At 36.6% G+C, this 72,089-nt stretch overlaps 2 protein-coding genes and 1 pseudogene across 5 annotated transcripts in view; 1 reads left to right on the top strand and 2 right to left on the bottom strand.

The window, feature by feature from the left end:
- LOC113500307 (protein kinase C and casein kinase substrate in neurons protein 2-like) overlaps positions 1-19,004 on the bottom strand; it is a 56,361-nt gene extending 37,357 nt beyond the window's left edge. Inside the window, exon 1 of the transcript XR_003401182.1 lies at positions 18,682-19,004. The gene's annotated coding sequence lies outside the window, so the exon portion shown is untranslated. The remainder of the gene's footprint in view (positions 1-18,681) is intronic.
- Positions 19,005-20,126: 1,122 nt separating this feature from the next.
- Positions 20,127-61,356, bottom strand: LOC113499881 (UHRF1-binding protein 1-like). 4 transcript variants are annotated; one of them, XM_026880462.1, is made up of 29 exons: positions 61,200-61,356; positions 58,299-58,500; positions 47,483-47,593; positions 46,951-47,028; positions 46,668-46,772; positions 46,183-46,309; positions 45,407-45,567; positions 44,508-44,658; positions 44,023-44,149; positions 43,581-43,686; positions 43,072-43,183; positions 42,466-42,557; positions 41,875-42,010; positions 41,278-41,456; positions 40,595-40,709; positions 39,969-40,103; positions 37,981-38,147; positions 36,836-37,011; positions 36,228-36,364; positions 35,514-35,564; positions 33,990-34,124; positions 33,312-33,483; positions 32,689-32,803; positions 32,047-32,181; positions 27,411-27,545; positions 26,932-27,063; positions 26,221-26,531; positions 25,493-25,604; positions 20,127-25,063 (listed from the first exon to the last, which is right to left on the bottom strand). In XM_026880462.1, exons 1-29 carry the CDS (start codon positions 61,241-61,243, stop codon positions 25,031-25,033), a joined length of 3,792 nt encoding a protein of 1,263 aa, XP_026736263.1. In that variant the 5' UTR covers positions 61,244-61,356; the 3' UTR covers positions 20,127-25,030. The 4 variants fall into 4 exon arrangements, with proteins under 4 accessions (XP_026736263.1, XP_026736264.1, XP_026736265.1 ...); XM_026880463.1 differs by having other exon boundaries at positions 33,990-34,121; XM_026880464.1 differs by lacking the exon at positions 35,514-35,564.
- Positions 61,357-61,800: 444 nt separating this feature from the next.
- On the top strand, positions 61,801-64,710 carry LOC113500103 (annotated as a pseudogene).
- The last annotated feature ends 7,379 nt before the right edge of the window (positions 64,711-72,089 follow it).

Raw genomic sequence — 72,089 nt, 5'->3', positions numbered from 1 at the left:
ACATTACACAAACACTCAATATTAATGTATGATAATAGAATAGGTCGTAAATAGATCTAAAAGATATGCAATAATCTTTCCCAAATGGCCAAAGGATCGGTATATCTCATCAAAGTATCCATTAAACAAGGATTAATGGCATTACATATTTAAATCAGTCCTCATACCAAGAACTTTCACACCAAAGCGAGACACCGCTACGCATAATGTAGAGTGCTATTTCGCTTTTACAATGACTGTCCTATTTCTAAAATACCTAGTATCTGGTAGGTCTCGATACGCCGGACAATTAAGTATTAACCTCGTAAATTAGAACAGCCCATTACACTGAGCCTGGACAATTTAAAGGCTTTTAAGAAACTGTAATGACTGTCAACTATGTTTCAGTTAATTACAAAGACTAGAACACAGAAATAATTTCGCTACCAGTTGGAATTTACTTGTAATCTTTCACTGTAAAATATTGACCAGAAGAAGACTATTACAACTGTGCTAGTAATAGTTTATTAAATACAAAGTGACCTATAAATATAACATACAATTCTGGACATGGATTTTGTTTTTATTTATAACTATTATAGGTAATAACTTTCGTGATGCGGATTCTAAGTTAGTCATTCGTCCGGTAGGATTGGAAACCAGTCATGCTATCCCAAAAAATACGTGACTAAACTGCTCTTTAATATTAATTACCTATGTTTTATTATCATAACTTCTTCGTTCATCGTGATTACTCTTTCATAGAAATCTAAAATTTTTGTGATGTAATGTGTGTTCAAATATCGTTTACATCATTACCACATGTTTTCTCATAGTGAACATGGGCAGATGTTTGTCCACCAACCGATTTGTTACATTAATCCGCATGTGTTGCCAGCTGATGCTACTCAAATACAATTTAATATGAGAACAATAAGTGACCCCTACCAGCAGTGCTTCTGGTCCCAGCTCATCCAAGCCAGATTCACAATAGGCGTCCTTGGCCAACCCTCGTCTCGTCACTCATTTATAACCGAACAAAGAACAAAAATCTCTAAAACTAGAGGGGAAGAGTTTAAAATTCTTCGTCGTTTTCGGAGTTAGACCTTTCTGGTTTTGAATTTGTGAGTTTTAATGATTAGGGGAGCAGAATAGGCTCTTCGTTTGGTTTCCCGCGGTGTTATGAATATAATCTCACGTGTAACCTGTTTAATAAATGTAGAAAAGGGCAAGTAAATGTTTGAACTCAGGTGATGTACTTTCTACATTATGGGAAGATAACGTAATATTATTATGTTCAGGTTATTCAATAGATTGAATAGAATAATGCAAACGGATTTTATTAGGTTTAACTTAACGTTTTTATGTGACGTACTAGTAGCTAACTGATATTGGTTGTGTACAAAAAAAAACTATACATTTTATTCGAAAATAGTTGAAAAGTTAAGCTGCCCGGACATTTTTGTATAGAAGACTTGTATAAACATCAAAATCTATAAATATACATCATTTTAACCTCTTCATTTGACGTGAAGCATGACCTATCACACAGGACATTGATCTCCTGCCCTCTATCCTGATGACGACGGCTATTTGCTATGTTAACCCAAACAACAGTATTACATTTACTAAATACTACTACAAACATACATGAAGTAATGTTTAGCTACAAGAGGATCAAGCCGCAGCAAGGCCGGGAGACAGCTAAGTCGCCGTCGACCGCAATCCGCTAAATTGTATTAGCAAGCGGCCGTCCGTTGCTAGGGGCCGAACGGGTTCAGTAGATGTAAACTAAACGACATTTGAGGGTAAACGGGTATGCGATTTAAATCTTAAAGACCCCTGAGACTGTCAACTAACTCAAACATGTATCCTTTGTATTGATTGAAGCAAGTTTGATTGTTACGGAGCCGGATTCAAAATTCACAGATATGCGCAATGGCATCTTTATGTTTCTAAAGCTGGTAACGTTTGACCCAAACATGTCTGGCTGTCTTCAGTTTTAGTGAAGAGATTCATTTGGTTTGATAACCACCACGATAGCTAGTTGCGGCGGGTTGGCGGTTTTAGTGTCCAATATTTGAAACACAGATTTCCTCAAAAAATCCCTCCCTGCATGGCAAAACGCCTAAGTCCAGCAGTGTGTCACCTATATGGCCTTCAGAAATAATAACAATTAGTTTCTTTATTAAGCCATTATCTAGCTTGGCTACGAAACTAAAACCCTACGGCTAGTAAGACGTTGTTTAGATCTTCGGGTAAAGTCAATTGAGTGGAATTAGCTTTGATCCCTTGACCGTAGTACGCTGAAAACGGGTTTACAAGCTAAGAAACTGTATCGTTGCATTGTACTAAAAATTAAGAGTTTTTGGGCAATTCAAAAAACAGACAAAATTATTTTTAATCAGATTGTGTGAATATTAATAAATTAGGAATAGTGGTCATAACAAGAAAGTAAATTATTTTTAAGTTGTGTATTCTTGTGTTGTCGTAAATGAATATGAATTTTCTACGGAATGACACCGATAATATAATAACTTAACGAATTCTGCCGACATCATCATTCGATTCAACAAACGCAGCTGTTACGATATTTATATTAATCTTAATGATTATGGAGTATTATAAATATCTTTTGGACAAATTCCAAGCGTATTACAAAGTAAAACAGGAATCGACACGTCATAATTCGTCACCGTATCTATTCATTCAATATTATGTGCTACATTGCAGTTTTTCAGACAATTTCCAACACTTGTTAAGTTGATAACTTGGCAATGTATAATTTGGTAAATATCTTTTGTGGGTATACCCTTTGATAAAGGTCATTGATACAGGTATCCCGCTGAGATCAAAGTCGATTGTTAGCTGTCCCAACTTCGTTAACAAAACTCGGTTAGTTCAAGGCTGTATAACAGCAGTTCCTTTGCCCTGTCTTAGATGAAATTTTAATTGAAATCGGAGGTCACGAGAAATGAGTTTGTATTTCGTAGAAATTTTACCACGAATTTTAATTGGTGGGTTAAATTAATAATTGGAATTAAATTATTTTGATCTATTTTGCTTATCTAAATTTTCATCTGATCTGACGCCAGTTTCATTCGACTAGTTATGAGTAGATAAGAGTTGACTAAATAAATTACAATAATACTTAATTTGAACGAATTGCAAACTTACTCGCACCTTTGCACCTAGCTCTCTAACTTTACGTCCTTTGAATTTCTTCTGATACACAATACTTTTATTTTAAAACGTTATTTCAGTACGACCCAATGATTAGGTTACATTTACCTGTTAAAACCACAACTACACTTTAACGATGTAGGTATTTGTTCTAAAATAACTCTTCTATTTACAGCCTATAAGATTAAAATCAATCAACAGATGTCTAGCCTCAATAACCTACATATCACACAGTATCTTGGTGGCCATTATTTAATTTGGCAAGATTAAAATCAATCAGTAGATGATGAATGACATGGCTTCCGTTGTCTGTCAGTCATCTGGCTAGCTTGGAGTATGTTGCTAACCTCGAGCTATTTAGATGTTGTTATGGTATTAGGGTACTATGAGGACTTAGAGCAGACCATGATTGAAAATGAAAATAAAAATGTAATGAATACCAAGTGTCATTTTGGAATTAACATTTTCTTTGCTCAGATGACTCAATGAAAAAGTAAAGATTTTTGTCAAAAATACAAATACAATGAATCTTATATCTGTCAAGTACAAGAATTGACTGCGATAAAAAGGTGTTTAAACTATGCAGTGGTTTGTTCATAGACCCTAGGAGTTGCAAATAACAGCTGATTTACAACTAGGGAAATTAAAGTCTGTCATTTAGGATAGTTCCGATGTGCATTCTTCCTCCATATTCGGAATCTGACCATTAAATCATCTTTATCACAAAATAAGCTTTATCATGTACAGAGTCACACAAGATGATTAATTACTATTTATGTTATCATTTATCATCTTTCCGCTTTAAGGATACCTATCGAGATTTCATAAACAAATATAAATATTCTATTACGTAGGCAATAACAATATATTGAGGTAAATATATTACATGAATGCGTTATTGTTTTTTACTGATATAATAACCGAGTTTCGTAGTCGATAAAGTACAATCACCAATTGACCGAATAAATAAAATCATTGTTCTATTTCTATTAAATAATGGTATTGTTATTTTAATGTTCTAGATGGAATTCTGTGAGTACACTTGTATCAGATATGCCTGTAGGTACTATGGTATTAGGAGCAGGAATTTTGGTCTTGTGCGTGATGAGTTTTAATGCATTGCCATGTAGGCAATGCAATGCGTTGCATGCGTTTAGCCATGCAAAACGCGGGAGACCTTGCTCGGCGATTCAGGTTTATTCATTAAGAGTCTGACATTACTCACTTCTATCCCTAAAGAGGATAGCCTGAATAGGTATGAAGATTCTAAGCCCAGCTTACGAAATAAAGGTTTTTTTGGCATTGCAGAAGCGAGAGAATGCTCTACATGGCATATGGAGGTTTCTCGTTTCTAAAACCGTTACATGAGTAGTACAGTTTGATTAATAGTATGTTAAGAAAAAGACCTTTATGAATATGCTATGTTTCGGGCAGTGCATCGTACCTAGAAGATCCTATCCCGGTCGACTTTCTAACCCCGAGATTACGGGATTATCTACTTTGTATCCCACGAACCGCATACTCTAATTGTGCAAGTTTTCTTCAACAATGCTAACAATTACGCTTTAGACCTCAATAGCATAAGCACAGATCTTACATAATTTAAAACCTTGCTATCTAGATTGAGATCGTTTGTAATATTTCCGAGTGCGCTGAAGCTCTTGACCCTGCATGAGTACTGTCGTGGCTTCGCCTTTCCTTGAGTATTTTCTCTTTGACCGACCTCTCCAAAGCTCTCTACTTGACCTTATATTAAGCGAGGTAAAGCAGGTATAGGTTGTAATTATATCAACTCCAACTGCCTTTGAAGTTTTAAGTTATTAACGCGTATAAGGTACCCACTGCTTGCTTTTAAGAATATTAAATGAAATGACGATTGTCTTATTCTTTAGCTAGTAGGTAACTACTGAATAGGCTTTCATTTTATAGTTTTCGTACCGTCTTTCGAGGCTTATGCAACCATATCAAAAATGACAGAATCCCAAAAAAAACTGTTTTCATATAAATTTTGGCAAGCATTTAAGGCTTTAATTTATTTCGAAGTACTTTTTTCGTCTCTGGGGTGTCTCATGCAACCTGTTCTAGAATAAAATAATACTGAAAACAAAATATATACATACAAATCTTAGAAGATATTATTAACAGTCGTAGTCATTAATTACACTTTCCTGAACATAAAATGTATTTTTTAATCTACATCCCACTTCACAGAAACCCTTGAAGGTAACTTATAACTGAGTATAGTTTGTGAATATATTATGATACCTAACTTGAGAGTCCATCGTAGAGACCTATGGTTGTGGAAGCGTGAGAGCACAATACAAGGCTTATAGCGGCATCTCCCTTAGACGTGGTTGTAGGCTCCCTGAACTTGAACCAGAGAGCTCATCTTAATTAACGTTCATCTGATAAGCTTCTTCAATAGTCGTAATCAGACACTCGTGTGGCCCTCATAAAAGCGTAGTTAAACATATTACACCATCATACCATTAAAATAACGTTCACCGGTTCGACAAGAACGTTAAAACGTATTTAATTATGTTAATTGACTACTTATGCTGATGTTGTCAGTTTTTTAACGAGGTCACGTGAATCAAAATGTTGTGTCAATATAAAATCAATTAAACATCGAATTCTGCCTAATTAGTATTTAATATTAACACGTGGACTACTTTTGAATAAGGTACCTATTCAAAAGGTACAGAAATGCTTTTGTGCTTTTGAATACCAGATAAACTACTTTTCGCATGATGGGATGTTGGGGTCAAATTCCAGTTTCACTGGTTTCATAAAAAACCCTCTTTATACTACACAATAAAGAATACCTTAGTAAGACTGGCTGTCTAATTCAACGCAGACTTTGACAAGGTATAATAAAAGCAATTCAGAAACCATATATAAAAGGATCTGAAGGTTAAGATGAAAAAAAGCTGAACTAACACCGGATCCCTAACATAATCTTAGGGTACAGTCAGGTAACAAAAATTAAAGTACATTGAGGGATTTACAAGACCTAGTAAAAACAACTGCTATACGGGACAAAACAATTTAACAACATTGGAAATCTACGGAAAACATGCAGAAAGCCAGTATTGTAAGAGGTAGCGAAGGGCCCTACACATAACTGGAAAACAATGATCCTAAACACGGACATGGGAGTTGACCAAAAAGTACACAGTAGAAAACACTAAGCGGTTACAGAAGTTTCCAAATCTGACCTTTTCCAGCATCTTTCGTTGCTGATCTTACAAGATAAGGCCTATCGATCCTGGTCTTCGAGGCCTCAAAGGGGATTAGGCCCGGGTTGAGCCCTGATGTACTTACCGAGCTTCCGTTCAGGATGAATATTTTACGCGTGCGTGAATTGTGATCGCTGTCGAATACGCGTGTAAAGAAATCCGGCAGAAAATGTTTTATCTGCGTATTTTAAGGGCGTTTGTCATGTAGATTTGGTTTGTAGGTTTAAGGTTTTCCGTAAATATATTGACAAATCGTATCGTACTTAATCGTAGATTATGAACAATTTATTTTCTAAAAACATGAATTTGCTCTGATCGGATTATACCATATTTATCCTTTAATATGAAATCCATCCAAAGGTTGTCTCTTACAGACTTGTCGCTTAACGATACGACTGCCCATTGTGGCACTAATTATGTAACAATTTATATTTATCAAACCATGTACTCATAACCATGTACCATAAGGTGCGAAATTTAGAATATTCTTTTTCTATTTTAAGTTATTCGGAAGTCTCAGATATACATTAAAGAAAGCCTTCAAGTTTAATTAATGTTAAGTATTCGAGGATATAACAACCTTTCGCCAGTCATTCCAGAAAATAAAGGCATAAAACAATACAATTCATTATAATTAACATTGTATTTCTAATGAACTCGTGGATAAAGGTCGGGGCGTCTGGCATTTTGCCAAAACCGTACATACCGCTGTGTCACACGTTTTTCGGATTTTTGTAACCGAACGGTATGGTTAAACCGAAAGAACGGTTCATTAAAATATTAAAAAGCTTACGAAATGAGTTTAAGCTTTTAAATAAGTTTTCTGTTATATGCCCAGTTTAAAAGTAAGTTAATAACTTAAGATGTCATTTAAATTAAAGTAACTGTAATCTTTTTACTAGTGTTTGTTTACTTCTTCACTACTGTTAAACCTTTACAACTTAAATCGAGATCGCAGCGATTTAAGTTTACAAGCAATAAAATACTATAAAATGAAACGTTTATCACATTTAACTATGTACTTATAAAAAAAACATTATACACATATAATAAGTTCTATTACCTATTTTTGTCTACTCGACGCATAAGATGACACGAAGACGAGTAGCTACTAAGTATAAAAAATTAATTGAACCTACTTCATGCAGCTTTCTTTCTCACTCGTTCGTACTTCAAAAATCTTCGTTCTTTGAACACATATCCGACTCCCAAGAATGTCAATTCATACCATGACTATGTCTACACATGAGCGGACTTTTTTCAATGTTAGCGGACACGTCCAGTATCCACCGTTATACGCCTGTGTGATGTGTTTGAGATAAACATTGCTCAAAAGGCCATGTTTTTCTAACAAACTATGAACTGGACTTTGCTTGCAGTGAAAATAGATATATATAGACGAATTTTGATGTGTTGGTTTGGTTCTATGAATCAATATTTCTCTTTCTGATCGAAAAATATGAAATTAATCTTGACTCAATATGTATCCAATAATAATTACATTAAAAGTATTTAAAAAGTAATCGCCGATAAAAAAGAAATATTGGACTCAAAAACCACGATTTCCCTTTCACTAAACTTTCTTCAACCAAAAAACTTCACCTTAATTCAATCCATATCAAAGTACCGTCAATTATTTAATTTGCTTATACTTAATCTTTCGTGTAGCAACTCAACGGTAACGGAAAGCGAAACGCAACTAAAATAACATGTCGAGAGACCGGCTCCATGCCATTAAAATACCGGCGACCCACGCATTCAAAGCCTACAGCACCATTGACATACAATAACGACCTCTATTCGTATGGGGAAAGGTTTAGAATCGTTTGAGACGGATGTAGGATCGGGTCCGCGAACACGGACCATAACAGATGCCAATAACAGGTACGAAATGTATCGATAAAGGAAGAAGTTTAACATTTTATTGGTGTTTTGATCGTAGCGGGGACCTTGAGTAATAAGTAGAGATGCGCTCGGTTAACACTTTTGCCGAGTATCTATCGAGTTTTAATCGAGTCGATTTTTTAACCGATTACTCGGTTAAGTAACGTAGTTCAATCAAATTCTCATTTCGCGCGAGTAAAAAGTACAAACACGTACCTACGTACAACTTACGACTTCACGTAAACGTGAACCTCTCATTACTACATGTTCGATTGTCAAAGATTTCCTTGAATAGTAATAAATACCTTTTAACAATGTTGTTATAATAACGCCTACCTAAATTGCAAAATATATTGCTTTCCTTAAACATGATATAGGTACTCGGCATTCAAACCTCGATTCAGCAGCGTATGAGTATTAAAAAGTCCGAGTACCGAGTATAAACAGAATACTCGGCCCATCTCTAGTAATAAGTAATCTCTTCAGTTCACGACTCTAGTTTTGGTAAGGCGGAATGTTGTAAAGAAATTGTGAAAAAGGTTTTATTAGCAATGAACGCGAGCATGTTGAGCTGTTATTATTAATAGCATTTAGTGAACTACAAGAACATAATTCCATTCTGTTCGATAATCACTGAATTGTTAGGAATCAATTACTAAATAACGTTAAAGCTTTTAAAGTGATAATTATGCTACCAGCATACCAAAAATCTAAAAGGAAAAGTACCAGGGCTGTATTATAATAAAAAAATTCAAGACAAACACTATCAAGTGCGCCGGGCAAGACGAGCGGAACCTGTATTACTGAGGCTACGATGATGCCACCAATCTGAACCTTGATAGCTAAACAATTGAATATTGATTTTACAGATAATGTATACCCTCTGCAGATATAAGTAAAACTAGCTGTTGCCCGCGACTTTGTCCGCGTGGTTAGAAGATATAAGTTAGGAATCTTTAAACGATAGCCCTCGAAGATTAATATTTTTCTCCGCTTTTGCCACATTTTCCATTGTATCTTCGCTCCTATTAGTTGCAGCGTAATGTGATATAGATTAAAACATTCCTCGATTAATGATCTATTGAACGCAAAAAGATTTTTTCAATTTGAACCAGTAGTTCCTGAGATTAGCGCGTTCAAACAAACAAACCAACAAACTCTTCAGCTTTATATATTAGTACAGAAGTATAGATTAGATATTTAGACGTTAAGCTACGGTCACAAATTCGTCTATCTTTAGCCTATTTGTGCCCTCTGCATAACGAGTCTGAATCGCACTTTACCGTATTTTCATTACATGGTACAACACTCTATCGAAACATAGTAAGTCTAGTGGATGCACTTACCGATAGGCATCTACGATAACCGTCGATTCTTTAACGGTTCGTAAGCAAGTAACAAATACATTGTTTCGTAATATTTTAATAAGCAATTTGCTTTGAAGTGACGTAACTAAATAGGTTAGTGCTTCGACAATCTGAGTGTACGCACTACTTCACTCACCTTTTTACAATAGGCGATAGTGATCTAACGCTCTTTACAAGTACTCGTATTGAATTTGATACTTGTGATTGTAGGCGATTTTAATGATAATATGACTGAAGCTGAATTCAGTATTATGACAAAAAGCGCAACGAATTCAATATGAATATTCGTCATTTGGGAAATATCGGCTTGTAAAATTTGAACACACCAACAGAAATATCATGTATTTATGGCAGTAATTAACAACAAGCATCCTATAACATATAATATTATCTCTTATCACATGAATAAGCCAGTAGTACTTACTATAATATTAATAATTTAATAACAGCGCCTACTCACACCAACTTATTCGTACATAAATGATGACACATTTCAAAAGAAAGCACCCGAGAATCTAGACCGAATTAAAATAAGTGGGTCTCCGCCACAAATCAGATATTAAGGCTATTTTCACGCATAACGCCGAGGTGCGCCGGCGGCTTCGAATAGCACCATAAAACTCTAATCACGACGAATTGACGGCCATCGAACACGATCGATATGGGACAATCAACTTAATTAAAACCGAACCAAAACTTATTACTATGTAAATTGAGAATTTAACGCCGATACCAAGCCTCAAAGTTTAAAAATGCGAATGATCAAATTTAGTTTCTATCCTGCTTGTATTTAAATTTATAATTGAAGGATAACGCGCATTGCAAATAAAACACTTAAATTTAAGACCAAACAAATTGCTATTAGACAGTTTAATAACGGTTTCCGAAATATTCGGCAAGCGAGGAAATCCAGGAAGCGAAACGTTATGCTAAACCGAAATCGTGGTACAAGGTCCATTGCTGAAACTGACGTCGGCGTGTCCGGACGGCAAACCGCACACGGTCCAATTTCTAAGCGCTTCCGGAAATAACCTGGGTGCTGGTTGCAACATGGTGGGCGCTCGAGCGTGCTTCCACTATCATTAGTTATTCGACGGCCGGAGAATCGCTGCAATTTCGAAATTAAACAATTTCACCAAGGCCCGTAACGTATGCGCCATCGTCCATAAGTAGGAACAATGACCGATGCCAGAAGAACTGATTGCATGACGTTACCTAATACGACAATGGCGTGAGCAGTTTTGACAGCCACATGATGATGTGCACGCTGTAATGGATGACTTGGCCTAGTTGTATCAAGAGCTGTTATGTTAATCACGACAATGCACGCCTGACAAACTATCATTTGGGAAGAATATCAGCTTAGTACATAATCATTTGTCAAATGATTGTGATTACTTGAAGCCTATACAAAAGAGAACCCTGTATCCTGTACCATTTTACGTAAATACCCTTACAAAAAATGTGGGAACGTATGCAAGGAATTTCGTAATAACAGAAAACAGTTTTACTCGCGGTTCCCGTCAAGCGACTCAAGACGCTAACGTATATTTAGATTCGAATAAGTAATAAGAATAGTTTTTGCGTATAAAATTGAAGGGAGATAATCGCAAATATGGTCTCAGTACTCGGCTACTGGAATCCTCCGCAAGTAACCACGCTTTAACAACCGGTCTAAAATTTGCGATACGAATTGAGTCATTGTGGATTTTTTTTATCGCCACTTTAAGCGCGCAGCGGTCGTAACACCAATTTAGGGCAACTAAGTAATTACGGAGTCTATTCTGAGATGCGGAGTCGTTGACACATGTCGCATATTATGATAAACGACAACATTGGAATAATAGCGCCTTGAGCTTGAACGTTCTTGCCATATTAATAAACCGTTTTGAAGGATTAGAACTTCAAGGTGAAACATCGAAAATACTCGCAGATGTTTTGGTAAATCGCTTCTGGCACGGAAATTGCATTTTAAAAGAGGTTGCTCTAAAAATATTACGTGAAATTGGGTCAGACTTTCGTTCCGATATTCTTTTGTCTTGACTGCAAAATTGTGTTACAATTTACTGTACAGCGAATCTTGGTTATTTTTATTTCTGCCGTCACTGAAATTGTTTTAAGTAATTTAAGTACTTTTGAGTCTCTGATAAGCAAGATGTTTGAAGTTAAAATTAAACGTATAATGAAAAACCAACAAAATACGCTTACCGTTAGTAACGTCCAAGTAGAGGTAGAAAAATTCACCACGCCTGAATGAACCAGCGAACGTTTTAGGCGATCGATATTATTCACTTTAGCAAAGTTCATCGTTCGTGAATCAAGGCCATTTCGCATAAACTGACGCCGTAAGGACGTCCCCAGTTATGTAGAGCATTGAACTCTAATGTGTCAAGCATTGTGTCAGAGGTGTGATCAGATAATAGCTAGGTTTAATCCCGTTAACGCATGAAATGACACCACTCACCGCAGTGGTTACGTCTCATCCTTGCATCTATACATGATATAGCTCAGGCATTAATAACTATATTAATAGTAGTTTCTTAGGTTTACGCGAATGTTAGACATTGAAATGAAACTACTTTTACGGATTTTATCGCGGTTTAATTTTAGATTTTAGTTCCCGACGTTTCGAAACCTTTGGAACTAAAATCTAAAATTAAACCGCGATAAAATCCGTAAAAGTAGTTTAATTTCAACTATATTAATGTTTTATATTTCTTGATATCCAGTCTTACTACCATAGGTACACCAATGGTTTATGTACTTTAAAAAAAGTAAAAAAAATACATGTGTTTATAAGAATCACTTATTAAACATATATTATAAGCGACTGATATTTCAGTAGTATCTACATTGATTTGGTAATACATTATTTTTGTTGGTCGCGTTTTATTTTTAAATTGAGTTTTCTGTAAAATAAACCAAGACTGTTAGATTTCTTTAAAGTACCTTAACCAATATAGCATGAAGTGTTACCTCGTCAGATAGCCAGACGTCTTGCTATATGTAACAGCATTCAACTGAATCCAATTCATTAGAACATCTACATAATAAAATATTGTTGTAATTTGTCACACATCTATCACGCAAAGGAAGAGTCTCACTCACCCTAATATAACTATAAAAGTTAGTTACTTTCTAGCATATTTATTACAACGATAATGACTTACTTATCGAAAACGTAATAAATTAACGAACGTGACTCTAATTTGCCACCTACTTTCTTTAACAAATTATTCATATACATTGAAAATAAAGATACATTAAAACTACATAAAGATACATTGTGGTAAATAAAACTATGTCGAACATATCATTTTGTCCTTGTATGAGTCACTTATTGAATGCATACAATATTAAAAAGTGGCAATATCAGCAAATGCTGTCATGGCTTCGATTGCTCAACAATGTATGCAATACTTAGTGATCAGCAAGAAGAAATTAGAGCTAATTAATAACTACATTTATAATTTAAATAAGACGACGTTCAGGAGACATTGGAATATTCCTCAAACTTATTTGTATACAATCCAAATTCGAATTTGTTTATAATTACGACTTTACCGATTTCCCTAAAATCGAATTCGATCGAAATTTTTGGAACTCCTAGAAAGGTCATAGGCTTGTTTTAAGTTGTCATTACCGACGTATATGCGGTTGTGTTTTATAGAACTAGTTTTTGCCGCGGGCAAAGATTTGTACCTACTATAAAATGTACTTAATTCGAACGGGAGTCTTTTAATACCAATAATATCATTTATAGTTCGCAATAAGAGTAAAACATTAGAACGAGTTATAACTCAAATTTTGTAATATTAAAATTTTTGTGTTTATCGTAGTTTGTGTGATACACGAATGCTTGTCCTAAGTCTGGAATCCAGAAAAGCATAAGCAAAAACATCATCACATCTAGACTCTGGATGCCTTTACGTGACTTTGGTGTTTAAGCCCCCGGTACACAAGTTTTAAATTCTTTATTGTGGGAATCGTCTCAAAAAAAAGTTTGATTGTACATTCCAAGCAAATACAAAACACGATATGTCCCGTTCAGATCTAGACGAGTCATCTTTCAATGAATATTTAAATAGCTGAGATTCAATGCATAAATTGGTCGTTTAAAATAGCAAACTCGATTACTACACGAGCCTATGAGGTGAGGCATAATGTTTTATATATTTTTGTTCTCTGCAAGTTGAGATTGCTACGTAGACGAGCGAGAACAGGTCTGGTGACAGGCGCAACGACCTTGCCAAGTTGTCAGGCCGTGCCGGACCATGGAACATTAAGTAGAGGGAAATGCCCTTACGCTGCCGTGGTAATGTTGCCGAATTTATTGATTTGCTTTTTGATTCTCATTTTTTCTCATCCGTCCAATAAGTTTCTATAATTTTGATTTTGACGGTTTTGACTGGATGAAAGGTTCACAAAGAGAAAAATGAAATTGCGATTAGCTATAAATAAACTCTTAACTATAAAGATAAATACGCTAAGGATCAATATAATTTCTTAATAATGATACGAACACATCATCGCAGGCACCTGCCTCTTAGGAAAATGAAGCGTAGTCAGAATTTTACTGACTTAACCAGAGCTCAGAGCTACCGTGTAACGTCTCCCGCGTTGGATTGCGTCGCGTTGGAATTCGCTAGCGCCACAAATTGTGGAATAACACCATCGACTAGACTAAGCGCCACTTCCTTCAACTTTTGAATATTCTACGATATTGAACGAATCAGCCGTTATACCATTCCCAAATTCCATTGATGCCTTAAATCCGAGACCGACTTACCGGACAACCGGACAGTTTGCGGTGTTAGTTTATGAAACGAGGATTTTGTTGAATACCCGGATCACGTTTTACTTGTCGATGACCGATTTGGCTTATTTGGATCTTCTAGAAAGACATATTGATATTTTACACCCTTTAGAAGATATCGAAGAGGCATTGAAAATTTTCTGTTTTGAGAAAAATTGGTCGTAGGTGACTTTTGCGGTTGCCCATATTCAAGTTATAAAAATAGGCATCTATAGACAAAATAGGTCGACAAAGTTATTATATTCTAGTCATTTTCAATAATCCTAGACGTACTAAAGCAAAGTTTAGGCCTAAGTAATCATCCTTCTGAAATATAAGCCTTTAATCTTGGGTAACAGAACATTGGGCAGCGGATTAAGTAAATTCGATTAAACGGTTAATATAGCCTCTGTTTACTGTGAACTTTGAGATGGTTTAGTTTAACGAAGGGTTGTTAAACTAGACGCCTTTGGATATTGTCTCCACGGACTATTGGCACAATTGAATTAAGCTGATCATGGTTGTATTACGACTAGAATATCGTCGTACAGAATTTAACTCGAGACGGAGGTAAAAATATGGTTTCTTACTACCTAGCTTTACAAGAGCTTAAAAAATGTAGTACTTAGACTATAAGGTATTGTGTCTTTGATCCAAATAATTGAACATATATTATTAAATGGATATTAAATCATTAATATACCGGAAGAGTTCAAGAGTAACGTCTTTACCAGATGAACTAAAGTTTATGAGTAAAAGATCATAAGTTACAATACTATAATAGCGAACATAACCCCGACGATTTCGGTCGCATTCTCGCAGTTTACTCACATGTAACTAATGCTAAGCGATTCGTTTTGCCATTCTTTGGCAAGCATTCAGTTGTAAATGTTATTTTATATGGCGGATTATCCTTACATGTCATCTTGGATATTTTCCTTTCGAGGAATATTTTCACACTCTTATTGTTAAATTTGTAGTGTTAACTTTAGAATTAGTGATTTTCATGAAAGTAATTCGGAATCAGATGATTTGAAATCTCTTATTGGATCCTCGAAGTGTTGCCCGATATTACTAAAACATTTTTATCTCAATAATATCGAACTCTGTCTGTTCTTATAATTATCTTTATGCCGCTTACTTACATATACGAACTTACTTCCTTGAGAACTTGCTATGGACAGGAGTAAGGGTTATATCCCAAAAGAACACAGAACTGCTTTATCACTTGATATCCACGCAAGACACTGGCTTCCTCTCGTTAAAAATATTTAATTTTATACATATTAGAATTTCCAAAATATACTACTAATAGCTCGGTTTAATTGGAATTACTTTATGATTCTAGTATATTTTAAGTAGGTATACGATAGCAAAACTTGTACCGTTATCACGTCCTAAATGTTACCGTCTTAATTACGTTTAGGTGATTCATATTGAAACCACTTGATCTCATTAAAAGTAGTTCTTGTTAACACTCGAATTAACTAAATTATCTTGTTTATGAGCGCGAAATAAATACAATTTATGTATTTAAACTAGAAAACTTTAATTTGTTTTACATTTAGTTTATGAATAACTTAATGTCAGCTTAACATAGAGTGGAAAATTTTCGGAGAATATTAAGTACGAGATTAGGTCTCGTATTTTTGATAATATAGGGTTTCTATATGTAGAATAAACTACTATGGAGTTTTATAGTACCTAGATACTACGTGTTTTAAAGCATTTACAATAAACGGTCGATAATGAGTATCAAATAACAAAGTGTAGTTACCGAATCTATTATTGTTTGGTTTTAGATAATGTAAAAAAAACTATTCAGTATGTTGACACTGCGACACAAACTACAAACAAATTATCATCGCTATCGTAAAAAAATAACTGCAAATTAATAACCCGCAGTCATAAGGCCATTTGTGTTTTAACATCGATTTAAATCTACCATAAATAATGACGAGATTTTTAAGAAAACCATGGTTTGATTTGCTGTAGTGTGTTGGTAAACATGGCGACTTGCCAAATAGGTGACCGCGGAGTGAAGCGACGGGACAAAATTAAACCTTACGTGTTAATGTCTTTGCAACCCATTGAGGAAATACGTAAAGTAACACATTACACGGGTTAAGAATGTGATGGTAAGGGAATATCGACTTTATTGCTATTGTCAACAGTAAGACAGATTATAATAAGATGGATTCTTTCCTACATTTAAGTGATTTGTACTTCGGTGAGCTACAATAACAAACCCTGAACAATTAGGGATTGATGATGAGTTTTATAATGGTATAAACAAGCAAAACAGAGGCATTAAAAGACGGCGCATTCCTGGTGTATAGAAATATTATCTGTATAATTTAAGTATTTGTATTGTTCTTATTCTGGTATAATACTACTTGTGTATTAGGTAAACTGTCTGATAGTTCTAGAACGAAGTATGTATTATGGTTTTAAGAAATAAAAGTCATCTCAAATTCAAGTAGGCATAAATGAAATATATGTAACATCTGTTTCCCATATGAAGAAAAAATTACTATGTTTAATGTCATAATTTAATTCTGCAACCTGCATGGTATTAGAAATCTATTTTCATTAAAGTCTAACGTCTGTAATATAATTAGTTAATAGCTATAAAAGACTAAAGAGCACTTTCTTTTTCCTAGTCATAATTAAACCCATGTTTCTTAGTATAACTTATATACTAAGAAACATGGGTTTAATTATGACTAAATAGTAGATAGATAGATAGATAGTTTTGTCTGTAATTCAAATACCATGCTTTTAAAGGCATTTGTTTTGTTTTAATTTTCTTTCAAATATGAAATCTAATAGAATCAGGTGATTGTTTATAGAAATTGATGGCATCCAGTATTCAATAAAAATATTTAAGTACTTCATGATTATCTTATCAGCCAGGAATCATTATTTGCTGGTTTATGTATCAACTTACGGTAACAGAATTTTTTACCTGCCACTATTTCCATCTAGCAAATACCCCCAACCATTTTCTTTTACTCACCTAAATGAATATTTCATATACACCCAAGTTTGTATTCATCTTTAAGGACATTCATTAATAACATTGCTATCAATATGTGTTGCAAGTGGGCAACAAATGTGTTGGCAGTTAGCCGGCCTTGTGAAGGTGCCATGAGTCGATGATGTCATGAATAAACAGTGCTGTTGTGATACTACTTAAATATGTTTACCATACTTATCAGTTATCGAGTAATGAAACTGTTAGGTATATGGTGGGAATTCTGAACAGCCCTGTGAGGATGGTTGACTATAGTAAACACAATTTTATAGTTCATTTAATTTTCATGTTTGTGGTGTTTAATAATATGTAACAGATCCATTGAAAAGATAATTTTAAAGTATAAAGAATATTAATTACTATTAGAAGTTCAACTGAGATAAAATTTGGTTACTTTTAAGTTATTGTTGAATAAACCAATATTCTCAAAGTTAAATAACATCTGTATATGAATGTTATCTTATTAAGAATAATATAATAGTAATTTATGAAGTACATAGTTTTAAAACAATGTTTATAAGACTTGTGAGAAAATTCTTAGCACTATAGGTCAAGTACATGGGTGGAAAAATATTTTATGACACACCAGTTACATTGACTATATTGTGTTGTTGGTCTTTAACATTATAATGTATTATAAGTTTATAAATACTTTTGGTGTGATAAATTTCTAGTTTTAACTTTTAAAGGGCTATGTTGTAAAGTTACATGGAATATAAATGTTTGTTAACCGACAAAAGTTTGATGTATAAAAATAGTTTTCTAACCTAAGTTTTTAATGAAGAAAATAACATGTTTGTATCAATTTTTTGGTGCAGAACTAAGTGAAATGAGTTGCACGAAATTTCTAATGGGTGCATGAATACCTCTCACTGCGATTTCTCAATTTATATCAAAGTTTTCAGTGGGAAATAGAGCATGAAGCATGTTCAATTCATAGTTAGTTACATTCAAACAAGTTTCCTCTAACACTTGTCGCGTTAAGTACGTCAGACTGGTTTTATGGTGTGCACTGGTGGCTTGGTAACGCCGCGAAGAAAGGAATCTTATCAGAATCTTTGCAATCTACTATAATCTTCCGTTATCTCGGCCGGGCGCTCGCCTGTCGCATATCACGCGTACAGCTTTCGTGGCAAAAAACCCTCACTCAAGGCCTTTACTAGCCAACTGACTACTTCATAAAATAAAACAACTTACCTTTAGTCCACAACAATTAAATAAACAGCAACCGTAATCCAATATTTTATTATCCAGTGATCCTGTTAAAGCGAGGGCACAACAAACATTCTCTAATGAACAACACTTGAAATTTAGTCACTATAAACACACAATATCACACTAAATGTTATTAGAATTTATAATATTCACATAAAAACACCGAATTATTAGAAACTTGATATAATTCAACACTAAAATTCGGCAACGGTCGTTAGCATCCCGTCCAAGTTGAAACATCGGCCATCACTGAAAATGTTGCCAGTTAACGAAAGTCACGTTAATCCCACTTCTTGACTCACGTGTGTCTATGTTACCAATATACAATATTAATTTACCCAACGTAAATTGAACTGTCAAATAATAGGGTAAATACCCTTAAAATATATTTACATGTGAAACACCACTGTTTATGAACATTCAAATACAATTAATAATATGATATTGCCAACAATGTAAACTGACGATTTAAAAAATTTGTTGAACATACATTATATAAATATCTATCGAGATAAAAACATCCAACTGTTAAAGGCTAAAACAGGAGCTTCACGAACAGGAGATCTGTTCATTTGAAACTTGCATTTTTGTGTCGATTATGAGATGATTTTTAAAATAAGTTTTGTTTTGTAAAGTAAATTGAGTTACAGATATAATATTACACTTCTTTCTGAAACAAATGTGCTAACGTTTTCTGATCAAACTGAATTTCTATCTAAATCTAAAATTACCTATGATGCGGTAGCTTTTTTATTCCTGGCAACATAGTCTTTCATGAATCAAAGTTTATGTTCGGATACTTGTCCAGCATATTCTTCATTTATTTTACATACCGTAGATAAATATTTTGTTTTGTGCTTAATTATATGGTTGTTTTATTAGAAATGTTTTATTAATTACAAATATATTTGAAATCTGTAGCAAGTATAGGCATTTGATGAGTTTTTGACAGCCCGAGTGGTAGAATCCAAGCGCTAAATCTACTGATTATGTGTCGCGAGTTCAATCCGCGCGAAGAACAAGCATTTTTAGTTCCACGATTGTTTTGACCGGTTTTTGGATGCCTTGTGCATGTAACTTGACTATTTGTGGAACTCCCGAATTAAAGGAAAAAAATCTTAGTGAGACACTTAAAAAACGGTCAATCCGTTTGGCTGCCGACCTAGTATATTCAGGATAGGTCCGCCTGAATGTTTTAAAATATGATTTATTATCATGAGTTTAGCTGTTTTGAGATTGTCAGCTCCTTTGTAAACTGCGTTAGAGGCAGGTGCTTCGAGGCATTATATGCATTGATTGCTTAAAAACTGATGATGAAAGCTAGATCATTCTTAGCTATTTAAACTTTACTGCGATGAGGATCAACAGCTAATGCAATGGCGGATCTAAACCAACAACACAAACATCATAGGAAATAAAACACAAAGTATAGAATATTGAATTTAATTTTAACAATTCCTTCGTAACTTAATAAATTGCAACAACGTTATGGTACATGTTCAAGTCGGGTTTTGTACGACACTAAACATTGAAGAAACAACGTACCTTGGACAGACATTACCGATCAACATTAAAAAACATAGAAAATACCAGTTCAAAATGACATTTACCGAATTAAAAAAAAAAGAACATTTCAAGTAAATTATTATAACGCAGTTAAATGTCACTTCAACAGTTAACAGGGCAGGAAAACGTACAGAAGATCTGTAAATATAAGTTACATTAGTAAGAACATCACTTGCCTGCGCTGAAAAAAAAAAACAAAATAATCGCTGATTGGTTGATTCTGCGCGACGAATACCGAATCGTCCAATCAGAGCGTTTTATAATTGCCGCGTAAACAACACGAAGCAATTCGATTGGATAAAAAAGGCGCGCTTAAAAATGTAACTTATATTAATAGTAAAGACAATTTGTTTCTTAAAAGTTAATTGATTAAATAGATGAGAGTATAAAAAGGCAGCAACGACCATAAAGCGGATATATTATGTACCTAATATTACAGGCACGAGTTTTATTAACCTAACACATAGTAAGAGAACACTGGCGGGTCCAGGTTTAGTGCAACAAATTTCTTCATTTGTCAATGTGAATAATCGAGCGTACTGAATACTAGGTAAGGTAAAGTATGTACAATCAGTAACTATACCTACAAATGATGATTTACAGGGTTACTGAATCAAATAAAAAAATAACTTAATTTGGGTTTAAAAAAAAAGTTAACCAAATAGTATTGTACTAAATAATTTACTGAATACCAATACATTAGGTGTCTTGAATCAGTTTTGGCAGTTCGAAAATCAGACTTTGTTAGGCGACTTTCGATATCATATCATCTGACCGTACAAATCATTATCCAATTAGATTTTTACTACCGTAAGAATTTGTTTATAGTGTTCAATTTGTTTTAAAATCGACCAGTAGTGATGTTACACCTTAGAATCGAACCTGGACCCGCCACTGCAAGAGAAAGTAGTACAAGATATATAGAGCTACCCCGAATTGTGATATATTGCGTTATAACAAGTGATATATGGTGTTAATACTTTAGTTAACCACGGTAACATAAAAACGGTATATGCGTTCAAAATTACCTGTATCATCTTAAGCGCATGTATGATTTTTTGAATTGATATGCATTAAATAGATGGAAGTATATGAAAAAGGGAATTTTATGAAATAAAGAGTAAGTTGAGTGCACGTGTAAGTTCTAGTGACCTCCTGGGGTAATTAAAAAGTCGATTTCGGCCGGTATATCGCGACACAGAAGCAATAATAAATAGCAATAATTTCGTGTGGTTTTCTATCTGAAATACACACGAAATCCAAAACTTTTTATGCATGCTTTGGGATCGAACTTGGCAGTCCAGCGGCGTCACTAGGCTATCACTGCTTCAAACTTCAAAACTATATACCAATCTACGACTCACACGACGTCGTAGATTGTCTTTTCTCTCCCTCACCCATCCTGCCTCTCGCATATCTGAGGAAATTACTAAAACGCACGTAAACTTTACAACAGACATAGGGCCTTACAACCAGGCTTCATAAAGCTATAACAAACTACTTAAACATTAACACCACAGCGGTTATGAAAAACGACCGCAAATATACGTATATTGCACAGTGAAACACATCCACTCGGCAAACTTCGTTCTAAAGGACAATATGTATGTAAAAACCTATTAATATCAAAGTTTACTACTAAAATTCTCACTGAAGTTTAAAAAGTTTTAGATATTCTTTTATATTTAGCCTGTAATGTGCCTCTGAGGAGTGAAGCTATCCGTCATGTCCCAATGATATTATAGAAGTGTTATCATGTACCTAACAAGAACAATACAACAGCGATAATTTTGCGATATTGTCAAAATTTACAATCGCATATTGACATCGTATCGCAAAATATTGGAAAATATTCAAATTTATTACCTGATCATACAGTTTCACCCACCATGGGACAGTACAGGCTAGGCATATAATACATTAATATTCTTTTACACATAGACCTTAAGGTGTGTTCAAAGGGATTCAAGATTGTCTCCGATAAGCAAATATTTTTATTTAAGGCTGGAGTTCCGTTCAAATCTCTTAGAAGACCCCTTCACACAACTAATCCGAATGGAATTTCACAATATACTATAAGATATAATAATAAACAGTAAAAAGACCTGAAAAAATAGCTACGCACGTCACCACGTAAAATTATGTACAGTCCGTTTTAAAAATTACAGAAATAAAATGTTCACTTCATTACAAAAAAATATAAATCTTTATATACAACCTCTTTTTAAAATGAAAATATATTACACGCACTGATCGATGGCCTATTAATCTTTTATTTCATTTCGACAAACTTTACAATTTCCATATTAACTTCATCGAAAAATATCACAAATAATTTATATTAATTTTGACGGTAGTTCAAAAATAAAAATGCTTGAGATTAAAACGTCAAACACTGCGTGTAACTACAGTCTGCGCTTTTGGCACTAAAACAATATTGAACGATTACATTTAAATACTTTTTTAACATGATAATGTACATTGAAAGCCTCTTAGTACTTTTATTCATAGCACTAGCCCTCTTAAGCCACATCTCACACTCAATATCTATCTATATCGTATCATAAATATGTATATTTAGTTGATATAAAAAAAAAATAGAAAAATAATATTGCTTTATTTTGGGAAAAAATAAACGATTTGGTAACTAAGAAACAGTGTTTAGTAGAATCAGTAAGTTGTCAGATGATAATCGACTTTCAGCGTCTGAATAAACAGTCCAATTTTCCAAAGACGAGAAATTGGTGAAATTCTCACGAAGAAAACCAATAAGTTCCCTAGAAAAGTTATACAGCTATAGAAAGGAATAGAAAACTGCAAATTTCTGTTGGGAAACTGACTTGTCGAGTCAGTATATTGGAACAATTCGACTTACAACTTGTAACAGGCCAAGTATAATGAAAAAGTTGAAGAAAGTTCTTCTTAATGATGTGTGGTACCTAAATGAAAGCCCAAATCGAAAAGCTTACATAACATATAAAAATAACTGACACCTTTATATTGCAATTCCTGTTTTCACTCACATTATAAAAACTATAATAACTCCTTCTATTCCTACTATTATATCGCGAAGAGTAATGAAATATACTATTATTATTATTTTCAAATTGAGGTAATATTTTAGTTTTTCTCATATTGATAACATTCTTACTTCTCAAGGGGCATATATATAACGGATTGGGGCTGTTTACATTATAATACATTTAAATATATATAACATATGGCAATACATTTGTTTTACCTGCCTAATTAGTTATTTTATATGTAAATACAGACTTACAAATACATATTATAAGTTAAATTCAATTCAATATTTTCTCTCAATGGTATGGTAAGCAAAAAATTATACTAACATTCCGTTGTTCCTTAAATAAAAAAAAAAACAAATAAATATATTCTCTGGATAAAAGAAACGGTGTTTTGTAGTACTATGGTAGAGAAAAATCAGATTAAAAACAAGAGGAACATGTTCTTTAAAATATTAAATAAGCTATAAATATAATAAATAATTAATAAATGCTTCATATAAGTACTTCAGTAACTTTATTATAACTTTCAGTATCGCAATTGCTAAGCTCAATTTTTCAATAGCTAAAACAGTAAAAACTTCACTCGTTAATGATACATTCCAAAAATTACATTTTCATGTAACTTTTTTCCTTCTGTTTTAAAAATCAAGCTTACCAACTGATTCCTCTGTCTGCATTGCACCTTTGATTTTAATATTATAAACTTTATGGCCTCCAAACTATATATGTATACTTCACTGGTATAAACACATAAATTAAACAGATGGCGCTAGTGGCGTGTACTTTAACAAAACTCAGCTAATAACTTGCCTTAGCGCAGGTCCTGTCGTTGTGTAAGCGAAACGCCGTTACGTGCATTGTATCGCTATCTCGCTTCCACAATCACAATCCTGATCTGAGCTAACATAAAATATTAAAATCCTATTTAACTTATGCATTTGGAGTTTCTTTCTCTTCACAATATATTGAGCTATGTATGAATACGAAAATAGCCGAACTAAGCCGAAGTACACAATATAATGGCTTAAAGGAACACGTAACTTACAAAAGTTAATCTCATACTTTATTTCTGTCAAATAATAAATGGGTTTTCAGTTTTAAGTCGCCGTTGAGTCTATTTTTGTCTGTCACTTTAGGGTATAGGGTGGCACATGAATAATTAATGACATAAAATGTCTAAACCTTATGTTGCGTTTGTTTCCGTTTCAGAATATTTTACATTTGAATCTGGTTTGTAAGTTGCGCATGACTCTTAGACTGTTTTAGGCGACATAAAAACCTTCATACATTTAATCTTTACATTTTTCTTCAGTATTGAGACTTCAATCAGCCATTTATTTTTTATGGACTATTCTCAGCTCAACCCTTCCCTCTACGGGAAGAGGCCTGCACCCAGCTTTGGGACATATATATGCCAGTATTATATCTTATCTTTTCTGTCACGGGCTAACTTCATGGGATATTATTGTTATCTAGTTTTATACGCCAGCAAATTAAAAATCTTCTGAAAAGTTTACTGAACCAGTCACAAGCTGCCCTTAGACAAAACTTCGGATTATTCAAAGATAACATCGTCCAAGCACGTCAAACAACAATTCCCATCAAAGCTTTCAACATTCATGAACGAGTAGGGTAGTCACAACATTACCTAGTATAGTATATACCGTCTAAGTCTGCTGGTCCCCGCAGCAGGCGGTGCAGTCGAGGCAGCCCTGCGGCGGACCGCCTCGCGACCGCTATCTCTTGCCGCGACAACCACCTAACTGCTCCTGGAACGATGATGGGGTGTGTGTGAAACTTAATTTTTTGTCAGGGTAGTTGATAACTGATGTTATAAAATAATAGCTGTTACTTGGGGATTCGTCCGCGTGTTTATGAAAGATAGTCAGTAAGTCAGGTATTTTAATTGGATTAGTAGTTTTTGTGTCCAAACATCTTCTCCCTGTTTTGTCAGGCAATCTGTGAAGTCTAGTTTCTAACTGTCTAGTGATGAAATATCTATTAAACTTTTGAGTGACGTCACTTGCTACAATTTTCGGCTCGCAGGTCACGTTCATATCATATCACAACTGCTACTCCTGAACTTTAGCAATCAAGATTTTTCAGGTAAAGTAAGAAAGGGTGGGTGTCCTTGGGTATGTAACTTGAATGTTTGGGTAATTCGCCGAGTCAAACGGATAAAATTCCTAATACATTACCTGTAAAATACGCATGGCTTCCAAAAGCTCTTGCTTGTCGGCCAGCAAGCTCGCCGCCTCCTGCTGCGCGGAGTGCACGCACTGACGTAACACTGACGCCTCTTCTACTTTACTGGAATTTTTAATGGATTTGTAAGCAGACAAGTAACGTATAGTGTAGTCCATATGTTAATAAAATTGATCTGATGATATGTAAGTCATTCCAAAGTAGCTGTTGCCCCGTGCCTGCCCACGAATCGAAAATGATCAACGGGAACATAAAACTATCGCATCCTTGTTATAAACTAGGTGTGTTAGTTTTTTCTAAACCCGTTCAAAGGATTTTGCGTGAAAGTCGAAGAAACATCCATACGTACATGATAGATGTTTCCTTTCTATCCCTTAATAGCAACCTGCTGAAAGACCTATTCGTATTCATAATCTTTAACTTTCAAATTATGATGCCATTATTCCGCTTGGCACTGACAAGGACAGATCGACTAGAAATGATTTAGTATTAAAATTAAAAGACTGCATGGATGCGCTATAATCCATGCAAATTTAATAATCATCATAGTGAAGACCTTACACCAGTTACAGGACCTCATGCTGATGATCACAGTTATTTGTTCGACCTAGGTGTTCATTGCGTTGTTAAATCTTTCTTATACGCTGCTACACAAGTATTAAATGCTGGAGAAAAAAATACCATGTCCTTCTCAAAACACCAATATTACAAATGAACTCACGCTCTCAACTCCCTATTATCCTCAGCTATCCTCGCTAACGTCACCAGCCTCTTCCTCAACTCTTCATTCTCCCTGTTCAGCCTGTCAATCTTCTCCCTTGCCTCGTCCAGCTCCGGCTGTGGTTGCGGCGTGGCTGGCGATGCTATAGTCGAGGGGGTCGATATAGGGGGGCCTAGGCGGACCACGCCAGCTGTGTCGCGCGTCATGCGAAGCGTGGTCAGATCCACGTCGAGTGGCTGTGGTGCTGGTGATGAGATGGAGCGAGTTGGACGGTCTTCTATTAGATGGAGCTTCACGTTCTCTATTAATACCTGGTCGAAATGTTGAGATGTTAGAGGTGATTGTTGGAGGTATAATGATGCAATAAAACGTGTTTTTTTAAGAGATCAACATCAGACATAGTTTTGAATTTTAAATTTGTCAACATACTTCAAACAAAACATTCATTAAAAATATTACCAAATCTTCATAGTGCTATTGCGTCTTCCATAACCAGCTAACATATGAGATATTGCTTGGTTATGTGCTGATCAATTACGTAGGTAATGGAGGTCAAATAGGAAAACTTTCACACTTTATATACCAACGTCATAGCATACCTGGATTGATGACCAGTAGACAAAATAAACCAATTTCTTACCATATACTCCAATTTGGAATGATAGAAAAACAGTAAAAATATTAAAAGTACCTATAGATGGTGTAACTTACCTCAAGTGGCATAGGTGGCGCTATGACTTCATCTTCGATGAGTTCAGCGAGCGCTAGCGCTGTGCTCATATTGAGGGCTATGCTCAGGTCACGAATCCGAGCTTCTAGCAGCTCATCAAATGGTGCTAGTCCCTGAATGTAAAAAAAAATAACAAAACTTAGTGGGAGATTAATTGACGAAAAGATTTACCAGCTATCTTAAAAAATATCTGCATACTTGTCAAAGAAAATGGCAATGACAATACATAAAGTGTATTTGCTTTAATAAACATCAATAGATGGATAATCATTTGAGAACGTCTTACAGATAAGAAGCATTCCAGTTTTTCGACGTATATAACAAAAAACACGAAAAAAAAATACTTCGTAGAAATTTTGTTTAGTAATAGGGATAACAATTTATATCCCTGAAATGACAAACATGACAATGTTTAAATTTCACTTAACTTTTGATACCACTTCCTCTCCACCCAACCTACCTTCTCATCAGACTCTCTCGGCAGCTGGGTCCTCACCAGCCTGGCAGCCACATGAGGCTCAGGCCTTGTCAGCAGCTCGTCGGCCTCACTCGCCACCGGTTCCGACCAGGCGCGCGCTCTCATCGCGAACTTGTTCTGTGTTTAGAGTATGCGTTGTAGTGGGGGTGTGTTGTGTGTTCAAGTAGGGGGGGAAAGCCTGTACTTTTGAACGGGACGGCGAGTTTAAGGGTTGACCTATGAGACGAGGTGCGGCAAATTAATACAAATATAAAAGACACATTTAAAGAGAGAAATAAAATAAATCGAGTCAAGTTATATTGTCAATATTAGACACGGTTCTGCTTGGATTTAAAGTATTTTTTTCATTTATTAGATATCTGTGGCAATTTTGCTGACCATTATTTGTTATCATTAGCAAATACAAAACACATTTTTTCCTGTTTTATATTAGTATTACATTTTCCATATTCGTTTAATGCTATGAGACTACCCCAACTGTTATTACTGGCTAGTAAAAAGTACCTATTCACCTCAGCGCATGGTTACAACTGTTCTTTTTTTATAATGTTGTCAATTATTTCGTTTTAACGTTATATAATTAACATATTTCGTTACGTTCAAAAGTAAAGGCAGTCAGACAATCACAGTATAGCGGGTAACACATCACGAACAATACTGTGCGGATGGAGATGTGGGGAGAGTGCTGGCATGCGACACAACGTGCATTATATAAAGCTAAGCTTTAACAAATATACACAAAAAAGACATATTTATACTATAAATTAAACAATCATGATTGTAGAGATACTGGATAGATCTTAAATAACCCCTAGTGCATGTAAATAAACCCTTTTTTATAATACTTCTTTCCAAAAACATAACTCGGCTACTCATGATCAGTAGGTTTACTTCTGAAGCTGGTTTGGTTCAGTTTAAGATTTTAATTCGAATATCAATTTGGTCCTGAAATGGTTCTATTGAACCAAACCAGGATAAGCGTTGTCAGCTGATAGACTGTAGTCCATACACGTGCTACTGCACGAAATGGCGCTAGTATCGGGTTTTAGAATACGAACTATTCCGGTGGGAGTTAACCTACAATATAGTGGTCAAAAATCGTTGGCCATGTAAAAAAAATCCTCTTTTGGCGGAAGTTGTTTATTTAAACGAGCAAAATAATCTTTATTAATAAGTATAAGAAGGCCTAATGTAGTGTTAAGACTCAATTTTCCTGATTCGGGAGTATTTTAAAAAGTTTTAAAATAATTCATTACTAAAAATGACTTAACTTAAATTTTAGGAGAAAATTTTGGAATATTGAAGGATTCCCTTTATCTAGCATGCTTGACATAAAGAAGATAGTTTTTTTCATGTTCCTATAGGTAGATGGTCATATTGGTAATATAATGGATGTTATAAGGCTGCGTTGCATCCTACCTTTGACTTCAGACGGTGCTGTCGAAGCTAAAATGGCGGACATGAAACAGATAGCAATGAAGCGCTTGTAAAGATGTTTCTTGTCATATTGTTCATTAACGATTCAGAGTGAGCTTGTGGTTGGAGAAAATATATGTAGACTAAGATTTATCAACTGAATTACGAAATTTGAAAAAGGTATTGCTTGTATAGGGACTCCGAGTATTCAGACGACTATTTACAGAGCTAAAATTTAGTCTTTTTTTTTCATTTAAAAACTTTATATTCGTCTAAATGGTTTACTTTTATATTTATTAAAATATTGAGAAGGATATTTGACCAACCACAAGCAGTGTAAGACTTAACGGACAACCACTTACACCAGACAAGAGGGTGACAGAAACATCTTTTGTCTCACTCATTCACACAGACAAACCCCCTTGGCTACGACACATAACCTCTACATCTAGGCACTCAACATACCACTACGTTCGTGTCAAATGATCTATAGAACAACTATAGATCTATTAAATACCTTGAGACGGGTCTTTCGTTTCACGATAGCCGAGCGGGCAGGAATTGCCAGAGAGGAAAAAACACACATAGACACATATAGTTAGAGATAAAATGGATGCATTCCAGTTTGTGGTAGGGTTTTAAAGGGAGCGATGGCCGAGCGACTGGTCAGAGACTGTGCAAATATCGTGCTAGAAGAACTTTAAAGTTATTTGATATTGTAGTCATGGAACATGGGTAAGTACAAGGGACTGGATTATACACTACCGTAGAACTATATATAATCAGTGCCAAGGTTTTTCGAAGTCTGATATTTGACCCTTTTTTCGATTTTACTTTTTGGAGTTAATTCTCAAATATGACTCGTTCCAATCTCTAGAATTCAGATAGGCTATAGGCTGATCATCTTCTGATAGTGACAAGCTTACACGTAAGTGCCATACCCTTCAACTTTTCCAAGTTCCATGACGATAGTAATCTAGAATTAATAGTTTTCCAAGTACAGTGGGATTACCCAATTTCCGTTGCCGTTCGATATTCGCTCGCTTTAAAACCCAATGCCTTATCGACAATATTAAGAATTACAGCGATACACCTTACTGGGTACGATATACGATGGTTGTGATGATGCGGTCATGCACATCTGATGAGGTGACGTCATTAGGTAAGAACGTTAGACTTTCAAGATATAACACAAATGCTTTAGACGCACACGATAAGACGAAAAACACTGTATAAAATTCATTAAGATAATTGAATAATGAGGTTTTCACTTTTGAGTATATACATGGAAAGTGTATAATTATAAGGTAGGTATGTACAAAAAGGGGCTTTAACTATTTCAGGGCTCGTACAAATTGTAGCTTGAAAAAAAAGATGGAATCGTGAAATATTCAGACAGTTATTAACGATTCAAATTTTGACTGGATAAAACTAACTTAGCAATTTCGAAATTTAGTATTCCTTAAGCATTTGTCTGTTCTCTAATATTAATCAGAAATCCAATAACATCACCTCTGCCTATGATCGATGACTATAATAAGATGTAGGTTTAAAAATAAAAGAAAAATGCGGACTTTAATATCGACACATGCTTCCAAATTATTACAATTAACTCCGCTTTATTATGTTCATAGAAACGAAAAGTGAGAGAGTATGGTCGGCAAATATCAGAAATCACCGAATCATAACTAAAATATAACAGTACTTAAAAACATTAAAAAAATCTGATGGAAACTTAATTGCCCACAAACAAAACTTATTTTAAATAGTTACAATATATTGTTAAATAATATTTTTATTAATCTTTTTGTTTTTGGCTGTACGACGTAAGTACTCGATGGATTCCGATGACATCCGATCTTTACCGAACATACCCGAAGTACACACGAAGTAAAAACTTATACATTATTAGATCAAGTGTAATGTGAAATTGTATGCTTGAATATTTATATTGGAAGTAAAAATATTATGTTAAGATTTTAAAATAACTCCGTGAAATAAACTGTTCAATGTAATGTGTAACAAAAATAAAAGTGAATGTGTACGATGTCTGTAAAATGTACTAAAAATATATAATTCTAACAAAACTGACGATTTATTTTTATTTGAAAAAATTAATGTATTTTCAGTACATTTCTCACATATGTTTGTAACGGAAGATTCCTTGTGTCGCGTTCACGAGTAAAAAATACACGTTGACAACAATTATTGTGTTGATCAGGGTGTACACAACAAAAATATAATGGCGTTACCATATTTTATTGAAGACTCGCTGCCGCGTATTTAAAAGAGAGTAGACCATTATAACAAGTCCTTTTGGGCATTGTTAATACCCCACCCCCCCATTTTTCTCACCCAACAGACTACAATTTCGATTTAGATACATTATATTTCCAAATGTGTAATAAAAATAATGTGCATCAATATAAATACAGTAACACCATTAAATAAGCAACAGAATCACGAACATTTAATGTTAAATTAATAAATCCCCTCGCTACCCCTGACCGCATAGACAAGTAACAAATTCACAAACAGAAGCACAGATCGAATTAAAATGTTTGGAAATAAAAATCCCTTTTGACCAATCTGACTGTGACCTGTTATTTCAATACATTCGCGCTCGACCAGTGTTAAGCCTTGTAAAATTGTCATTTGTCTATATCGGCTGAGGAGTTACCAACTCATCAAGTAATATTGTATGTCATGTGGAAGCGGGGAGCGTGACAGAACACTATTTAAAATATTGTTTAAATAGTAATAACTTTCTCTCGCACCTGCTACAGCTTAATTTAAGAGGACTATTGATTTTGTTTTTAATCCGCCATACATCATTGCAACTCCTGAATCAATCCAACGAAAACTACCGAAACACCTAAGCAGGGCGATAAACTAGGAACCCGCAACGAAATTAATCAGAAATATTAAAAAAGAAGGAGTAAGTAAGAAAAAAAACCCACTCCACTCCACACCTTTTTGTCTCCCAAAAAGGGAAATAGCTCGCCTTAGTAACGAGACAGACAACTTGCCAAATTCGAGTATAACTCCCCTACATGGGGTCATAGCATCTCGTTTCCACAATCCTTATCAACTTCAAGAGCTGGTATACATGGGGCTATGGCATGTCGCTTCCACAAGCAACATTATCACTTCAAGAGCTGGTAGTAGTTCCCCTGGACATGTATAACTACGTATTGCTCACCTGGAACTCGTCCCAGGGTATGGCGTTACACTCGTCGCTCTTGAGGTCGTCGGCGGCGAGGCGGAGGGCGCTGCGCCCGCTACCGCTCTGGTGGACTATGTGAATGTTGTTCAGACGCCAAGTGCTTGTCGAGATCTTGGGATTGGTGAACAGTAAATATTGTCAGTGAAAAAGATGTTTCAATATTTTGAACGTTTTTGTTTAAAACAGAAAATAAGACCGACTTAGTGAAGTAGCACTCTTGAATATCTACATATATTTCTAAAAATTGTAAAGAGAGACAGCAAGTCATTTAACGTACTCAATATTATTATGCTGAGTAGCTGTCTTTACCAATATACAGCTGTGATTTGTTATAATTAAATGATGCAATGATTCAGTGACGCCTATTTATCTGGATTGCCTGACTAGTTTCGGACCTAACCGGAGTCCTTAATCATGAGCTGAAGCGGCGGGGCCGCGAGTCATAAATACGCGTGAGTGAACCGTTGCATCGTTTAATAATAACAGCGTGAATCATTCTCACGATAGTTACTATAAAAATATGCTATGTTATGTTTCATTTAACGTGAAACGATAAAGTTATAGGTACGAATATTCTTCTTAGTTTAAGAGTAATCTAGTACAACACAATGTACATACAACATCTCGTCTCCTACAGGAGCTGGTGACGGAGTGATCACTCGGTGATGAGGACCTCTCCACCACTTCTGCTGCTACTTCTACACCACTAGATGCTCGACCGTGCTCGAACTCCCTGTTGAAGAATAATTCCAAGATATGTTCTTATTTGTCAAATAACAGGCTAGAAAACTTTTGCTGATATTCACTACTTAAACTTTTGTTTTTTTTTTTGTTTGGACTGAATATATTAATTACATTATTTAATTAATTCACATTATATACATTTAACAACATATTGTGTGTCAACATCCTGTCAAGATGCAGTTAAGTACCGCACTTTACGTGGAACAAGCTACTGCCTTTCTGATCTCCTTAACCTGGCTTATGACTACCCGTAATTATCATCAATGTTGTAAAAATGCGTTTCAAAACACTGAAAAACTTCTTATGATAAATGGTCACTCATCCGCGGACCCACCGCGTCAAGCGTTCTTTAACCTGTGATCGATAGACCGGTACGGAAATACTTAGCAACGAGCAAGGAAATAGAAGAAAGCCGAAGTCCGCGACACGTCACGCAAAGTGGGTTTGGCGTGGTGAGCTCACCCACTCGGCTTTCTGATAATATAAATCTTACATACCTGAAAGCCATGTCAGCATCATCAGGTGACTCGGCAGCTAGTCCGACGACAACGTATCGGTCACTGTCTGAACTGGCTGTGGAGGCCGCGTCACTGCGAGTGTCGTCCCTGGTGAGGGCGCTGTCTATAGACGTGACCAGTGACGTCAAACCGCGACGCATCGATGAGAAGCCTGGAATAGGATTTGTATGAATTGTGATGTGTGTTGTAAACGGGAGCTGTGATTTTGATTGTATGTTTGGGTTATAGTGGGAAATGTAGATAATATTGGTGATGTATTACGATCAATAGCAGCATGTATACGCCCCACTGGGCACAAGCCTCTTCCTGTATAGAAAGATTTTTAGGTATCGAAAATCCTTATATTAAAGAGTAACTCTGGAGTTTTTTGCCGGTTCTTTTTAATAAGAATGACATTCTAAAATGTTGCACCGAGAGTCACTACTGTTCCTTTTTATAAAATAGTATATAAATAGTAAATACTACCTTTTTTATTTGCACAATCGCTTTTTATTCCACTAAACTAGTATCTACAAAGATAATTAATGAATACCACCGAGACACTAAAATTCGGCGTATCCCAATCGTTTCGACCTTCAACCAGACTTAATACAAACGATTTGATTGCTAAGTCTGATACACCCAGATATAAATTACGATAATCTTCTTATTACATACCTCCAAAGCTGAGTCCAGGGCTGGGCGGCGGCGGTTCCTCAATGGGTATCGGCTGGTAGACCTCCACAGACGTGGTGGCCAGCACGCCGCTATCCCGGTCCATCATGGACGGAGCCATCGTCGCTTCAGAACCTACTGGAAATTACAATATATGAGTCTGTATGTATCGCCAATTTCCGTCTTTGGGTTAGTGAAATTTGTTTTTTTTTTGGCTTTCGTATCGTAGTAATGGAAAAGTTCTTTTGCCTCCAAATTAGTTGCGGTAATAACCAGAGGTGTTGCTCTAGCGCTTCCTCAGACTGCCAATTTAAATGAACAAAAGTGTTGTCAGTGCGGTATCCAGGCCAAAGGTAACCCATTGTGCACGACGCATCGGGGTTTGGATTTGAGTGTAAGCCAAGCATTTGTGTGAAACCCCGCGACTCAAATATTACCGACTACGAATTTCAGATACGCTATCAGCCAGTACTTGAAATAAACGCCTAAGAAAAGGAAATGCAATCAGCTCTTGATATGCGATACTAGGTCCAAATATTGCGGTATCTGCAGCGCCAACTGTTAAATGCTTTGCAAAGCCCATTTACTGTGCACTCCAAAGCATGGGTGATATGGTTAGTAACTCACAAAGCCGACTGCGTGCGGAAAACACTCAAATATAAGTGCATTTTATTGTGTTTTTTTATTTCTGTTTGTTGTATAGACTCAAATCTTTTATTCCAGACCAAATTTGTTGTTTTTGTACGCAATAAAAGAAAAAACATGCAAATGTTCCATTAATTTTGCACAATTTATGATGCATTATACTCAATATACTCTTGTTTTTACATTACAAATATATATTATTCTATTCTGTTTCAATAATTATTTCATGCTATGCATTCCATTAAAAAACCTCAAAATGTACTCAATCCGACATAAAATATTAAATGCAGAAGAAACCAACAAGCCATTAATTATGATACCCAAACCGTAACGAATTTTTAGTGCTCATCGATAACACGATCTTGAAAAGCAAAATTACTTACTTTAAATTACAATAACTGTTATCAAATTAATTTTTATTTAAATCAATTGCTGTCAGCAGTTGTCAACAGAAATTGATTTTTGTGCAATTGCATAGCGTTTTTTTATCTCGCCTACTGTGTCCCACTCCTGGGCAAAGGCCTCCCCCAAATTCTTTCACGATTTTCTATTCTGACCCTCACGGAACCAGCCCACGCGGTAAGCGTTACACATAGAAATTGAGCATTGTTAAAACTAAAATTTCTACCAAATTGGTAATTTACTAAGATAGCAATATTTACAAAAAAATGCCGTGTTTTTCTGATTTTGGCAATTGCGCTGATGACTACCAAGGCCTTTACGGGAATTATTTTTCAAATTAGTACTACTGTCTTGCATAAGCCTGCATTAATATAACTAACCTAAATGTTATCATTCCGAGTGTTAGTCACAAACGTTCCACAGTGCAGTTAGCAATATGTACAATGCAAGTGTCACAGTCATCATCAACCCAAGACTTACTGCAGGCTTCCTCGAGCGGCGTGGACGCACCTAGTGTAGACGTGTGCTGCTCTGCTCATACGATAGTCGTGAAATAAATAAGAACTTAGTGTAAGAGAGAGATAGGTGTAGTTAGTTAGAGAGAGATAGTAAGATAAAGGGAAACACAGCTGTTTTTTACAGATAAGTAGATATGCTTTACTTGGAAAATGATAGCAGTTTTAAAAATAAAACTTGAAAAAAAAATAACACGTCATTTCAAGCTACTTGAACCGTACGTTGATAAAGGTACGGTAAAGGTACGTTGATAAAAGGACTTATGTAGCGATTATTTATTTCTTAACTAGTCTTTCTTGCTGTAATATAATAAAAATATAAATAAGCAAATAGATGAAGTAATATGAAGATTTATTATCTTAATATATACTTCAACTGTAAGTGTGTATAGTCCTTAACTCCTCACTGTAGTCCTTAACGCCTGGACAAATTTGTGTTAAATTTTTGTATACATTTGAGTGATGCCTTGGACAGTTTATATAACCAAATAAGTAAAGCACCGAATCATCTAGTAAGCATTATAAAATGCCTTTTCACACTTAAAGGAAAAAGTCATCTAAACCTGAATTTCAACATAAAACAACCTAATAACAGCTGTATTTAGAAGACAGAAGGTAGAAAATAGACTGCAATCTGAAAACCAAAGTAAATAAAACTGGTATTAAGTACATTACTCACCCATTTTGAGGTCTTGTAAGCTGGACGAGTCTAATGGCACGCTGTCGAGGTCTCGGGAAGACTCTTGGCCGGGGCAGTTGGTTGGAAGCACGAAGGTTAACTCCACCGCTGGGACTACCACACCGATCACTATCGTCCTATTGGAAAACAAGTTTTTTATTTATTAAAGGGGATATTTGAAAATTTTGATGATTTAAAAAAGAAAAAAAACGGCTCTCGAATTTAACCCTAGTGTTGCGGGGGGTTTTACAAACTCAGAACTTAGATAACTTAATGTTTATTCGGTTTGGTGGATCACGCAAATGCGTGTTGTACACGGAGATCGACCCCGCGACGTGCACAGTGGGTTTGGCGTGCACAACCACTCAACTATCTTGTAATGACCTCTTACGCTGTAAGCTACGCTAAATTTGTAAGTATTTCTGTTTTCCTCAGTGCATTTAGGTCAGATTTCTTTAAGTGCTTCAATTGGTCACAGATCAACCTTTTTCAAAATGCGTCCATGCTTTTTCAGATCCCAATGTCGACACATTTCTGGAGAGATCATATCTTTGTTCTGTTTACATGATATTAAAGTCTTTCAAATAGTTTTTTTATGCCAATCTCACCCATCTTCAGCATCGGGCTGCCGTTCAGCATCATGCGCTAACCAGGCCGCCATCTCGGAGACCCTCTCCAGCTGGCGCATGAGGAACAGCATCTGGTAATGGTTCAGCTGCAGGCCGGCCAGACCGCACGTCCGGGCCACCACCCAGATGCGGGAGAAGTTCTCGTCGAAACATATCTGGGGAGGATATAGTAAATATGTATAGATATGAAAGAAATGGAGTTTCCAAGTGGTAATTAAAGTGCGGTGAAAGTTGAACAAATCCCGCCCGTGTTTTTCGCGTTAAAACGGTCTTTATGTAGGGTGATCACGAAAATAAACAAAATCGGACTTGGCACATGATGTTTTCCGTTTCCGTGGAAATGCCAGGATAAAATGTAGTGGCTACTAGTGCGCGCCCCGCAGCAGTCGGCCCACAGCGGCTAGTATGTGTATATGTATGGTCGGTGTCCTCACCCAGGCGGTGAGCGGCGTGGCGTCCAGCAGCGGCGCGGGGCGGCAGAGCGCGCGCGCCCCGCAGCAGTCGGCCCACAGCGGCTAGTATGTGTATATGTATGGTCGGTGTCCTCACCCAGGCGGTGAGCGGCGTGGCGTCCAGCAGCGGCGCGGGGCGGCAGAGCGCGCGCGCCCCGCAGCAGTCGGCCCACAGCGGCTAGTATGTGTATATGTATGGTCGGTGTCCTCACCCAGGCGGTGAGCGGCGTGGCGTCCAGCAGCGGCGCGGGGCGGCAGAGCGCGCGCGCCCCGCAGCAGTCGGCCCGCAGCGGCTAGTATGTGTATATGTATGGTCGGTGTCCTCACCCAGGCGGTGAGCGGCGTGGCGTCCAGCAGCGGCGCGGGGCGGCAGAGCGCGCGCGCCCCGCAGCAGTCGGCCCGCAGCGGCTAGTATGTGTATATGTATGGTCGGTGTCCTCACCCAGGCGGTGAGCGGCGTGGCGTCCAGCAGCGGCGCGGGGCGGCAGAGCGCGCGCGCCCCGCAGCAGTCGGCCCACAGCGGCTAGTATGTGTATATGTATGGTCGGTGTCCTCACCCAGGCGGTGAGCGGCGTGGCGTCCAGCAGCGGCGCGGGGCGGCAGAGCGCGCGCGCCCCGCAGCAGTCGGCCCGCAGCGGCTAGTATGTGTATATGTATGGTCGGTGTCCTCACCCAGGCGGTGAGCGGCGTGGCGTCCAGCAGCGGCGCGGGGCGGCAGAGCGCGCGCGCCCCGCAGCAGTCGGCCCACAGCGGCTCTGCGCGCGCGCACCACACGCCGCGGGCCTCGCGCCACAGCAGCTCCGGGCACATGCCCGGCCCGCGCTCCACGTCGTCCAGGTCTGCGAGAGGATAATATATCATGTAGGTGTATTATGTATAAGTAATGACTGGGTGATGTGGCGCGAGGAGGAGGGAGTTATGTCCAGCAGTGCTGCAACGGAACATATGCTACTGACATGGAAGCGGCCGGCGGAGGTCATGAGGCAAGGACGCCGACACTCTTTACACGCACGCTGCCGCGTCCCGCCGGCTCTACTCATCGGAGAGCGGCTCCCCGCTTCAAGCACGTGCTGTAAAGCAACGCAGCACTACGTGTCGGCACCAAACGCGGCTGGAGTCACCCGGCTTAGTTTAGTCAGTAAGAGACTGACACTACCCGTTCCCTCACCCTCGGTGTGGGTGTATAGTTTAGCAACGTTATTTATCTAAGTTCCCGACGAAAGCATATATAGCAGGCTAGATCTGCGTATACTCTTACAAATCGTATCAATACAAAATTCTACGTAAGGCAAAGGCAGGGGAGTCCTCATGGTCACTCACTTCCTCGGGGGAAGAAATGGGTAGTGTCAGACTTTTACTGAATGAAGCTAACCCACCGTGCTACGTCATTCGCGATTTGTGTCGGTGTATGGCAATGCGTTGCAATCCTTCATACACCGACCGCGGGCTTCCACCGGCCAGTAGTGCGGGCCGGTAGGTCACTTTCTTGTGTTGTGTGGAGGCCGACGTTTAAGGAGCGTCGGCCTCCTCGCCTCATATTGGGATCACATCCATAGCACCGAATGTGGCCCCCCGCCGTGGGTCCTATACTCGGACGACAGACACCCCCCTGCCGTCACCCAGTTAGGGCGGGAGAGCGCGCTCATGCGCGGCTCTGCGCCGCCCCACTCGACGTCGGCGTATGGCGGGCGCGCTGGGGTCAGTTTCCCGAACGCGCTCCGCCGCCTCCTTCTGTGACATCACTGTTTCACAGAAGGAGGCCAATGCATCCCACGCCGCCCGGCAAATGACAAAGATGGTGAGCCATCTACGGACCAACTACTTCGAGCGTAGCTTAACCTGTGACCGATTCACTAATGCAGTTAAAACATAGCTACGAGCTCCTAGAATATCTTCTTTAGTACTGGACAATTTTTTTTTCACAGATTATTTATTAACTAGACGACCTCCGTGGTCGAGTGGCGTACGCACCGGTTTCAAGGTTTCGCAAGTTTTGAGGTCCCGGGTTAGATCCCCGATCGGGTCAATGTAAAAATTCACATTTCTACATTGTTCCGGGTCTGGGTTTTGTGGTACCTTCGTTGTATCTGAATTCCATGACAAAAGTGCTTTAGCAACTTACTTTGGGTTCAGAACAATGTGGGTATGTGATGTTGTCCGCATTTATTTATTATTTTACTAGCTGTTGCCCGCGACTCCGTCTGCGTGGATTGCAGTTTACAGCGTTCGGTGGTCTCCGTTTCCATGGAAATGCATCCCCTTAGTGATCTTATAGCTTTTACACACCTTTTCAATTTTCCCTCGGGAACTATTTCAAAAATCGGGGTAAAAGGTAGCCTATGTTCTTTTCATGTCAACAGCTATACGTATAGCTATTGATCGCATGTTCAGCCATTTTTGCGTGATTGAGTAACAAACATCCAAATATCCACAGTTTCACATTTATAATATTAGTAAGGATAAACGATCCCAACAAGGCCTCTACATGTTGGACCTATGACCCCGTGCACGCCTCCAAAAAGGATCGGCTCCTTCCCATGAAGTAACCCGTGACAGAAAAGAGATAAAAATAATAATTAATTTACAAAAACATTGCTTAGACTCATCGCTATCATATCGCGAAAATCTACTCTAAATAGAGGCCAAGTTTTAGCACTCACTATCAGCGTGCAGTATGAACTGCTCGTGTATGGGGTCCATGTCGTCGGCGGCGCAGGGGAACTGGCCCCGCGGCGGCGCGGACCGGCGCAGCGCAGAGATGATGGACGCCAGGTCCGCGCGGGTGCCTGCGCAGTCTACAACAACAAGAGAAGAGAGGAAGAATGAAAAATCTCCTTATTATCGTCTTTTGTGATTGCTGGCTACGTTCGCCCCGTACAAAAAATGAAGGGGATATAAAATCACGTGTGGCGTCACTAACTAGTACGCTTTTTACTAGCAAGTGACGTTACTAGCCGCCACAACCATAGATTTGGTCATCTTAAGGTGCTTTTAATCTTACTGTTTGATGATGTCATAAAATGAAAAATACGTATTCAACAATTTTGAAAACTGACTTAACAAATTTATATTATTAGATTTAACTTAACTTCTATCTGAGGAATAAATATTGCCGTTTGACATATTTTCTATACAATAGCTGCCAAAACGTCAAACATATTCGTCAGATAAAAAGTTATCTGGCGATTGAAAAATCCTATAGATTTTTTCGTGATATCGTTACTGAAAAAATAGCATAGATGACCATTATCATATTTGGTAAAATAACAATACACAATGAACTAACTGGCTCTAGGCGACTCCCGGACGTTGGTGAGCGTGGCCCGCGCAGTACAGATGTGCAGTTCCTTGGGCCGGTCGCGCTGCTGAGAGACGTGCTCCGGACCTGCTTCCAGCACCACCTGCCCACAGGCGGACATCATTAGATGCGAATAATTTCAAATCGTACTGATATTACAGACGCGAAAGTTTGGATGTATGGATGTTTGGATGTTGGTTCCTCTTTCACGCAATTTTTCGCAATATTCGCAAAATTTTCCTACGCGGGAATCGAACATGCGTCACGACGCACTCAGTGGGTTTGGCGTGGTGACCTCAACAACTAGACTATCCATGCTTATTTCATGCAGGAATTGATCGCGCCACGCGCAGTGATCTTGGCTTTATCACCTATATTACTCGTCTAACCAGCCAGAATCTTAAAAATCCCAGTAATAATATTTTTCCACAACGCCATCTAGTCACAAACTAAGCAAAGTTTGTATTACGAGTACTAGACAAATAATAAACAAACTTAAATATTTCTAAATACCTACATAATATGGATGAATAACATCCAGATACCAACAAATGGTTGTTCTTATTACAGAAACATTTGTCCTGGGTAGAAATACTGGAAATTGAACCTACGACGTCAGGTATAGCAGTCAGGGTCACTAACCACTAGACCAACAAGCCGGTACAACCCACCTTAGGCATGATAGCCTCCATCCTGACATCGATATACGGGGCCTGGGCATTCATCTCCGCCTCTGTAGCCGCGTCCTTGGGCAGCAGGTGCGGCAGGAAGGCGCCCAGCCACACCACGCTGTTCACGTCCATCGACACTCGGACTGGACTCAGCTGGACGAAGAGCTTCGGGGCTGGTACTGCGGAGACAAAGATAGCTTTTGCTAAACGTTTCCCTTCAAGAGCCTTTGTCTTTGTTTTGTAAGTCCTTTTCGAAAATCGGTGTATTACTTCCTAACGTTTCGTAGTCTTTTCACTTATTTAACTGGAAACATTGTTTTCTTTTTCGTTTCTTATGGCAAAAATACATGTCCAATATTATAAAATTATTCACCAGACCGTAAAAAACGTGCTTTTTATATACAGGTAGTCTCTGTAATGTACAGTCTTGCCAGCCGGACTACCGGGGTATCCCTTATTATACAAATAAGGGGTACTCCGGTCTTCTATTTAAGCTGCAAAGCAATGAAAATATGTCCTGTAAGGTGATTAAACCCACCCACTTCACCAGTTCACATTCAGCTATTATGTACATTAATTGTCCAAGCTACCACATACCAGGGAAGCAGACATCCCCCGGGTAGTAGAAGTAGGTGAGCTCGGCGTGCAGCAGGCCGGCGTCCCCCGGGAGCGTGGCCTTCTCCGCGCTCACCAGCGGCCGCGGGACCTCGCGCGACTTGGACCCTGTAGATACCTGCGTACAATTTAAACAAGCGGATTTGGTTTTGGACTACCTTAATGTGGGTAAACTGTTGGCATTTCAAAGAATTCTTTTTTTGTATTAGATATTCAGATAAGTGCTGAGGCCGATTTAAAAACATATTCTATCTGAGTATTTAATTACAATTTAATCATCACTATTTTAGTAGAATTTAATAAACATTCCAGTCACATACCAAAGACACCCAAACTCAAGACAAGCATTCGTGGATCATACGAATGCTTGTCCTCCGGGGGATCGAGACCGCAACATGTCGCGCTTAGTGGAGACCAACCATAACCACGCGGCTATCCATGCAGTCAATTTATCAGCATAGTCCGACTGTACAGTTCCAACCGGAGTCAACGCAGCTCATGATTATGTACCCCAGTTATAAATAATTACGAACCCGCCTTACAAAGTATGTTCAACAACCAACTTCATCTTACCTTATAAACAGTGAAGTCGTCTATCCTAAGTACTAGACACGTAGTCATGAGCTTGCCGAGCTGCTGGAGTATTCTCGTTCTTGTCGGCGATGCTGTGAATCAATTGAAAATGGTATTATGTTTAATGAGCAAGTGATATTCGGAACCAAGCGAAATGGTTGAATTGCAAAACGCGCTTAGTATTCGGTCTTCAGTAATTACGAGTGTTAAATACAGGTGATATTCATTATCAGCATCTGCCCATATTCGACCACTGCTGGACATGGCCGCCCCAATTGCCCGCCATCGATATCTATCTTCAATATGTAGTTGATGTTACTTTTAATGTAGCTTTTTAAAAGTAAAAGAAGAATCAATAAATAAACTGAAATAGTACAGCGCCATCTGGTATTTAATGTATGTATTAAATACTCATAAAACACCAGATTCCGCTGCGCTGCTTTATGTCCAAAATTTAATTTCATATTTTTATAATTTTCATAAGTTTTCTTATACATTTTTGTTCGCTCTTAAGGTCGTATTGTCAAAATTAGGTTGGTCGTTGAAAAATAAGCCTGTATAGGAGTGGTATTATTTTATTTTATTTTTTATTGTAATATAGTATACCTTGTGAGGTAGTAGTGTTAGTGGACGGAGCGTTGGAAGCGCTGTGTGCGGGCGCCGGCTTGTGCTTGATGCCGTTGGAGACCGGCTCGTCCGCCTTGTCGGCCTGGCTCGACTGACGGGATTACAATCAATATTATATCTATTTGTGCTAACACGGTTAACCAATAACGTTAACACAAAATGAGACAAAACTACAGTATGATATAATGTAGGATTAGATATAAAAAACACACATTATTGTAACATTAAAGTATAAATGTAAAGGTTCAATTATCAATGAAACGTGTTTTGGGATATCTGCAGTAATATGTTGTGAATTGCTAAATAATCGCGGCAAGTATTTCAAATTTTCCATGATTGTGAAAAGTATCTTGGGATGTTTGACAACTAAAGCATTAACTTGGCAATTTATATAATATCTTTGGCAGAATGAACACCTATTATTATTATAAAATACAATGAAATTATGCATTTGCTTATAGGTAAATAATTAAAAATGTTCCACATACCTTACTACTTGGCGTGAGCGGCCTCGGATCTAAAGATTCGAGTAGTGTTGTACAAAATGATGTCAGGGCTTGTGAGAGCCACTGGGTGTGAGGCGTTGCTGCTTCCCTGTAATGACGTAATGATTATTAAGCAGGTTTCAATAAACTTCACAACTAAATTAGTGATGATTTACAAATTTAATGAATTGAAAAAGTGAATTACATAGAGGAGCTTTTCCTCAACACAAGGAAAAAAGAAATTGGTAGATTTACTAAAAAATATAAAAAAATGTAGTTTATTTGAAACAGTAGGTAAACATGATGGGTATAAACTTGATGGTGATTTATGTATGCCTTCACGGCAACAAAAAGCGTTCCTTATGCTGCCTGCCTGCCTACTCTTAATACCAGAATTTAATGAGCCTATGTTTTACGAATAAATATTTTTGATTGTTGAACTAACCTGTATCCCCTCCAATGCCTCCTGTCGTCCGACGCCTTGTGGTAGGGGAACAGGTCCGCCTGCATGCTCACCAGCGTCACTTGCAAGGCACCGCCGTTTGACAGCGCCGGCTTTTCTGATCTACCCACTGTAAGCAACAGTAAGGTTATATTAATGCAATGTGCTTCCTGTGTTTAGATTTTGTTTTTATTTACCGGGATTGCGTGCTTGATACAGGTGAGTAGATTGTGGTGCTAATAAAAAATGTAGCAAGACCAAGTTGAACTTTTTTATTGGAGTTGCCACTTTGGTAAGCTAGCTAGCATCAGCTTGTGAGTGACACCACAATCTAATTTGCCTTACCTCCTACCAAAATTCTCGAGCATCAACTCATCTCTGAAATAATTTTCCCACTACCCATCATTGAGAGGTTCCCTTTTCTTCTCAGGGTTCAACCGTCTTTAAGTGAGTCTAAAAAGTGTCAAACATAATTACTAGCTACTCACAGCCAGGATCATCGCACAGATGCAGGTCGACCCTCGGCGCGAGAAGGTGGTACGAGGTCTCTCGCACGTCGTGCTTGGCGAACATTCGGGCGAGGATGTCGCGCTCACCCGCCGCTGACCTGTTCGGGATCTGCTCCACGGGTTCCTCGATCTGAACAAGTATGGAAGAGTTGTAACTTTTGTACTGTTATGTGGATAATATTGTTTTAACAATAAAGACGACATTCGAAAAAAAAGTATTAGGACAAACTTGATGAAATTTATCTGACCAAATGACAGTTCAACAAAATCGGTTTGTCGTTTTAAGGTTATGAACATAAAACAAAACAATATATGGACTAATTAAGAACCACCTCCTTTTTAAAGTCGCTTGAAAATATCACACCAGCTGTTCACGCGAACTGGGATAGAATGACAAGAATGATGTAGGAAGGGATTTGAGATGCCAGTGTAGGCGATAACTTCGCGTATTGCATTCAGATACTACAGCAAAAACCAAACTTGAGGAACCAATAACATGACAGTGAAAGGACAAGTCTGATTTTAAATACAGGTACAGACATCACCTATTAATTATCTTTTACGAGGATTATACACTGGTTGCTGCAGTCACAGGTTGAGTGTATTGGAGACTAACTTACTGACTAAAACCCACCCATAATCCTTAATTTGCCCTTTAGAGTACCTGTTCCATGGAAACTCTTTCGGACAATCCCGCTACCCAGTACTTTGGGCAACCGTAACCTAACCTCGTAATCCTCGATCCCGTAGCTTAAGTCATCCTGGAGGAAACCTTTTACTTCATTCCCACACGACACATGTTGGGTTCCTGAATCTGCTACTTCAAGGAGGACTACGAATGTCGGTTTCTGGAATCTTTTACTTCAAGGGTCACCCACCTTCCTGAGCGCTTTGACCCTGGTAGCGGCGGCCGTGGCCCGGCGCACCGGCGTGGCGAGTGCGGCCGCGCAGGCCAGCGCCGCGCGCAGCTGCCCGTCCGTCAGCGCCCACGCCAGCGGCTCCGGGCAGATGGCCAGACGGGAACCTATCACCGCGCAGTCTGGTGACAGGAATGGGAATAATAATAAAATATAGTTATATTCCACAGCGAATCTATAACCAAGCATAGCTTGTATTCGTACTAGACAACTGATAAATATACATATTATTTTTTAAAATTTAAAATATTGATAAATTACATCTAGACAGAACAACGGATAGGGTTCATCAAACGGATTGTGGGTTGTGTTTTGTCCTGGGTGGGAATCGAACCCTAAGCCCTGAACACTAACCACTAGACAATATTTTTTTTCATAATGGGCCAGCCAAGTCAGTGAACATTGAGCTATTAAGTTTGGAGCACCACTAGTTTTGAAGAAGCTAAGTTTATTTGATGGCTAATTTTTGACAGAGGTGGGAAAATGTCTAGAACAAAAATCCACGTGCTTACTATGAGAACAAAATGTAATTGGTAATTTTGCTAGCGTTACACTGTCGTATCTAAAAACTGCCAGTTTTTTAGCGAGAAATAAGAGACATGAAAGTTTGAACAAATTAAAACAACATTTTTAAAACTACTCTTTCTATAGCAGAAGCGTAAAAATATTCTGAGAAGTCTTAAACGGGTATTATAGTATAGTAGATTATTTGATGTTCACATACATATAAAACATACCTGACAATCTCTTCTTGATGACGATCCGACAGTGCGTGTTCCCCAGTAACAGTCGTAAAGGCGGTAGGTTGGCGTTGGCGGCGCCCAGTGCTTTGGCCTCTATGCGGGCGCTTTGCCATTCTAACTCCTGTTTTAACAATGAGAATGTTGCAGCAACTGATACATTTCAACCTTAGATAGAGAGAGATGGGTGACTGAAGAGCCATTTATTCTGTAGCGGGTCAAAGACGGTTGAAAAATTGAATCATTTTTAATAACAGCTGTCTATTTAGTCAGTATATTAACCAATAGGATTGTATAAAATCTTCACTTCTCTATTTTACATTCAGGTGTAGGACTGGTCTTACCAGGTGCTACAACAGAATGGGAAAATATTACGCCGCAGATAGCCGGAGAGGCTTTCAACCTTTAAAGTATAATACAATTTTAAGCAGACGCTAGCTCGAAAACTGTGACGTAAATGACAGACTTTGAGAAGATCTTACCTTAAATATAAGCAGTTGTCCTGTGTCAGGCGATTTGATTCTAGTCAGTCTTAGGTCTCCCTTGCGGCCCTCTGGCGTTCGGGACTCCACCGTTACTCTTGAGATCTAGCAGATAAGAAATGTATTGAAAAACTCAGGACATTTCCAAAAAAAAAAATTGAAGAAGTTTCTTTACGAATAAAAGGCAAAGATTTAGGTAGGTAACTAGGTATCTTTAGCATATTACAACTGATACAATTTGGAAGCCATATACGAGAATCCGTTATGTAAAAAATATATTTACCTGAACACTGCTGGTGAATGCTTCACAACTAAAGTCTATTTGCACGTGGTTCACAGCCACAGAGATTCCATCTATCACCTAGAGAAAAATAAAATTCAAGATAATTAGACATAGCTTATTTTGATCCATTTCCATCTTTCTCTACTTTGGAAGGACTTGGTAAATGTCGAAGAATAAATTTCAAAAGTCGCAAACCAGTTTGCGAGTGGCATTTGAAAGATGAATCTAATTAAGCATCGGAGAATGCAGAAAACGTCACTAGATCTGGTTGCTAATACTTGTTATCAGAATTCTAGTGGCTTAACTTTTTTCAAGCCTTATCTGGCCGCCGAGGGATCATATTATACCATGATCGTAAGTACGGAACAACGGAGAATTATTAAATGATGCAGCGGGAGTGCCCGACTAGACTCGCGACCCCGCCGCGTCAGCTCATGATTAAGGTGGTCCGCAACTAGTCGGGCACTTCCGATAAATACGTGAATAAATACCGTGGCATCATTTAATAATGAATGAGTCTCACGATAGTTACCTTGTGTATATAGCTGTACTTCCCCGGCGCTGGTATCGCCCCGGCGGCGCTGGGGTTCATGACCCTCGGCTCCTGGCACACCTCCAAGGCTATGTGCACCTCGTCCAGGTTCTAGAAACAAAACACAACGAGCATTAAAAAGAGGTTGATCATCATCAGCCCATCTCAGTACACTGCTGGACTTAGGACTGTTTCAAGGCACGTCATGGGAGGTGAACAAGAGGTCCATGGTCACCAAATTATGGAAATAAGGCTGCCTATCCAGTGAAGCGGAGAGGGACTATGGAGTGGAATAAAGGAGGAATATTCACTAGGAGCATTGCATAAAACCTTCGCTTCTCTTCAGTCATCCATCCCTGTAAATGTACATATTTCTCCTTTTCTCCGCTTCAATGGATTGACAACTGAAGAAAGTAGTTTCTGAATTGATATCTAAAAGAAAGGCTTGACATGAAAATCTCGTTTTTGTTTAAGATCCGTTCATTGGCATAGCAATTAAGATGATTAAATGTGAAAATTTGTTTGCATAGCAAACTCGTTCGGTGTGTAAATTACGTCAAAACATGCCAAAAATTTTCCTTATTGGTGCAAGGTTAAAGGCTGGCGATGCGATAGTTTTCTATCAGTGGAAAAATGATAAATATATCAAGGAGACCATCATGGAGCACATGTGTCTAGTAAATTTGTATTGTAATAAGGTAGCCATTTTAGCGAAAGCAGTTTATTGACAAAATTGAGCCCAAGTGCACAACTGCTTATAACTAACTATGCTTTGACATGTTTTTAAATGTATATCCGCTCCGTTTTAACGGACTTCAAAAATGAGTTCTCAATTCGTCATTATTTTATTGTTTTTTATCTCAGGACCTCGTAGTGGAACGCGAATTATGTTAATATTTTTTTAATTCAACTAGAAATAGCTGTAATTTGGCCCTACGAAAATTTCATCGAGTTTGCCTCAATAGCTTTAATTCATTTGAAATGTTTATTTTTATTAAAATAATATTAAACGACTAAATTACACAAACACTAAACTAACAACTGACATTACAAAATGACATACATTTTAATAGCAGCAAACTCATTTTCGCGACATACCTTACTATCAATCAAATTACCATAGAAAAAAAACAAAATAACGTCTTAGAACAAATGCGAATGTTTTACATAAACGTATAAACATAGTACTACGAACAGCACCTTGTTAACAGTATGATAAAAACCGGCATCGTCGTAAGATCAAGGTAACGTGGCCAGCCAAGCGGAGCCAATGCATTATTCATTCCGTATTTGGGTTCCTTCGATGAAAACTTTCCTTGTTTTTCTTTTTAATGGATAGATTGAATGGTTGTCCTTTTTTATTTGGTTACCATCGATCATCGATCTGTTTGTTGTCACAAGGGGAGTATGCCTAGTTATCCTTGCCGTATCCGGCGACGGCGATCCAGAATAATTGTCATTTTTATCTTAAAAGAACGGCTCCCGCGGTATGGATTTTAATCCTTGTGTCGCGAGTTTCACAAGCATGCAAATCACGTGAACAACAACACCCAGACTCAGAACAAGCATTTGTGGATCACATAAATGCTTGTTCTAAGCGGGGATCGAACTCGCGACACGACGCGCACCGTAGGTTTGGCGTGACGTCAACCACACGGCTATCCGTGCAGCCCTCTGATGACTAGCACAACCAAATTTGGTCTTGAATACAAGGTCTCATCGCGAAGAGTGATGATGATCATCGTCATACATTTACATTTAGGTAGGTTCTAAGCAACTTTTACGTATCCGTCGTTTCTTGTCCATGTGTTTAAGCATTTGGAGAGAAGGGACGCCGGTATACGGCCTACAATGTGGACTGTGCGCTTCGACAACTGTTTTTGTAAATTCGTTCATCGTGGAGGAAAAAGCGATCAATTGTTGATTGAAACTCTCGTACGCCTTTAAAACGTGTCCTATAGGAAAAAAATGATAATACTTGTGCTTTGTATAAGATTTGACCAACTATGCAATGCGTGCGAAAAGGATATGCAACACATAGAAACAATAACACATTGATTTGTGAGGTGGATGCTATATTATTTGTTCTATACGAGATTTCGTTCAACAATAAAAACGCTACGACTTTATAGACTACTAATAAGCTACGCCTAGACATTTTATATGTTAGACACGAGTAACATTTAAATATAAAAATTGAAACAATGCAACTAATTCAGACGTCGTGGTCGCCAATCTTGAAATAAAACATTTATTACATTTTTATTTATTTATTACAAATTGTACAAACACAAAGAAAGCTGCATTCAGTGGCCGTAAATAAGATGGTTAAGGAATATGCTTGATTGCAACTGTATGCAAAATAAAAACTGATTTTTCGCAAACGCAACAAATAAACATTTACTGTATTTCACAGCTTGGAACTTACTCAGTAGTGTAGTCTTGAAAAAAAAACAATATATTTTTCTGGGCTTTAATGGGGCCCGGAACATAGAAACGTTGAAGCATTTGGGGGAAGCCTTTGCTTAGCAGTGGGACACAGCGGGCTAGATAAAGAAAATATGTTTCTATAACTTTATATTTTTTTCACAGTGCTGGAAACTAGAACCAGTGTGATATCATGGCCTTATCTACCATTCACGACGCATCGTCTACATTTGATTTCTTAATGATACTGAACCCAAAACAATTTCGTACACAAATATCAGCATTGAACATTATCATGCAACATAGCGTTACCTATTAGGTATTGTTTATGAATTGGCATTGACACGTATTGAATACATACATCTTCGCATATCACGGAAGGGATAAGCACAATACGTGCTATATCTCAACATAAGATGCCTTGTTTAGTTTTTTACTATTTTCGAATATATCTTGCCGACAACATCACAACAACAACTCATCATTGGCCTAGCCTTTTCCCAACTATGTTGGGGTCGGCTACCAGTCCAACCGGTTTCAGCTAAGTACCAGTGTTTTACAAGGACCGACTGCCTATCTGACGTCCTCAACCCAGTTACCTGGGCAACACGATACCCCTTGGTTAGACTGGCTGTCAGACTTTTTCAAGCTTCTGACTACCTGTAACGACTGTCAAAGATGTAGGAATAACAGCCGGGACCCACAATTTAACGTGCCTTCCGAAACACGGAGGAACTCGTTATGACAAAGATGGTCACCCATCTACGGACCAACCGCGTCAAGCATAGCTTAACCTGTGATCGAATCACTTATGCGGTTATAGCTTAGCCACGAGCTCCTCAACATCACAACAACAACTATTAAAATTAAATTTGGTTCCAGAATCTACAAAGCTCTTACCATGAGCACTTGTAATTTTGGAAGCGAGACGACACATAGCTCTGTCTCGCTTCCACATACACAATAATAATACCTAAACAGCTCTTACAGACACTAGTTATATTGCAAAAAGTATATTTCTATTGTTGTCACCAAATCCAAGGTTTTTCCGAATTTCCTACAATACCTATCCATTCCTAGTACATACCATTGTTATTATTTTATCATGTATGTGGATGTGAAAACAATTGTTTCGAAATTGATTCATTTGAATATTATTATCGACATTACTATAATAACGACAGTTTTTATCTATAATAGTTGATATAGATAAAAGTTCATTGCTCAATTACATTATGAATTGAATCTAAAGTGTTTGTAGCGTTTACATAATGTTAGACATAGTTGTTCCTTAAATACTTCAGTTTCTTTGTTATTTTTAGCCTAAAATATCTCATTGCTGGGTAAGATAGAAAGATATGTAAAGGGGCCTGTTTTTCATCGTTTTCTACTTACTTGCGATAAAGCAAAAAAACCTTAATCTTTTCTTAATCGAAGGTTTTTTGGGAAACAGAATGTTAAGACATTCAAATACAGGATCCTTAATTAGGGATGTAATAATCACTTAAGTGGAGAAGGTGAATAGACAAAGTAAAGGACACCCGATGACCTTAAAAGGGTAGCTATCACAGACCCGACGCCAAATTCGGATGATCAGGCGTAGCGGCGCAACTTGGGGAGGCTTTTGTCCATCAGTGAACCAAGATAGGCTGAGTATAGAAATTACTCAAAGCCCTCAAACTAATACTGACAATTGGACATCATGGAATCTTTCGGCACAGATTTTGACACAAAATAGTAATAGGAAAATAACATCTCTCGTTACTTATAAATAAATTAGCAGAGTCGCAATTTTTTTTGCAATCCATTGAAATCCTAACTATGAGAATCTCTATCAGTAAAATCAAATCGTCGTCTACAAGATTGTAAACATATCACCAGATTATCCGCGCGCATAATACATAGAGTTCGTCGCCGTTAACCGGGTTAACTTAATTAGAACGAAGGTATGCACATTGAGAACAGATTAGCATCTTACATCTAAGTAAATGATATGAACAGACTGTAGTAATCAGTTTCATTTAGGTATGTTTTGGTAACTGATGAAAGTACTGGATCGAAATGACGAAGGGTATTTGACTATAAAAATCTAAGTAGTCCATTAGACAGGTTTCCCAAAAATATTGAATAGGTACGTATTTTTCTTTTTATCACATCTTGAAAAAGTTATAAAGATTAAAAGCACTGAAGATTGTGAATTGTATGGTACTGGGAGCTAGTGACATCACTTGCTAGTAAAAAGTTTACTGGTAAGTGACGTCACGCGAGATTTAATAGAGACTGACAGATATTTTTTGTTAAATACCCTATTGGTCACGTACGGAGATTAGGGGAATATACGAGAAAGCCCATCAGTATGGCTCTACAAGAGACGAAGGTTGGTTAAAGGGTCAAGGTAGACATGAAGTGGTGAACTGGACTTTAATTAGGAGTAGCATGTATTTATTAGACAAAGTTAAATATCTGAAAAGAAGAGGAAGCTATTGACCGTAATAGGTTAAAATACTAGGATAAAATTTTGTAATAATATTCCTACGCCCTTTAGTTATACATTCGTAATACAATCACGTTTAATCAGGCTCCCAGTTGAAATGTAGAAAGATAAACACGGCTGTGTATAACGCGAGTAAGAATCTGAGAACACTTTTTTGTTAGTGAGGAAGTCCACGAAGATTTCCCAAGAGAAACAAGATTTGAAATCAAAATCTTTTGAGACGATTTTTTGTAGCTCATCTAGACCTTGCAAACCATCGGGTAACATCAGCAGTAAATAATTAACCTATAATACAAATGTAATGAATGACGCTTAATTTGTCATTTGACAATGGATAGATTAGTCATCGATTCCTAAAACCAGATTAGACCTGCATAATATTGCAATCCCAATAGTATAATTAGCATAATATTATATCAACGTGACATAATAATTTATACGTGCAATGTTTGTTTAATTAATTATTATTGTTTTGTATTATAATTATTATTTATATGAACAGTCTCATACATATGTAGAATGATTCTATTTGATTCATTAATATTATCAACGTTAGTTTAAGTTAACTTTTCAAGAATTTTCCACTGGCGACGATGAAAGACGGTACGAGACGAAAAACTGAATTGAAATTGGATCACCCGTTTAAGTGCTACGGTGCCAAAGACAGGCATACAGACGCACACTGTGCCACCCCTCTTTTCGGGTCGAGGCTTAAAATTACTAAAGTAAATCTCTACACCACCCAAAAAGTTCATTAACGTATATAATGTGTATGTATTAATGTGTATACGAAACACAAATATACGATAATAGAGAATGGATTACGACAATCCGACAAATCCCAGTTGAAAGGAATTAATCCTTGTTAGCCGAACACGTGGATTTCTCTTTCATTTTTAATTATATTAATTGAATGGAGCTTTTATCAAAGGTATTACGGAGATAGGGAAAGAACTCGTTTGTATTTTTATCTGCAAACGAGGGATTAAATCGTTTTGGATGACTGGTTTGCTAGTGAATTATTATTGAAATTTTATTGGACAGGTTTTTCTTTTATTTGTGACATCCTATCTAAAAATCTTAACGGTACCTTTTCAGTTATAAAACGACGAGAAAACTTTCCTAATTGTTTTTAGTATGCATTACGTTCGTAAACAAGTCTATAGGCAGCCCTTTAATTGAAGGGAATTCTATTCATTCAACAGAAAAGTTGGCAAAAACTCGAAACCTGTAGAAGAGCTGTTAGAAGCCTCAAAAGACCAAGTTTTCTTACCATAGAAATACTATAAACAAGTTCTGACTGCAGGTATAAGCAAAAGAAACATTTATTTTAAATTGTTTACCGCAAACATATACAATCACGATGGTAAAGGTTTCTAGCTTCGACTTTACAAAGAACGATGGCAAAATTACGAATAACAGTACAGTTTATTCTACAGACAAATACTCCCTAACTTCACCGTGACATTCGCGAGCTATGAGATCATGACACGAGTGTCACTGGGAGACACTCCAGACAAACATGAATCACACACATACAACTACGACAAACGGTCTGCATATTACGTCAAGATAAGATATACATAACTGCACGGACGGTAGCATTCGTAAGTGGTAACGCCAAGCGCTGAAATGACATGCAATAAATGTAACAATGAAAAGCCTAATACGAAATTTTATTCTTCGGGACATTTGTTGGAAATTTATCGAGCTTGATATACGCAATATCTATAAAAAGCGGTACGCAATTGCCAGCCATTTAAGCAAATAAAGGTATCGTGCAACATTTTTTTAACAACAAAAACATGGAAACTTCTTCAAATAAAATCTACTGAAGAAGATTGATGATATTTTTATGGGACTAAATGAACAGCTATTTAACGTTAAATAAAAATGAAATCAACAAAATCGATTCATACTGTCCCAAAATTCTGAGGCAAAAATAAAAAAGAAAAACATTCAAACGAATTAAGAACCTCCTTTCCTTTGAAATCGGTTGTAAATACGTGCCTGAAATTGAGTCAAATCGGGCTATAGCGGTCAAAACCAAAACTCGGTCGGTTAAGTAAATAATGATTAAATTAAACCAATCTCCGTATACCGTGTAATCTATACGCCGGGGATTAAAAGTGATTACATTTATTGAATTAGTTATAGCGTGTTTAATAACACTAATGGTAACAAATTTACACGTGTCGATACAATCTTTGTGTAGGATGTTGATGGCCAGATAATGTTTTTATAATTTTTAGGTAGGTATATGGTCTTTTTTAATTCAGAATAGTTGATACTCGAGGAGGATAATGAGATATCGATATAATAAGTTTCACTTTCGATCTGGATGAACTTGAAATGGAATCGGGATCAGGATAAGGAAAGCACACAGTGTAGGATGGGAAAGACGATGATGATCTTTAATTCTGACATGCGTATAATTTGGAAAGTAATGATTAATATCGAAAGCAAGAAAATCTTCAAGAGTAGTATAGTTTTAACAACAAAAATATACAGCCGTCTTCTGAAGTAAAGTAACTGAGCCAAACTTTATGAATTTTTTATAGGATTAAATGACTTCTATTTAAGGTTAAATAAAAAAAAATGGTTTATGCAGTCTGAAGTTTAGGGCAAGGTAAAAAAATATAGGTAGACGACTTGAGAACCTCCCCCTTTTTTGTTGAAAATAGACCATCATCGGTCGGTATAGATAGCTTATATACGGGGAATTCCTTCAAAGATAACAATAAGTTCAATTTAAAAATGTAATTGGTTAGAGACCTTATACGAAACACATATACACTTATACTTATGTCTGCATATTTACTGAATTGTGTGGAGGACATTGATACCTGTTTTGACATTGAGATGCATAGTTAAGTAAATCACGAGGATGATGATCAAAACAAAGTTTGATAAGTTGCCCAGGGTATTCAGTCCAGGGTAAAAAGCATTTTACTTTGATTAGAGTTGAGATGTACTTATGGGAAGGTGTGACCTAATTTCGCTTACATGTTTCCTGAAGCCTGGAGTACCAGGCAAAGATTCTCTTCTTTTTCAGGGGCTAACCAAAACAAGCCTAGATAAGCATTAATTCCGTCTTATGTACCACAATTGTACGTGAAAGTTTAAATAAATAAATAAACGTTCAATCAACTGATATCTGTCTATGTTTATTTCAAATCCGATCGATACCAATACACTATCAACGTTATTTAGCTTAATTAGTCATATTTTTATAGATAAGAAGATAAGCGAACGATATTTGTATGAATGTGTAAGTTTATCATAGAAACAATAACAACGTTTGATTCTATGAAGCACATACCTCAAGAATCTTTTCCACCCTAAGGCTACGTTTTCAACCTTACGTGGAGGGTTGGCAAGGGATGTGTTTAAGAATCAGCGAAACCCCTTCGTTTACCAAACATGGCATAAAATTCTTCCAAAGTAGTGAATGTGTTGAAGCGAAATGGTTCTTTAAAAAAATCTCCGCAGCGCCAAAGGAAAAGGCATCCCAAGGTTATAAGATGCATGGTGGACAAATAATAATTTTTTTTTAATCCACCAAAAGAACTTTTGAACGTAAGAAGACCACTTTTACCAGGCTTCTTTAGGGTACGAAACTATATCATTTCTATCTCCTACTTAATTCTCCCGTTTACAGCAAATTCGTATAGGAAGGATAAGATTTTTGTTCAAAGGTCATCTTTAGCTTAGCTAGTTAGGTTTCCTACATCGGTTACCAATTAAAATATACCAAAACATACTTCACAAGTCAATTACATTAGAACTTCAAAAATTGACAACTGATACAATATACAGGGGGCATGAGTGCTCGATTAAAAGTTACGGAGCGACGGTAACCAACGTAATTGGCTTAGTTCGCCCTTAATAAGGACACAATATGATGGTGAGTGCCAAGTTGTCAATACGTTGTGTCGGAGCTAAACCGCAAGTTTATGTTGAGGTTTTGTTTTTCTGGGCCATTCAGGATCCACAAATGTGAACAGCTTTACTGTAACACCGTCAACACATTGCTGAATGCGAATAAATGATATGAATATAAGGTAACACGTTTTTTGATGGATGACATGCATAGCTTAGTTGTGTACTGGGTCATACAGGTTTAAGACCAAAATTATTATATTACTTTGCGGTATTGGCTCCACTAAGGGATATAAGTTGTCTTTCTGAAATGTTTAAACCATTACCGAAAGTGAGGAAGTATGCTGATCATGAAGTACTTGTTCGTCGTCTATATAGAAAGATTATTTTTACCGGAGGTGGTACATGAATAGGTATATATTATGCAAAACGGTTTTATTTACATTTACACAACTTTACATAACCCACTTAACAGTGAACAGTGAGCGAATCGGGAGCTGTCCAATGTAATTTCGACACAAGAAAAACGCTTATTAAAGTCTTAATTTGACTCGATTACTTTTGAATTAGGGACATCCTAATCTCTGAACTTGTACGGAATACTTTGTAAATAGCCAAAGCAGTCCTTAATTATTGAACAATGTTTCAACAACGTTTGTCTTTTTAACCGATAGTTCTATAGACTATCGAGTGCAAATACACAATCATTACTTAGTGGCGTGATGGATATATACCCATCGAATATGGAGTCATGTAATTAGTGAACAATAATTAACACTTGCCTGACACGCTCCGAGCATGCATTGCGGTAGTTAGTGTATTGTTATTGTCAGTTACTAGTAATAGTTTAAATAGACATAACTACGTATGAAATAAAGTTATCGTAGCATTTTTTTAAACGACTTTCGTACTAAGTAGTTTAATCGTTTTATCGCGGAGGGTTTCACAAACATTCAAGTCACATGCACAAAGACACCTACAGACTCGGGACAAGCATTCGTGGATCGCACTGTCCTACGCGGACATCAAACCCGCAACACGACGCGCACCTTGGATTTGGCGTAGTGACCTCAACCACTCGCGCCTAGCCGTGCAGTCTATTTTTGTTTATGGTAACGTTCATGAGGAGGTACTTTAATAATGCCACGGTTTACTCAAGCGTATTTATCGGGATCGTCCGACTAGTTGCGGACCTAACTGGAGTCTGTCGATTTAAGCTATTTGGGGATCAATTTTCGATACCAGTCTAGGAATATCCGAGAGCTTGTTTTTTGTAGATACGAATTTAAAAAACGATCGATAAGGTAAACTTCAAGAGAAATTGCCTTTGGATAGGAAATAGTGCTTCCGCAGAAAGAGTATAATTATTAAAACTACGTTTTACGTAGGCAAGTGATGGCTGAGACTGCCTGAGACAAATCGATTAACTGTGGAAATGAAAGTGACTGTAAGACGTGGCTGTTGGGGATTTCGATTCGACTAGGTGTAGTAAAAAATCTATTAATTCGTTAGTTAGATATATTGAAAAGAAAAGACAGGCGAGTCGGGCAATTTGTTTCCCTGTCAATACCTGCCTTGTCGCTATATCTAAGTAGTTTTTTTTTATTTCGACAAAACAAATAGGTCTAAGAGTTGTCACTAATCTGCAATGCTTTTTATCAACAGTCAGTCTGGACTAGACTGGAGTTGAATGTGAAGAGACCGTAGCCCAGCAGTGTGAGACAAAGTTGAAATAAATAACTATCAGTCGCATTATGAATTATATAAATACTTTGCAAATAGGCTCAAGAAAGAAACAAAATTTCCAAAAAAGCATTTGTCACCCACCAAAATCATGACCGTGGAACCGTTATTTTACCTCGATTTTTAATTTTTGTATTCGTTGCTATAAAGGCGGCAGAAATACGTCATTAGACGGGCGGACAGATATATGACGGAATAGGTTTACATTTATTCCGGTTATCCCAAAGATATACCCCCTAAAAAGGGGGGTAAATTAGGAAGAGTACTCACCAGCACAATAGGCACTGTCTTGAGCTTGGTCCATTGTATCCTGAAGGAGGCCCGGTTGCATTTAGCAGAGGTGAGCTTCAACCATCCAGGTAGCTCTAGGAGGTCTGTCAGCAACTCTTCGTCCAAGGTCAAGTCTTGCAGCTCACCGGAACCTCGCAGCGCTGAGAGGGAGATCTGTTCTGGTGACAGATTCTTTGTGAACCTGGAGAAGGGAGTTTTTTTTAGATGAATTAAGGAACATTATGTGGCAATGCTGAGAATGAGGTGGATCACGTGAAACGTTTGTGGACGATATCTTTTGGAACATTTATCAAAACCAGCTTCTTACAACTATTAACATCACAAAGAACTCACGTTATTAAAATTTAATTTAAAAAGAGTGTCAAAAAGTAGGTTTAGATACCTAGATTATTCACTAAGATTCGACATTGAGAAAAGAAACTTGAGTACAAATAGAACAGTCCCTATTCATACCCTACAGTACATAAAAGTTGAATCAAAGCAGAACTTTAGTTTATTTATGAATAATTCATTACTAATGCTTCATCTTCCATATTTTATTATTCATGCAGTTCATAATGAAAACTGAATATCAAGTGAACCACAACAAATAAGCTGTCAGTGTTATGATATTATAAGGGTAGTTACAAAGGACCATGGTCGATAAAGATAAGATAGCAATCCACTCGTCAATCTAGTGGCGGAACCTTGTTCTACAGATTGACGCCGATGGTGGATTTTAGTTAATTTCGGGTGCATGATAGCTGAATGGTCACCACGCCAAATCTACCCCGGGACGTGTCGCAGGTTCGTTCACCAAGCAGGACAAACATTTGAGTGACGATTGCTTGTTCTTACTCTGGGTGTTTTGTTAATGAGATTAGATTTTTTCTGACGAGCGGCAGAAGAATTACTATCCATATTGTGGGATTTTTTTATGTTAATTATTTTAACGACTTTTGTCAATAGGGAGTGAGAAAGGACAAGAATTCCGTTTAAATTGTTTGCATACTACAGACTTCAATGATAATGCAGTTTTTTTGGCAGAATTCTGGATCAACACAATTTAAATTGCCATTAATATGATAAGAAGAAGAATGACACACATTCAACATTCCAAAAATAAACAGGGTGACTGATAAGTTTCAAAGTTAAAGTTCTACAACAAATTATCACATAATGTTATTTACAAGTTGTGTTAAAATTGAACAATATTTGTTAGTGTCTCAAACAAATTAGGCCTTATCTCTTTGAGCTGTTATCACTTTTAGAAAGTACCATGCATATTTAGTTGGTATTGCTATCACTGTATTCAGCACGGTCATTTGTTTAACTACCAAATACTAAATAAGATTTTTTTAACGGGTGTTACAAAAATCAATCAATCAATCAATGATGATTGAATCAATCAGATGAATCAATCAATACATGTTAAAAAACTGAAATATTTTTAAATATCCGTTAAAAAAACTGTTTTTTTTGCAAAGAATAGTTTGTAGTTCAACCAATGACCAAAGAGATGAAAACTTAGATAAAGTATTTGTGTTCCCCACAAGGGGGTTGAGCAAATATGGAATAAATATAGAAAAAAAATCAGTGTGGAATGACACAGATAAAGGTAAAAACCAAAACCCATGACTGGATGAAAGCAACTAATGTGTTTAACATTTAGATCTTAATTTTCCGTCTACTTTGTATTTTTTTGTATTATACCAAGCTCGCAGACATAAAAAAAGAACTGTTTTGGGGTAAGAACTGCAAATGAGACTCTGTGTGTTAATGAAACTCTGCAAATCCAATAATTACTTTAAATGACCGTTTATACAAGAGTATGCAAGAAAAATCTAGTATTACGCTTACATCATAACTTTAATAAAATTGAGTCATAAATTTTTGTGGTAAAATTCCAAGAAAACATTTCACAGTACATCATATTCCATGCTAAATAAAGCTGGCAAATGCGTTTATTAAATATGTAAAACAAGTTTTTTTCAAGCCATTGTATTTTGATTCAGGGCAACAATTTTAAAACCACAACTAAATAATTAAACTAAAGTTAAGTGCAACATATTTAAATTAATATCAACTTCAACCTCTCTTTTAAAGGTTGTGTTTGAGATTTAACAAATATAGCTTATATACATGACTCATTAAACAAATCAATAAATATTTAACAAATCTCATAATACAACATATTATGTTGTATGTAGTATGCATACTTGAGTTGTGTGCCTATAAGTTACAACATTGGTCTCAGACAATAAAGGGAATTCCCAAGAAACAGATTTCAAGGAAAAAATAAGACAGCAAAAAATCACTTGTTTCTTATACAATGTCTCATTTACAACTTGTAAAAGATGCATAATATTAAAATAAATTTTATTAGCACAGCAGTGACAGTAAAACATGCTTGTAACTCAAACCAAGTGGCCAAATGTTTGAAGTAGATAATCGTCACTGGTTAAAGAGAACGAATTTCATTTTATGACCGAAAAATAATTGCATTAAATAAAATAAAGAAATATATTGGCTGAACTATGTAATATTGTTAAATAAACTGCATTATTGAAAAAAAAGGTATATACAAATATTGCAAGTCTGTATTAATAGCAGAATGAGCCTATAAAATAGTTCTATCTGTGTTCACTATCTCAAGATTTGCACAAAACATAGTTCTAATAGTCTATAGGTATGATAACAATACATAAATAACTCAAACAAAGACCAACATGTGTGCCAAATTAATTGCGATTGTTAGCTACCTCTTTCAACAACAACAAGTAAACCCAATCTATGTTGAACTATATGCATGTAAAGCCTAATTACAAAAAAATAATTAAATTAATAACGAAATTTAATAATCTATAGAACGTATACAATAAAATCAAAGGATGTACGCACCTCGATAGATGTTTAAGTAATTGGTTCTTTATTATAGTCACCATTTTTAATGATAAATTTGTTAAAATCTAACTAAATAACACGGAATTTATCAAAAAATCATTATCGCACACACGAATTCTCATATCCAAAGGTACTTTTCATGTGAACGAGTGACCTGAGGAGTGAATGAGTTGCATGAAACGTCAACATCGACCGATACTGAGATGATATTCTCGACATCATTACATTATGGTTTCATTTTCTATTCTTAGAATTTTGGGATTTTATATTGAAATAATGCGTCTTATTCGTGTTTATGAGAATAAAAGCAATTGCACCAGCAGCATATTAACCGCTATATTTTTTTGCGTAAATTGAAACAGCTCCTCATCTACATGGTAACGAAACGCAAACTGAGTTATCAAACCGCGCGACATTTGTTTACCTGTCGCTAAGTGACAATAATTTATTGATTGCTTGTAAAAACTAGTTTTTGTTATAAACATTTTACTATTACATCAAAAGTAATAGAGTATAAAGAAGAAGTTTATATTCAAACCAGCTAGGAGTACTGGCAGTTTATGGTTTCCGAGACGACATTTGTAAGATTCTAAAAACAAGTTCATTTTGTCACAAAGTCTTTTGTTGTTATTTTAGGAGCTTCATTTTCGTTTACAATATTTAATTTCGTATTACTGCTTAGTGAAAAGAATTTCTAAGTATTTATTGTTATCAATCAGGGATTTTAAATTTAATTTAAAGAATACAAATCGAGCAGTAGGTTACTAGTAGATAAACAATTTTGCTGTAAGTTTATTGGTAGGCGCTTATTGACTATAGCCTGAGGTGGTCAAAACACGTGGTTGGTAAATGTATTTACTATATATTTAACTTTATTCTGCTAAGTAGATATAGACGCTAATGTAATATTTGTTCAATGTATCTAGTCCTATAATGTCTTGCGAAAAGTCAAGATTTGTAACTATTGGTGGCAAGTATGTAGGCCTACCTGTACATAAATACCTTAATTTCTTTGATTTTATCTGTACTTAGGTAGACAGGTTTTAAACTGCACTTATAAAAAAAAATAAGTGGATTTAAACTAATAAAATGTGTACACTTAACTTCAAAATCAATTGGCTATGACCAAATCTTTATTTAACGTCATTATACCTAAACTCTGATAGAAATGTAGGAAGATACCGAAATTTAAACTATTTAAGTTTCAAGATTTATAATATCAGATGACGAGGTTGACAGTTTGGCACAAGCTTTGTAAATATACTCAAACCACGGAAGTTGGGCGCCCCGTGGAGTCTAGATAAACACAGACGTCTGAAACGTAATAACGGCATTTACCTACGTCCACAACACATCACCCTGAAAAAAAACGTATCTAAATATTTACTCGGAATTAACCATGAAGGTTGATTTAATACTTCTTAATTAGCACCAGTAACACTAGTAAGGTTTGGAGCACAAGTAGGTAAGCTAACTGTATTTGTTTTAGCTGACCACAGTATATGCACGCTTCCGCAATGGCACGCCGAGAGAAAACCGTAGACCTGAATTACATCGATACCGAATTCTCTTCTGGGGACTCTAAAAAGATGAAATCGAAACGCTACCAGGAGGAAAACAACAACGAGGTCGATGAGCTCTCGAAGGAATTGTCAGAGATGGATGCATAGTGGATGCTGTAAAGAGACCGAATATATGCGTGGAGAACTGCGTCTACGATGGATCTGAGTCTGAGCATGAGAAGTCCGAGGTCTATAACGAAGAGGATGCGTACTCCGACGAATTTGAAGAAGATAAAAGTGAGGAAGAGGAATCTGTGAAGTCCCTCCCTAAGTCTGAAATGAGTGACACGAGCAGGGAGCAGACTTTAAGGTCTTCCGTGAAACTGACCAAAAGTCAGTCTTCTATGTCGAGTAATAAACCGCCTGTATCCGTTTCTGGGAGATCGACTAGTTTTGGGTAAGTTAGCCAATTTATTGTCGGTAAAAATTAATATTCCTTTTCTATTTTGTAACGTAATTCAAAAAAAATTAATACCATACTAATACTTTTGATGATCCTTTTTACTTTCTAATAAACCTTAACACCAATCGAAATTAACTTATCATGAACGTAAATAGATTTTAAAAGGTTTAGGCATTATATGGTGGGTCAGGGTTTTGGGGAAATTACTTCTTTCTCTATTCCACATCAAATACATTTCCAGATCAATATCAGGCCTGAAAACTCGCCGCATCAACATGTCGTTCACTAATGAGAGGCTTCGGGAGATTGAGAGGCACAACCACATACTGCTGACGAAGATCTTGAGCGCCAGAAACGCGAGAAAGTGCTCCATCCCGCCGCGGGAACAGGCGCTCCGGAGACCGGTGCCCTCTGCCGCTGTGTGCCGGAAGAGTCAGCAGAGGCAGATCGATCATGATAATATGGTGAGTTGCTGATACCCAGAAATTTGGAAAACTGTGTTTGAACTCGCTGTTGGTGTGTAGGAAATGCTAGAGCAAGTCTTTCTTCATTAAGTGTGCCTTCCATTACTGGAGTCCTGGGGACCATTATTTACATTAGAGGAAAAGGAATAACTATTTCTCGTCAAAATTGTTCTATGATGAAAACAAAAACTGGATCAATTAATCAAGTTGCGATAAGCTATCACCGGTTGATAGCGCGTCTGTATCATTTGCGAATATACCAAGCTGCATTCGTCCCGCTACTAAACACAGTCCTCTTCCCATAAGGGAAGGTTTATGCATCATCATGCCAGCTTACTGCGTGTTTGGCGATTTCAGTTTTCAAGATTTGGAATCCAGGTTTCTTCCGAATGTGATTGTGATCGCGATGTTCATTTGCAATAGTGGCATCGCCTGCTTTGCTCATACTAAACCGTACATAGAAAACCGCAAGGCATTTTATCTCATTTTTCTTAGTAGGGTTCAATAGGTAATTGCAGGCACTGTAACATTTACCAAAAATCTATTTATTATAACGACAGTTATTATTTCAGTACTTAAAACCTAACTTGTTTATCGCAATAATTTGTTCTTCATTTTATTCTATGGTGCTTGCTCATCCCTCATATCAGCATATCTTCATATTTCATATATTACATATTTCGTTGCAGAGTAGGCAGAAGTCCAGGCGATACTGACGTTGCGTTAGCATTTTAATAAAATAGTAGGTGTGTGAATGCCTGAGCACATCCCAATTTTGCAAAGAAATTCTTAAATTTACTTTCATATATCCAAAACAAATAAAAAACATTCTTAAATATTTCGTTTCGGAAATATAGTAAACATTCATGGCTTCCTGTTTATCATTCCATAATAATCAAGCCAAGCAGAAAAAATTACCAAATACCACATTTTGGAGTGAAATTGGGACATCTATCAACACCACTCAAAAAATAAATATCTATCTTTCTACCAATCTCATAAAACCTTTCTTTTCTACTTAGATTCTTCTCAAGAAGATCCAGCGAGCGAAGTCATCAGCTTGCAGCATCCGTCGTTGATATAGAAGCGGCGTCCGATGCGCGGGCGCAGCTCTGTTATAATTGCCAATATTGTACACTGTTACTGTCACCTCTACGAGTGATGATACTGTTAATAAATTTATTAATCGAGTTTTTTAATGTAGCTGCTGTTTTATTTTGGAGTAATGTTTAGTGCTGGTTTTTATTGAGGTGTGTTTTTAAAGCTAACAAAATACTTTTATTGGTAGGACTCTGCGTTGGCTAGATATAGTGACAACGGACATCTTATAACAGGACATCAGGATAAACTTATGAAAGAGTGGGAGGGGGGGGAATAGCAGGATGTTTTGGATTGTGGCAGGGAACAATCAAAAAGGTCAAGGTTAAAAACAATAATGCCAAATGTGACTCTGTTAATTATTCAATTAACTAAGAAGGTATGTCCTACGTAAACTTACCTGCCATAACAAATGTATCGCTCAAAATGTATTGTATCGGGCTAAAGTGACATTTTCACTCTGGCTGAGGCAGTGGGACAGACAGCCTGAAGCAGGACTGTCCTGCCTAAAGTGGGAGCTATGGTCGCGTTTCTAATCTATTATTAGTAATTAACACTACCAATCGAAATTGAGATAAATCTAAACCAAAAGTCTTATAGTAAATTACGTCCTGCTGAGAGCGCCCAGATAAGTTATGGAACAAAACGGATAGATGGCGGTACGCGTAGCGCTGGAAAACTCTTTTTATTTTATATATTACATGATGATTGATATTACTAATGCAAAATGTATATTTTAATAGATAATCCATTATCATTCAAACAAATTAGATTAGACAACTAAATAACTGATAAGAAATCTTTAATTTATGGCTGCAATAGTTGCAATAATTATAATCATACAAATATTGTGTGACGATTAAAAACTTACGTATTTCCTTAAGAATATAGATAAATAACAAGGAAAATTATACGTTAAACAAATGTGGAAAAGTTTAAGAATATTCGATATTTCTCGCAAAGGAAAATAATATTGGAACAAGGGGTCTTTGTGACTTGAATGTATATATTCTGGAACCTCTGCGACACAAGGATTAAACGTATTACCTAGCTCGGGAGTCGTATTTCTATGTCAGAAATTGGTTTTCAAATATAGGTTCCGCTCTACGTGAAGTGTCCTGTATCTGACGGTTCCACAAAAGCTTTAAATGTCTTATGCAAAATATGGAGGTGAAATATGGTGTAGGCTGGAGACTAAAGATGTCCTCTGCCTATTAAAAAACCTGTTTTATGTACCTAGGTATAGGGCTTTGTCTTTTTTGAAACCCCGTTTCAATTAAAACAGCTCGACTATTTATCTATACTAATATATAAAGCTGAAGAGTTTGTTTGTTTGTTTGAACGCGCTAATCTCAGGAACTACTGGACCAGTTTTCACCGATGAAGGCTTTAGGCTATAAACCATCGCGCTGCGACTAATAGAAGCGAAGATACAATGAAAAATGTGAAAAAACAGGGCAGGTATAAGTCATAACTTATATCTTCTACCCACGGGGACGAAGTCGCGGGCAACAGCTAGTACATAAATAAAATGAAATATAATAAAGACAAAGACATCACGTTAGAAATCTTTATGAGAAAACATATCATTACAGTGATTTTATAGAATTTAAAATCATGTACCAACACGATATATTAACGCTTTTATGATTTGGTTACTATAAAAAATATTATTATGCGAAGTTTACGTAATCAGTTCATCATACACCTACGGAAAATTATGTATTAGGTATTAATCTCTGACTCTTGTGAGGCAATATGGCATCCCTAAGTATGAATTAATGCCAGTCTTTACTGGCCCACTAGCCAAATGGCGTTTAAAAAAACATTATTCGGGATACCTCGTTTCGGACCCAGCCGGAGTCCATAATTATGAGCTGACGCGGCACCAGGCTCGTCAGTCAAATGCACTCGGGATTTTAGACTTTTGTTTGAATCTGAACCTTGTTTAAATCCCGATAGTAAAGAAATACTTGTTATATATTAATACGAAATTTTGTTACCAGTTCTTACAACACGAATTAAAATAGTTACATTCGAGGAAAGCAATTTTTAAGTGTTTGAAAATAACGATTTTAATGCGTTACATAATGTTCATTTGAATCGTAACTATAGTAGCAAGTAGCATGTATTGAATTAGAATTAGAAGAGAGTAAAAATACTGTTCACACACAGTTTTAAACAATCTCCTATTAGATCTCCATCATCGCATAACATTTTAAAACTGGAAAGAGCAAACAGCACGCGTCGACGTGTGACATCTGAGTTATTTCAAATGCGTAACATTTTTATTAAGTGTGATTCACCCAATTCATTCAGTAGGATGAGTAAATAAAATGATTCACTGAAACCTGTGAGTCCCTCAATCACTGAATAGTTTGAAACAACTTCTGAGTGATACTTTAAACAATTTTTATTGCAATCATAAACAAAAACACATATTACTACATCACTTTATTTGTTCACTGATTCAGACTTTTAGTCTGCTTTAATCTGTCTGCAGTACTACGTATCTTGTAGGAGAAAACTAACAGCAATGGTCGACTAAAATCGTAAAGTTTACAAGTGCTTTTAAAATATTAGTTTGATACAAATTATTAATATGGCATTGATAATCGTGCAATAAATGTTATTAATTTGGTTTTTCTGGAAGACCAGTACCGCTTTATTTAAAAATAAATCTCAGTCAAAATATAGGCGTAAACAATACTTAACTTAAGAATGACACTTGATAGGGCAAAAATATGAAGATAATTTATAATATCTATACCCTAACAGGAAAACTCCTCATCGTATTCTTAATATGTGCGACTCCAAACCAAGATTATAACTTGTATATACATATATAATATTCATAATAAAATACAATTGACAACAACAAGAGCTAACAATAACGTATTCCTCATAAACTATTGAACATAAAACTTATCAGCGTCGACTTTGTTTGTGCAACGTGACCTCTGACATATGTCTCCTTACAGAATATTCCAGGCCGTTTAAATGTTACGATACGACTGTATTCTGATCAATATAAAAGTACTATAAGACTTACTTCTAAGGCATATCACAGCCATAGATAATGTAATAGTTTTTCTATTGAATAAACGACTCCCGCATTAAGGTATTTTTAAATCTTTGGTTTCGCAAACATTCAAGCCACATGGACGCTCAGGACAAGCATTCGTGGATCACATGAATGTTTGTTCTATGCAGGGATCGATCCCGCGACTCGTCGTGCTCAGTAGGTTTGGCATGGTGACCTGAATCAGTTATGAAATAATGGCTTATGGGTGGACCATCCACCATGGAAATACAAATGGAGTTTTTAAACACTGATCCGATTTTAAATAATATATTCGTGTTATATCGACATATCTCCAAGCCGTGCCCTCAGAGCGGGTTGAAAACATTCAAAGTCAAAATGAGTCCTGTAGTACTCCAGTTCAAGAATCTCTTTTCTCCATTTTCATTTATTTTTCACTAGCTTTTCCCCCGCGGCTTCGACCGCGTCGAGGTCGGTTGTATCGCGTTTCCAAAAGAACTCTTCAAATGTCCAGGATAAAAACTATCATATGTTCTTTCTCAAGGTCAACTTTATCTGTGTACCAAATTTCAATAAAATCAGTTCAGTGGTTCAGACTTCAAAGCGTAACAGACGGACAGACAGAATTACTTTCGCATTTATAATATTAGTAGGTATTATCCCCATATCTTGCTTTCGTTTATCGTATGCTATAACCAGCTCCAGTTGTTTACATCCTCCTCCTTATTATTATATTCCTTCGTCTCGATTATTCCTCCTCCAGTTATATTGACGGGACCCTCTTATAATGTCATTAGCGAATCAATATGTGCTTGTTTATCTTACTGAATGACGGCAAATAGGTCACCTGATTACTGTACTTTTACGTGATTACCTGAATTCATTTTGTTATCAAAGATTTTATCTTGTAAAGTACCAATCTATTCATATTCAGCCTTTTACCCGGCTCTATCTTGTATAATATAAGAATTATTTTTATTAAAACGTGTTGTGTCCGTCCGACGTCCGTAGGTATCTCATGAACCATGGTTTGTATAGTAATCTAAGTAGTGGTATCCGTAGCTAACTGGTATAATGAGTGACGAATGTTTTTGCACTGAATTGCAAATTGTTTCAGCCTATTTGTACGGAACCCTTCGTATTGCGACTCGGACTTTTATTTATACGAAAAATTTCTGTCGAGAATGTTGGCTCCTTGAACCCACCTTATTCCTTTTTAAGCCACTTCCAAACCGCCTAATAAATGACTTAAGAACCAAAGTTGTTTTCATGACTGACCATGTTATCGGCTAGATAGACGTCAAAAACACCGTTACCAAGGTAATAAAATAACAAGTGGAAAACCCAAATCACCTTACTACTTGAAAAACTTGAATGGACGTCGAAACAAAAATGATTCACACCTATTTATGGTAATTTACGTAATTTCTGTTTGTTGCAACACTTAGGTACTCTTTTTATACCGTTGTTATTCGCGGTAAAACAATTGAGTGTGGTCGTGAATCATAGTCAACATGTGACTACGCTTTATCCTCTAGTTTGCTTTTAACAAATAGAAACCTCCTTGAATAATTTTAACCTACAAATTTGTTTGTTTCTTTCTAAACTGGGAACTGATAACGGTTTTGTTTGTGCAGGCGTCTGAATAGGATTTTTTGAGTTATTTTTAAATCTGTTTCATCCGTAGATTTATTATAAATTTGAAAAGCATATAACGTAAAGTTGACTTATTTTAAAATACTTTTTTGTATAAGGTAATCAATGCTTAACACACTAATAAAAAATGTTGCTTCATGCGCAATATTGTATGCGAATGAAGGCATTTCAATATAAATATCCAGCAGTCAAACCAATAATAATTAATTTATTTAGGTAGTGAGATAATCTAATTAAATGAGAATATTTATTCCTAAAACCTACAACCATTACCAAGAATAGTTAAATAACAAATCATTAATAGGTAAAACAATAAAATGAAAAATATTATAAACACTGAGTAACGCCAACAGCTTGTTATTACAATAACATTATAAACAACATGTTTATGTTATTAACAGGACTTTAGATTGGTTTATTTTTGCTGTAGTTAGTAGTAATACTAATATTAGTTAAGTAGAAAATAGGGCCGTAATAATTGGCGGAGAGTCTCTGTCAATACCATGAATTTTCGATTACTTTGCAAAAATATTCATTTATGCAGAATTCTCAGGGGAATAAGAAAGAGAGTCTTTTATGTGTGTAAGCGAGATGACACATCGCACCTGATGGTACTCCGTCTTGCTTCTACAAATAGTAACTGACAGAATAATTACTTCTTTCTTAAATGTATTGTATATTATGTAACGAAAGTTAATTGCAAATTGTAACATGTTAAAGCAAAGGCCAAAGCGATGTAATAAAAAAAAATATATGAACTTACTTAATATGCTTTCAAAAACGATTTAATATTCTGTGGGGAAACTTTGGATCTTTATGGAACGTTAGGAACGAAAAGTCCAGTCCGAAGTAGGTACTGAAAATAACTAATTAACAAAAACCAGACGACAGAAATTGAGAACCTTCTCTCTTTTAGAATCAGTTGAAATTCCATTTATTTCAGCCAGTACCTTTGAAGTTTTGAACAAGCCTTGCACTTTTTTATGTTGATTCCTGAATTTATATTCCGATTACTCGTAAAACTGTTACTAAAAACATTCACAAATAAACCTACCAACTTATAAAAACGACACTCAATAACACACAAGATTCCCACACTTATCAAGTATAAAATAACACTACAGTATTTCGTTAAACATATAGGGAATTCCCATAATTAACAACGAAAGGATGTGCTCATTAATGCTAGCACGATATGACCACGAAGGACGCCCGTGCTAAAATTATCCTCTAAATAGAACAATTTGCCTGATAATGTAAAAATAACTTGTTATCGCGTTTATTAGATGTGATATTATCTTTTATCTAGTTATTTATATGCCCTCTTCACTTAGGCAGGCTTCCGCAATATTGCGTTAATAGATTGTCCATAAACGTTTATGTAGGTAATTGTTTTTTTTTCTAGCCGTTTCTGTAATATATTTTTAAACCCCAACGCAAAAAGGGTTGTCTTTAAGTTTGACGTGTCTGTGGCATCTTAGCTCCGGAACGAATTGACCTGTTTAGTTAGTTTTGTATGAAAGGTGATGTATGGAGTTCTTAAACATGTTTGATAACAATCGGAGTCATGTAAAAGTGGTTTCGATGAAAGTTTTTACAGTTTTTTTTATTTAATATTTAAATACAGCTATTTCCAAATATTTCCTACATATCGAGATGCAAGAAGGCCACTAATAAAGTAGCACAGAAACTGAGAATTATATTACCAGCCTATTAATATCCCAATGTTATGAGTTGGAAGAAGTAACCACGATGGACTTCGTTACGATAATACACCGTGACTTCTTAGTCGTTTTACAAAAGCAGCCCAGTTCATGTATCCAATGACTAGAACACGTTCATGATAAAAAAAATAGTATTTATGAGATTTGAATAAATTTAGAATGTAATTTTTAGTCAATATTATGATGCAATTCGTAGTTTTAGAAACAGCTCTGTTGCGAGGCGTTCCGAGCCTTGTAATAATGGTGAGGGTCAATAGTTGATGATAAAAAAAAAAAATCGCGCCTAGGGGTATTTTACGTCGGATACATGAACTGGGCAGCTTTTGTAAGACGACTAAAAAATCACCGTGTATATTGCAAGACTGCATTCTTGATTCCAAGTTTCATTGAAAGTTTATGTGTGATCTTCGAATGCTTCTCTTTGTGCACCTGAATTGAATTTCTGTGAAACCCAAACGACTCAAGGATTAAACTTCATTCTTCACAAAAAAAGTCATTTTATTCTATGGAAGAATTTATAGGTCAATATAATTTTTCTTCGTCGCACATTAAAAACGATTTTTGTCACGTCTGTCTTTAAGATGGCTTTGTGTACCTTGTACATCCTTTATATATATGGTTTTTAATTTTTACTTAAATCCATCTGTTACTTACTGATGTCACATGTAACATGCACTTGACATTCAAAAGTCACTGGCACGTTACAATGTCAAACAGATGTCGGTTACACACAATATAACATGTCTTGCTGATGAGTTTATTCACTCATTTAATTTCATTCATTAATTATCGTCGTTTTGAATAATAGTTGTTTGGTTCACAAACTTTTGTACTTTAAGACATTATTTTAGTCACAATTGCTTTATGTCTGTTTTTAGTAGGTTGAGTGTCAGATTCTTTTATGGTACAAAATATATCTGAATAAAAAATAATATTG

Source organism: Trichoplusia ni, chromosome 13 (genome assembly GCF_003590095.1).
Source record: "Trichoplusia ni isolate ovarian cell line Hi5 chromosome 13, tn1, whole genome shotgun sequence".
Lineage (NCBI taxonomy): Eukaryota > Metazoa > Arthropoda > Insecta > Lepidoptera > Noctuidae > Trichoplusia > Trichoplusia ni.
The sequence above is the reverse complement of the archived record's forward strand: the minus strand, read 5'-3'. Positions and strand labels throughout refer to the sequence as shown.

Bases quoted from the DNA above. Each gene is read 5' to 3' on its own strand.
- LOC113499881 (XM_026880462.1), bottom strand. From the start codon at position 61,243: ATGGTGACTATAATAAAGAACCAATTACTTAAACATCTATCGAG. The intron at 42,011-42,465 runs GTAAGATGAAGT...AATTGTACGCAG, and splicing joins ACGACTTCACTGTTTATAAG to GTATCTACAGGGTCCAAGTC. The intron at 37,012-37,980 runs GTGAGGACACCG...TATCCTCCCCAG, and splicing joins CCACGCCGCTCACCGCCTGG to ATATGTTTCGACGAGAACTT.